The sequence below is a fragment of the Phasianus colchicus genome, chromosome 1, assembly GCF_987193195.1.
Source record: "Phasianus colchicus chromosome 1, bPhaCol1.hap1.1, whole genome shotgun sequence".
Lineage (NCBI taxonomy): Eukaryota > Metazoa > Chordata > Aves > Galliformes > Phasianidae > Phasianus > Phasianus colchicus.
The window spans coordinates 59,378,007-59,450,095 of record NC_143436.1 but is presented as its reverse complement, the minus strand read 5'-3'; the positions used below and the strand labels follow the sequence as shown (position 1 = coordinate 59,450,095).

Here is a 72,089-nt window from a genome sequence, read left to right as displayed (position 1 = left end):
ATCTGCCATCCCATCCTCCACTTCTACTGACAAATCTGCTCCTGATTTCTTCTCTAGTTCTTCCTCTGTTTTAAGCTGCATGTTCTCTAGCACGTCCGTGGGCTAGTAAATCTGGTTATTATAAGGAATGCAGAAACATTCCAGAGTGTTTTAAATACAGGGATTAGGAATTTAAGTGGAAATTATATTGCACAGGTTGCAATGAAATCTTACAGAAGGTGACATTGCTTCTACACGAATTGTACCTGAATTTTTCAAAATAAACTATGCTACTAAGAACATCAGAACATATCTCTCAAATGAAAATGAGTACTTTATACATGAAAGAGGGAATATTAAGATTAAAGGTAAAAGCAAAAGAGAATGACATTACTCCTGCTAGATAACAGCAAGCAGTTCTTCAAAGGAAACCAAATCTTTCAATCACAGATGCAAACCAAGCCCTTGAATTGAAGCTGAGAACTGAATTGCATTTAGTATCATAAGCAGACATCTGAATCAGGATAGATTAATGTTCTGCCAGAAGATATCAGAAACAGGATTGGAACCTCGATACTACATATCTAATTTCACTTCAACAGAATTACAAAAACATGCCAAAGGGCAATTACTTGTATGTTGAACTTGGATACTATTTTTCTTCAGTCTATATTCTCCATTGCTGCAGAAATAACATTATGGTGATTTCCTCCCCCGCATTTTATCACATGGCATTTAACAACCAATAAAACAGAAAAAAAAAAAAAAAAAAAAAAAAAAAAAAAAAACAACCCAATCTCCCTCAACTAAAACTCAATAATTGCAATTTAGATTTCCTCTTTACAAAGTACTTTAATGCTAAAAAGCAACAGACTATCTGACAGACTTGAACCTGTCTACCCTGGATCGTCTCCGCTACATAGCATCATTAACACCAGTTCAGTTTAAGTGCTAACTAAGCCCTGACTACATCTGTTTTTCTCCTTTGCATCACGGTTAAGTCATATCTGTTTGATTTAAAGAATTAGGCAAGTATATGCAAGGCAGCTGGAAATTTGGCCTGTGTCTCTAAGTGAGATACTTAAATAAACTTAAATACTTCAATAATCTTAAATTGAGTAATTAACTCACTGCTTATAATATGCTCTAATGACTTTAAAGATTACAGTAAATAATATCATAGCAAGATATGGGAGATAATGTGAAAAACATTTCACGAAGCATTAGTTAATGTACTGGAGCCATTTTGTTTAACTGAACCTACATTCAGACATGTTCTGTCCTCAGTACTGCAGAACTGAAGGCAAAAATGTCCACTTCATGTTGTAGGCTTTTAAAATAACTGATTCATTAGAAGAAAGCATTTTGTAATAATACTTTGGCACGAGCAGAGGTTCTCAATATGGAATCAAAATGTTACAAAGTCTGCTCTTCCCTGCCATGGAAATGAAAATGAGTTGATTTTTTGGGTTTAGAGTTAATCTTAAGGCATTGAGCCCCCGGACATATATTGCAGGAACACAAGGAATTTTGGCATGGAAGAGAGAAAGAACAAATGAGAAAAGATGGTCTGTACATCTTTTTACTTATAACTCCAATTGTAGAGCAGGCAGCAATTTTTTTTCCCAGTACAGTCCATTGTTTTCTTGTAAATTAAATTGCAATTAACAATTGTAACCCACTGAACTCTATTTACTTTTGAACAGCTTGCTTTTGTACAAAAGACAAAAGAAGGTTATTTTTAATCACTTTATTTCTTGTTCAAAATACATATGAAACAATTAGAATAAAATTCTTTCAAATATGTTCTTTTTATTTCCTTTTTTTTTTTTTTAATATAAAATTATCACAAACTGTACACTTCATAACATCTTTTGAGGTTTCATTGTTACATCATTTTTTCAGAACTGACAAATAATTTCACACTTTCTAGAGAATACATTGTAAAAATACTGAAATGTGTTACAGTTATTAAAGTCTAGTGCAAAAAATAACATTTACTATCAGTAGTACAATTATATGCTGTCAAGTTTCACAAGTGGCCATTTAGCGCATACAAAAAGCCAGTAACACAAGTCTGGAAAGTTGTTGGTTTTTTTTTTTCTTCTTCTTGTCTCTATAATGCAGAAGCCAAGGATATTGACTTGAACAATGGCTAAGTATCAAATCACAGACTTCATTTAAAAAGTCACATCATGAACACTGAATAAAGGGTACTAAAACAGTCAGGTATTTAATATTAGGTCTTGGTCAGCCAACACCACATAGCAAGAAGAGACAAAATCTTAGAAGAACTCTGCAGCTACATAGACTTGGCAACATTTCTGATCTAATCATAGAGATTATTTTAAAGGTAGGGAGTTCTGTTAGAGTTTGGGCCAGTTGGGACCTAATCTCAATGTACCTCACAATGTCACAGCAAAGATGCTTATTCTGATGGGAATTATATCAGGTGCTTCCTTTTCATATTTTAAAATATTTAGCATTTCAGTATTGAGTAATACTGAATATTTATTAACATTTCCTATGGCCAGGACTCCAATTTAACTTCCTACCTTTTGTAGCATACACTCCGGAGAATGCCTTCCCCACAAATAAACGTGTACTAGAAGAACATAATGATCTCTGCTGAAGGAAAGATGTGGCTAACTTCTGTATTCCATACCCTCTACTTTAGTTCCCATGATTAGTCCAGTGAAGCCAGTTGGCTTAAACACAGAGTGAACTGCAAGCTCGGGGAAGAAAACAGAGGTTACCTGGGCTTCCTTTGAAATGATTCAAAGGGCATCTGGCTGGCGAACAATGGAGTCAGTGCTGCAGATCTGCTGTACAAGGTGATGAGGACTGGACAGGGCAGGAAAATGAGAAAACACAACTTTGTTTTGTCCTCCCCTGTCCCACCTGGTACAGTTACATGGAGGGTGCAGAGATGTGCTCTTAGCACAGACTAGCCATGAGATTCCCTAATTAGTCCATTCCTAGACAGCAAAGAATCTGAGCAGGTGCTCAGATCAGAGTGCAAGCCCAAGTCAGAGTGACTTCAACTAGTGACTCTCTTTCAAAAAAAAATCCAGTTTGCAGGAAAATGGCCCTCATTGTGATCTCTGCCACAAAGGGGAGACAGCACATAAGGCAATTCAGAAGTGCCTCTTCAAATCAGAACAGAAACAGTAGCTACTTTTAGGGTAGAGAACTAGCCATATGCTGTCCTCAGTGCATTTAAATCTAATGTACCCTACTGAAGCTACTCATGGGAATAAAGAGTTGGGAAGAATTTAGACTCACACTTTGAAGAAAAAGAAACAAGAAACAATATGAAATATAAATCTATACTTTCTACTTTCTTGAGAAATAGTTTTCTGTTTATTTAACAAAAGTAAATTTTGCTTAATATATTTTTTTTCCATAGAAATATAGAGCAAAAAGAATTGCTAGATGTGCAACGGGATGTCTAAATGTTACATACTAAATATTTTCACCTATAGAGACACTCTCTAATCTTCAATAGCACAATCGTATAATGTGGAAAACTATAAGCCACTATTAAAAAGGAAAAATTCAGTAAAAAATATATCTGATCTCTGCACCTGACTACAGAGACTAGAAATTTTTATTTAGGAAATGAGGCAGCTGAGGCTCATATTTCTTACCAGTATTAGTAAAATCAGCATTTGCAATAGTAGTTCATACCCTAGGGATGCTCTGAAGACTTTTAGCATAATCTGAATTGTCAGCAAGCCACAAACAGCCATGGTGGATACAGGAGAATTCATTCTGCTTGTCTTGAGATTTCTAGCTGAGTTCACTTCTTTAGTTGCTATCGTATATCATCACATGCAACCTGAGGCAAAGGCATCTGAAATCAACAATGGTGATTTCAGTGGGGTACTGGGCGTATGTAATACTGCGCTTCAGAATGCAATGACCTAAGGAATTAAAAATACCTACAGAATAATTTTGCTGGACTGATTTACTGGTCTATTGTCATGATATTAAAAAATAAAGACAATCATTTAAATTAACACACACACACAAAACAAAAACAACTGCTGTATGAAACATCAATGATGCAACTGAAAGAAAGATAGTTCTGAAAGTATATTACACCTTGTACACTAGAAATAGATTAGTAATGAATAGATTTTGGTAAACTTTTTATTAATGCAAATTGTACAAATGTTAAAATTTGTATTGTTAAAATTGCACCTTAAGAGGCTAAACTGAATCACTTGTTGTGCTATTTATTTCAATAAATATTAAAGCTACAGTTGATACTTCTGCCATTTTTGGGGTGGGTTTTTTTGTTTGTTTTTTTGGGTTTTTTTTTGGAGATAGCTCAAAAAGGGGGATGGAATATTCTATTTTAAAAAGGAAAAAAAATCACACAGAAAAAACTTTTTTTTTTTTTTTCTTCAGCATCTTTAAATTTTGCTGCCACAGGTATTTTTGCTAAAAAGGCTTTTTATTTTATTTTATTTTTTGCGTCAATATTATTTTCAGTGCATGAATAAATTGGTACTAAATTACCACTCTTTGCCCTGCTAGAGATTAAATTATGAAGTCTTGTTTTAAGAAAAGGTTTGTATTTAGCAACAGTACAGAAAACAAGGCAAACATTTTTAGAAGATGCCTTAGAATTATTTGAATGAAATCTCTTTCCTCGGCACAGACTTCTCATTATCCAGCCCTCTTTAGGACTGCTTGCCAATTTATGGTTGCTCAGTTTCTGGAGGGTTTGCAGAATCAGGTCCAAAATTTTAGAAGCTAATCCTTAGAGCTTCTCTGAAACCTAGCTATGACCTACAGGTTTGTCTGCTACTGGCAAGTAGCTAAAGTGCAATAGTGCCAGACTCCCTTTCAGAATAACATGGAATCAGGTGTACAGACTCAGTTGCTGGCTAAGATAACACTATATTTTGTAGTTAGTGATCTTGATTCTGTGGCCCAAATTTACCTCGTTAAAAGATAAAGCATGATTTGGTGGGCCCAGACGTGGAAAGGCTGTATGTTTAAATAAATGTTCCTGTGCTGTAAGGATAACTAAGATCATTAAATACCTATACCACAGAAAGCTTGAAAGGAATAAATGTAACATACTGCAAAGTGCCCTTTTGAGAGTCTAGTAAGTCTTATTTTTTCATTTTCTGTGGTAGCGAAATCTCCACTTATATTTAGCAAGAATAATTACAACTGGCAATTTTATGTATTGTCCAGCTAGGCAGTCCTCTCCCTCTTAACTATTATTATGCAATTAAGCCTCAGAAAAGCATGATGAGGGAGGTAATGGTCATGTATTGATCACTCTGACTTTCAGCAAGAGGCAACTACTCCCAGGGTGGAGAAATCACAATGCACCCAGTACTGTGTGACAATTTATGACAAAGGAATAAGAATTCATTATTCAGCTGAACCTGCATGAAAAGAAAAAAAAAAAGGAGGAGATGACATTTGTCTGGAACAACTGTGCAAGTATCCTATTCATACATAAAGACCTGTGATATATTAACTGAGAAATCCACCATAAGTACAACTTTGGTTTTGTGAGTCATTAGGGAATTAGCACCTGCAACAGCCCAGTGGCTCTTCCACTATTGTGTGACATCAGACTAGTCCTGACTCAAAACCAAAGTCAGTACCTTTTGTACCACAGTAGTATTTTCAAAGGTGTATTGGTTTTTAATTCAAGTATCGATTGCCTGAAACTTTGAAAATGTGATCATTATATAAAATGATTTTTCATCTATCAGAAATTTTCCATTGTATGTCATGTGCCAAAGAACAGGAGGCCATTATAGAGAGGACTGTGTCTGAGCACACCTTGGTGATATCTCTTTTTTGTCTCATTTATGATGCAAGAGATGGACCAGAGATGGATGATGTGCTATGTGCCACTACCAGTAGCCTTTGCACTGTGACTTCTCTAGGATCAGGACCTGTGGGGTGAAGAGCTATTTTTATTTTAAGGACAGGCCCAGAGTCTGTAACAAGGCTCCCACTACCCCTGTAAGTTCACAGACTTTTGTATAAGAGAAAAAGTGGGGGAACTGCATCAGAAATCTCTTTTTTCTTTTTTCTATGTTTGCTGCATGCATATTTTTGCCCATGGAAAATACTCTCAATTCACCTCCTTTTTGAATTATTCACATTAACATCCTTTTTTCTTTTTTTTTTTTTTCTTGAAAGCTCTTGACATGCTCAACAGGAATTTTCTGCTCCTCTCTTGTCCTGTTCTGTACTCTTCAATTCTGAGACAATCATGAGTCTCAACCCATAGCATGTTAAACAAAACAGTTTTACCCTGTATCTTTCTCCTGTTGGAGTCTCTACTTCTATCGGCAGATCTGCTTCATAAAGCTGGCAAATAGCTGTTTACCAGCAAGCCATAATTTATCTGCAAAATATCCCAAAATGCAGATTCCTTTTTGGCGGTGGTCATGTTGTATGCCTAAAATGTCTGTTACATTGGCAAGCTTCTGTTAGAACATCACTGATGTTAGAATTACAAAGGATTACACAAGTAGGAATTTTGCACTTACAGAAGAAGCCTGTTTTTTATTGAGAAGCACAGCCTTTCCTTTTAATACTAACAGGTCTCCAACTATCTGGTCTTAACCATGCCAGTTTTTTTACAAAGGAAATCGACTCCAGGCACTTTCTAGAGCTAACTGATTATTATTGGAGGTTTGATATTCCCACTCTTTTTTTTTTTTTCCTTCTTTTTTTTTTGCATTTTTGGCTATATTTGTTTTACTTCAAGGATTTGAATTTCCAAAGCACAAGAAGATCCCAAACCATTTTTAACAAATAACTTCTCCAAAACATTTCTATGCTTGCATTTTGAGGAACAGTAAAATTGTATATACAGGGCAGGCTGCTATCATTCTATTGCTGTGCTCTGTGTAATGAGTGAGTGGCAAATCTATGGGAGTTCTGAGGATGTCATGAAATAGCTGTATCCCCACACTTTCCTTTGTCTCCCTTCAGCTATCTTTTTATCAGGCTTCCTGTCTTTACCTCTCCAAGGGAGAAGCAGAATTTCACAATTCTCCTTCAGTTTTACTGGGCTCCAGGACACTGTCTCTATAGTAACTGTGCTAACCTGGACAGTCTGAATGGATTTGCAGCTTTTCTTTCAGAGAGCTAATGAATTAATTAAAAATGGAATGTTATTTAAATATTTAAGTACTCAATTTTTAATATTTCAAACAAAGGGATTTGAAAAGAATAGTCTATATGCGTATAGAGTGAAATCTAACCAAATTCCTCTTTAGCAGTATCTTCCATCAGCCTGCTCAGACATAAATCTTGACTGTTCTGAAACAGATCTCTTAATCTTTCCTATGTGTTCTTTTATTTGTTTGTTCGTTAATTTCTTCCTCTGCCTGCTTGAACTTCCACCATTTTACGTGAGTTGCATTTCCAGACTGAGTAGGGCATCAAATGAATCTCTAGGCCATCACGACAGATATTAAATGTTTCAAAATCCCACACTTGTCTAAGAAGCACCCCACTGACAAATATTCTCTGTCTTTTCCTCTTTTTTTTCCTGAATCCTACCTGATGAACTCACTTATTTGGAAACCAATAGCCAAGCCAACATACTGTATTCATAAATTATTACAGAGAACTCCACTTTCATCACAGCAGCTGTGGGACTTCCTGCAGACCCAGCTTCGAGAGCACAGTTGTGAATTATGTATTAGAGAGTCTTCACATCTTCCCCTCTAGATAATGCGTTGGGGTTCTGATAACCTATTTAACCTGTATTTATACTCGTTAGTTGTATTTTGCCAGTATGTTGATACTGAGGATCATCAACAGTGCTAATGCGGGTCACAACACAGGCTTAGCTCTACAGAGCACTCAAGGAAATGCTCTCTTGGATCAGTAAGGCACCAAAGCTTGTTGCTACTATCATCAAAGTGAGTCGTCCTCATGATGGTACAGTTTTAATTGATTTTTTGTGTTTTGCAAATTTAACATGCTTTGTGATTTTCTGGAAGAATGAATCCCATTTTACAGAAGATTCATTGTCCATTCTGGAGAGGAAAAATTTTACATGGCAATAGCAGAGGCATTCTCTTTGAGTCAGTAAAGAGGTTTCCCAGCAACAGTAACATTGTAGAGGTGCTATCAGATAAAATATAAAATCACAGACCTGAGCACTTGCTATCATCAAGCATCCCCTTGCACTTAGCACAAGATTGAAGGTGTTAGTTCCATTTTCCTGGCCAGATTCCCCCGTGATATTTACATGCCACATGCAGCTTCATCCTTTCTTAGGGTTCCAGCTCCTGGACTGCCAGTTTCCAGCCAGGACTATGGAAAAGTGAAATTGTGTTTGAGATATTTATTCACCTGGACTAGTAAACAAAAGACAGTCTTGAAGTTAAGGTATCGTGATGCTCTGGACATCAGAAATGGCTGTGATAAGCCCCTCATTTAATTCCTACCCTTAATACTAGCTCTTCTTCATGCATCTCCCTTTTCTTGCTTGCTTAACTGTATATAAAGAAAGAATAGATGATACGAATACCAGAATAATTATCAGTTTCCAAGGGAAGATTTTCATTTTGGATAGTTTGCAGTTCCACTGCGTGTCTGCTGCCACATTTTTCTTTGTCTTTCTCAGCTCTGCAGTCTGCTCTCTGGCACAATCTGTTTTTTGACACCAGATAGCTCAGTTTAAACTGACAAGCCTCAGAAGCCATGTGAAAGTGAATTCTGGGCAGAGGCTTACACTGAGTCTCAGCTGTGGTGTGAATGAGAGAGAACATTTTCTATCAAAACTTGCATCAATATTCTTGTCATACATACTGTATTTTATCTGCATTTTGGATGGTCTGACAGATACTATATGAACTTTGTCTGAAAGTTACCTCACTATTTAATTAACACTTATGTCATATTTTAACACCTACAGATATTTCAAGCATATTCATTTGTAGAAATCTGAACTTCTCAGATCAAGGAATTGTGTCATTGCAGCTGTGTCCAGTATATATTATGGATTGAAATCCATTCTGATTAGGTGTGGGTGTTCTGTTTTGATAGAAATGCTGAACAGTACCAATTTCACATTTTTGCAAGTGCAAACGCTTGTATGTGCAAATTAAGTTTTTGTGTTCTCTAATAAAAACTTTACAAATTTTGCAGGCACAATCATGGATCTCTTAAAAATCTCTTAAAATTTTTTTTCTCAGTAGGAGAACTCTGTTACTGAGTTCTAAAATAGTTACCCTTATTTAAAACTCTTATATGCTTAAAATATAGTCAAATGGTATCAGAAGTCATTGTACAAATCTTGTGAGGCCACTAATCAAATTAACATGATGGCGTGAGAAAAAATCAGCACATATAAAAGTTTATTGGATGTAATCAGTTAAATGATTAAAAAGACGTAGCAAAATAATCTAGTGATTAGAGCATCATGTATAATCTGTGCAACATCATGTTAAAAACTTTCAAAATGATTAAACAGAAGCCAGTAAAAAAGCCCTGAAAATTAGGTGAAATGGATGGATTGCTTATGTGTTTTTTGGAAAATTAGTTCTCCTACTATTGCTCAAAAAATGCATCAATAGAAAGAAGATCAGAAATAATTGTTTTTTCCCTTTGAAAAAAATAACCTAATGAAAACACTTTGTGCTTGCTCAAAATAATGAAGAAGGTTGTGATTCTTTAAATAAAAAGTTTTGTTACTTAAAAATAGTGAGTGAAAGCATTTCCATATACTGAAAATGAAATGTTCCAGGGGAATTTTTGTCCTGATATACTAAGTTTTGTTTTCTTACTGGTCCTGGCCACTTTCTTTGTACATGTCCCTGAGACATGCATATAGCCTCCAGTGCTTCCTAGAAGCCAAAAACCAGCCAGTGTTACTGATTCCATAACCTCCGGTAATCATAAAGAACTGTGAAGGAGGAAAGTTCTTTGACAGCTCTTCATAAAATGACAATGAGAAATATAGTGATCCTACACCTTTTGGTCAGGACCCCACAGGTTTCATGTTACTGCATTTTAAGGCCAGGAATCATCTTTAGGCAATGCAGACAAAATTAAGGGTCAAGAATCTACTGCTTGAACATATAGAAGCCAGTCTGTACTGAAGCCCAAGATAAAAAGAAAGATAATGGGAAAACAGTTAGTCACTTCCTAAGAGTGTGATGGTAAAAGTTTCATCATCAGATGGATACTATACAGCCAACCAAAGTTGAGAACGTAGAGCGCCGTCTTTCCTATGCTACTGTCTGCAGTGCCTGTGGAATTCTAAATCCACCTGTGTCCTAGGGTCCTAGTTAACATTTTGCATAGACCTAATAATAATTTTATGGTTGCTCAGAGCAAATCTAATGGTCCCTGAAAACTTATTTAATATGAGGAAGGGAAGCAATTGTTTCAAAACAGTATTTACCCAAAAGACTAGAATGACTCATTAGATACATTTGTATGTGGGCTTTTTTTTCACTTTACAGTGCATTATTGAAAATAAATATAAACTTTAACAGCTCTCCTGAAACCACTTAATCCATCATATACTTTCTCTGTACAGTTCTGTGGTTTACTGTTGTGAAAGTACAAAAAAAGCTCTGCAGTGCAAAATACAATTCTTATTAACTATAGTTACTGTTTCCAGTAAAACGTTTCGATAAAAATATCTGAGACTTTTGAGTTAGCCTCAGGATTATGAGTTTTTCAAACTCTTTTAAAATTATTACTATATGTTTTACACCAACCATTTGCCAAATTTGATTTCTCTCAAATCAGACTAATGTTTGCGATATAGCAGAAATGTGAAGAAGTAAAAAATGCATATTCAGTACAGGAATAGGAAGTTTACAGCAGTTTTGCAAATTAAACCCTTTTATATGTCTTAATAAAGGGTTAGATTAAGCAATACATTAATTGACTAACTGTGCTAAGCTTTTATTAAGAGAATGCTTCTATGAGCACACTCACAGAGTAACTTGTGCACTGGACTCTAAAGCCAACAGGCTGGTTCTGCTAAATATATACTCTACCTTGAGACAACTAAGAAAGCAGTAAAAAAAAAAAAAAAAAAGTAAAATTATAATATTTTGCATTATTTATATTTATCACAGACAAGCAACTAATTAATCGGGGGATCATTTTTGAAATTAGATATTTTGATAATTTTGCAGCCTGATTTTTCATAGATGCAGAGCATCCATAAATCTAGTTTAGACACAGTAGTCATCCAGCATTGTTATTAGCCATACAGAAAACAAAACAATAACACAACAACAACAAAACAATAAAAAACTTTCTCCCTCCCCTGAAAAAGAAAAACAAAACACCCAAAAGCAAGCAAGCAAACAAACAAAAAAAAGCAACAGGGAAAAAAATTGAGCAATTATTCCTTTGGTGTTTGACAACAATTTAAATTCAAGGAAATGAAAATTGAAGTATCTAACTACTTAGGATGAAACATACAGGATACTTGTAGATAACAGTGAAATAGTTAAAAAGATGTTGCTCATCGCTGAACACTTATGCTACATTTCATTGTGAAATTGTTAGCTTTTTGGATATTAGGTGCAAGAAAGTGCAAAGAACATTTAGTCAACTGTTACAGTACCACATTACAAAAAGTATTTTCTAGGCCACAAAGGCCACAGCTGATATAATTTGTATTAAGATAAATGTATACACATAATAGTTTTTCAATCTCCATATACGTATCTATATCAGCATCGCAAAACCACTGGGAAAATGATCTAGGCCATAAATCTTGTATTTTAAATATTAGACATCTAGAGAGAATAGAGAAATGAAATTCTGCAAGGTAGCTCTGTATTTATGGTGATGAAAATACAACCTTGAACAAGAAAGATCAGCATTTAGCATTACCAACCCTCTCTGGGAAATGCATTTCTCTCTAGACGCCGTGGATAGCAACTCTGAACAGATGTGAAAAAACTTTAGTTGGAGCCATTATTGTTAGTGCTTTTACTAATAAATGAGGAATACCTGAAAGTTCTATTTGTCTATTTGGCTTTCTTTCTTTATGTGTATGAAATCATTTTGAATTCCTCCTTTTTGTTGCCTTAAAAAAATATATAAAATGTTAAGAACAGCCTTCTCAGCATCTCCAGAACAGTCAAAATGTTTCAAGGCAAAACTGACTGCTGTAGTGATCAGTTAAAGGAATGGAGGTGGCTGGATCTTTATTAATTCATTTTGTCAGTCTGGCCAAACTAACCAACGCCAAGTTGTTCTTTGCTCCAAAGACCCTTTTCCTCTTCATAATCAGATTAATTTCCACAAATTTTTCCATTCGCATAAAACAGTCTTTCATTTTTCTCATGTATGAAAGCTCCATAAAAATGCTGCTTTGAAAAGAATACTATCCTCACATGTATCTCTAAATCTTAAAAAGAAAAAGTCACCGCTCCAACATTTTCTAGTTGCAGTTCAGCTTTCAAAATCTAAGGTCCAACCATTCAGTCTTTTCTATGCTCTTAACAATGAATGAATGAATGAATGAATGAATGAATAAATAAATAGTCTGAGGTTAGAATGTTAAAAAAAAGTGAAATCTGCAAAATAATATTCAGTTCTCTTCCAATTTTTTTTTTATATCAGCTCACTCAGCAGATGATTTGTTGTAGTTTCTTTCAGTGTGTATTCCAATAAATGAATTCTATTGTTTATAAAATTATTACATTTCAATTTCTTTTTCCATAAATCGATACAAAGCACAACTCAAATTCATTTTGGACATCTAATTTGAAGTACCAAGTGAGGGACCAGAGACACGAGCTACATATTCAGTTAAAAGTACTTCAAATAAATCTAACACTGTCATACTAAATCAAGAAACATAAAGAAGTTTTTTTTTTGTAACCACAGCTTTTGTTCATGTTTTTGAATACCTAAAATTCATAAAGTAGTTTATGTTACATCAGAGCATATTCACACCTACAGTTTGGCCTGATTAAAGACTGAATATGGGATGCAAAATGCACACAGCAAACAGGCTCTACTGAAAGTGCTAGATGCATCGGCTTGGGAGACCTTTACATTTCTGTGGAGCTAGAGCGACCTCCACAGAAGTCCACATAGACACATTTACTGTCCATAATGACACACCCACATCTGTTGTTCAATGTCATGCAGAGCTAGTGGATAACTGAAGAAAAATTGCTACCAAATACGACTGCTGGCCTTGGTGCACATGGTTGCTATGCCAGACAGTTTAATGAGTTCCTGTAGGTGCAGCAGGCATCCTGGAATATTATAACTGCATAGATCCAGTCACGGGACCTCTTCCATAAAGGCTGAACTAAAACCCAGTGAAGCCTGTAGGGTCCTACTCGGCCGATGTGGCTTCAGAGGATATATGATCAGTGTTTTTTTCACCCTGTTCAAAGAAAGAACTTCAAATAGTCAAAATGCGACAGTAATTACTGCTGTTGTTTTTTCTTTTTCTTTTTCTTTTTCTTTTTCTTTTTCTTTTTCTTTTTCTTTTTCTTTTTCTTTTTCTTTTTCTTTTTCTTTTTCTTTTTCTTTTTCTTTTCTTTTTCTTTTTCTTTTTCTTTTTCTTTTTCTTTTTCTTTTTCTTTTTCTTTTTCTTTTTCTTTTTCTTTTTCTTTTTCTTTTTCTTTTTCTTTTTCTTTTTTCTTTTTTTTTTCTTTTTCTTCTTCTTTTTCTTCTTCTTCTTTTTCTTCTTTTTCTTCTTCTTCTTTTTCTTCTTCTTTTTCTTCTTCTTTTTCTTCTTCTTTTTCTTTTTCTTCTTCTTTTTCTTTTTCTTTTTCTTTTTCTTTTTCTTTTTCTTTTTCTTTTTCTTTTTCTTTTTCTTTTTCTTTTTCTTTTTCTTTTTCTTTTTCTTTTTCTTTTTCTTTTTCTTTTTCTTTTTCTTTTTCTTTTTCTTTTTCTTTTTCTTTTTCTTTTTCTTTTTCTTTTTCTTTTTCTTTTTCTTTTTCTTTTTCTTTTTCTTTTTCTTTTTCTTTTTCTTTTTCTTTTTCTTTTTCTTTTTGTTTTTCTTTTTCTTTTTCTTTTTCTTTTTCTTTTTCTTTTTTCTTTTTTTTTTCTTTTTCTTCTTCTTTTTCTTCTTCTTCTTTTTCTTCTTCTTCTTTTTCTTCTTCTTTTTCTTCTTCTTTTTCTTCTTCTTTTTCTTCTTCTTTTTCTTTTTCTTTTTCTTTTTCTTTTTCTTTTTCTTTTTCTTTTTCTTTTTCTTTTTCTTTTTCTTTTTCTTTTTCTTTTTCTTTTTCTTTTTCTTTTTCTTTTTCTTTTTCTTTTTCTTTTTCTTTTTCTTTTTCTTTTTCTTTTTCTTTTTCTTTTTTCTTTTTCTTTTTCTTAATTCTTTTTCTTTTTTTTTCTTTTTATCTTCCTTTTGTCTCTTTCTTTCTTCTTCTTCTCTTCCTTTTTTTCTCTTTCTTTCTCTCTTCCTTCCTTCCTTTCTTTCTTTCTATTTCTTTCTTTCTTTCTATTTCTTTCTTTCTATTTATTTCTCTATTTCTCTCTCACTTCCTTTTTTTCTTTATTTCTTTCTTTTGCATGCACTGTTCAGCTTGAAGTGTTATCTTGAGAAGCCATATAAAATTTAGTTCAATTTAGATGAGATTTACTACAAGAGCCATATATGACTATTTGATCTCTCTCAGAAGAATTAGGCATCAAAATCTGCAGTGGTTTTGAATTGCTTTAGGGAGTGTTCTTTTTGATTTCTTTATCTATTCAAATATATTGGGTATGATACTGAATATATACCAGAGAGAAAACAGGTGAGTGAATTTTTATGAGAAAGGATTATATTTGGCTCAAGCCAACTTCATTCATATGGTTAGAAATTATTATAAACTGTAATACAAGACTTAGAATAGGAAAAAATGTATTTTAATACAAAAATATGGATGCAGTTCATCTGTGGAATCCAAACCTGTTTATGTAGATGTGAGTTACATGGGAGCACTGGACATTGAACACGGTGAATCCACTCTTGTTCCCTAGGGTGTAAGTGGTGGTTTTGGTGATGAACAAGATCCCTGGCTATCAAAACTGGTTGCTCGGCCAGGTAACTGCAAGAAAAACATTAATTTTACAAATGTCATTAATCTGGCCGTGACTCATACTCATTTCAGAGAATGAGGGAATCCCTCAGAGAAGAACCTGAGTCACAACCAAACCCTTCATGGGTCAAAGTCTTAATCAAAACAAATAATGGAAAGAAATTTCCTGGAGACTAAAAATTCCTCTGACTCCTTCACAGGAGTGAATGGTAGGTACCAGGATAGGTACCTCCTTCATCAAACATATATAATTCAGAAAAAGCCAGGAAGAAGAGAGAAAGCCTCAAAAGAGGCTTCAGTTTTGCATTGACTCAGTTTCCCCATCCTCATACTCTTCAAATATTCTATTGAAGACTTGATGTTTTTTCTATCACTGGAGATACCGTGCAGCAAAGCAATACACAGTGGGGAAGCCAAATGTCTTGTGCTGCCTAAAACAGCAAATAATTTTTCTACGGAGAGTAATCTGAAGAAGTTCTTGATGGTGCAACCCCTGTGTCCTAAAGCAGGGCCTGCTGCTTGTTGAGTCTTCAATATGAATCTTTTCATACTCAAAGTTGATTAGCATTTTGTATATAGAAAACCAATAAGATATGGACACACCAGGCTGAAGACGGAGTCCAAGCCTGGGGAGCTGTAGATACAATCATCAATCCATATGAATAATCTTCCAATAAAAGTCTACTTGAGTAAATCTAGAGATAGTTGCTATTTTTCTTTTTTTGCCTCTAATTAGCATAATTAGCCAGTTTCAGATTACTGTTTTAGCATTATAACTGTTAATGCTGAAGATTTTTGAATAGAAAAAGATTGCCTTTGAACTGCTTACATATGATCTCTTAAAAATGGATGGAAGATCAAAATCTCAGGAATTTTAAAGGTTTTAATGTTACAGTGCTGTAACGTGTAGTATCCTCATGAAAATGTTTAAAATGGCAGATATAATAAACAATAAACCTAAGCAACTAGACATAGTTGTGCAGAGGGTATTATAGCAGCGTGATATATGGGAAGTGGCAACCATGATGTGCTGATTTTCATGATTCATAGAAGCACATAAATGGGGAGAGAAAATAACCCTAAACATGCAATATACTCAGGAGAAGAAAACTGTGCTACTTCTTACCTCTACCAATGGATGCCAGTGAGTTATTGGTTTACGTGGGTAAGCCAACATTTCATTCCAGTGATCTCTTCCAAGGCCTTCAGCATCTATTCCTGTCCGACATACTCCGATGACCTCATTGTGCCCTACACTGAGAATTGTAAAGAAAGAGAATTATTTTTTAATGCAGTTTTAATAACATTTGATGTATAATTCAGGTTACTAGTTTCATGCAGCATAGAATATATGTCCAAGATTTTCCTGGTATTTATTACAGATATTAGTTTTAGTGGATTTGTGGCAATAAGAAATTCTGTAATACCATCCAAAAACCTCCAGCCACTCCCAGACTGTTCCTAGGAGCTATAAAAATAGCAATGAAGACTTAACCTTTGCCATTGAAATTTTACAGACCAAAACCCTCAAGGAGAGCATGCTTAAGTTTTGTTGTAGGGGAAGGTGATGGAAGATGCCAGGGAATAAATTCCTGCTCCAGATGTTTCGGATGTAATTTACACTACATATCCTAGATCTAATTAATATAATTGGAATTTCTGCTAAAAATGTGAAAGGTTAGGTGTTACATCAGTGAGGGGTTTACCTTAGTATTTCAGAATTCCCAGCAGTGTCACAGACAGTCTTGAGGGAACCCAGAAAGTCCTTTTCTTTACCTCCTTACAAGTACCTGAGACTAACATTTCCTACTTTCCATTTAGTTAGCTTTTTGAAAGGAGCAGCTGGAGAGAACTGGAGGTGCACAAGTTGCTCTACATTTCTCCCCCCAGTGGTGTTGCAGTGTCCCTTTCATATCTGAATGTCTTACTAACAAATATGATCAAATATGATGGTGAGGAAAGATAATCTGACATTTTGTATTAGTAAACTGGACTTTCAGTGTTTATTTGCCCTGCGATCTCAAGAGCTCATTACTAATAGCCCTGGAAAGAAGCAGACTTGGATCAGACACAGTACTGTCAGTCACAATCTAATTTACCTTGCAATATTTGAGTTGATTTGAGCAGGAGTCTCCTCAATTCTCAGTAAGGATACAGATTAGTTGAAGCTAAGATGTGTAATCAGTGAGAGACGAACTGAAGGATTCATCCAAATAATTAATTGTGGCTTAATTTAATGAGGCAATTAGGCACTTAATTCTTTCTTAGGCATCTAAATTTCCATTGATTTCAAATACCTGACATTTAAATAGAAACTGGAGGCACAAGCATCTTTTAAACCAGGAGCCATAACTGACCAACTTTTACATTGTATAGCATCTAGATGGGGACAGAAATGCATGTCACTTCTAGAGGCAGGTAAGGAGTTCTATCCAAGCTTCTGCCTTACCACAGACAAAATGAACTGAGTTCTAAAAGTTGTGGAAGCTTTAAGTGTCTAAAGGAAAGGCACAAAGACTTTATTTTTTGTGACACTGCGACTTACTTGAAAGTTCAGGGAGGTGGAAATCAGTTGCTTGCTATGATCAAATAATGTCTAACTGAAGATTAATGTTCGGAGAGAAAACAGTGCTTACCGATCATAATCCATCACTGCAATGGAGAGGCTGACCTGGTCCACATTCTCTGGAGGGATATCAAAGATGATGGCCTCGTTATAAACTGGATTGAGTGTATTCTTCTTTGTGGTTGTTTTCCGCTTTTTCAGTCTTCGACCCTCACACATCAGTGACACTTTCACATATGGATCTAAGTAACAGACAATAAGTTGTGTGTACTTGGACTCAAAGCCATTCATACATGTAGCATATATACAATATTTCTGTAGGTATGTCATACTTATAAGACATAAAATGCAATATCTTTAGTGATGTTGGGAATCCATGCTTTCAATATGCTGTCAATGCAATGGAAAGGTATAAAATTTCTGAATGGATGTACCAAACACCACACCAAAGATAGCAGGTATGAAGGCTGCCCCAAAAGTAGTGTCTCCAATTTTATTATGTTGGCCCTTGATGTCAGAGATAGATGTTGGTGGTATGGCATTAGAGGTTGAACCTTCCTGACAATACCCTATTACAATTTGTTGCTGTGCGACAGATCGCAGCAGAGGGGAAGGCTGACAAAATGGTGTCCAACATGGAAGTGTGTATGAAACAACAGTGCTTTATTGTGAATTCCAAGCAGAAAAAATCACACCCATTGAAATACATCAGCACTCGCTGAACATTTATGATGACCAAACATCAGATGCAAGAACAGTGAGGAGGTAGGAGGTGCATTTCAGCAGTGATGCTGTCACAGCAGCTATGGAACTGTGGGTCACTTCTGCTGGTGCAGATATTTATAAGCATGGAATGGAGACTCTTTTTCATTGCTGACAAAAATGCACAGCTAATGGTGGAGACTATATTGAAAAATATACGTTTTGTAGCTGAGAATTTGCTGTATCAAATAGTGTTATTGTGATCTTTGTAGCTGTTGTTTCCATGGAAATAAATAGGAGGCAATACTTTCAGTGTGACAGATATAGGTCCTATACTCATTCTGATGCTACTTTCGTTCAGAACCATGCTAAACATGCACTAAAAGAAGAGGTTGTTTTTTGTCTCCTTTCTGAGTAAGCTCTGCTATGCTGTTTAAAAAAGAAGTAGATTCACCTGATGCACCAGTTATATCCATTGCTTTGAGATTTCTGCATTTGATGACTGTTAATGTCATTCTCCCAGCAGTAGGCAAATAACAAAGGGAAAACATGATCTCACCCAAATCTATGCTTTCCTGAAAAAGAAAAGCAATTATTAGAAACCTAATCACACTGCCAACAATTCAGTTCATACCATGCTGAAATTCAGGAATATTTTTACCATGAAGAGAGACATCTTTTGATATGTTTGAAGAGAAACAGAAACAAGAATATTTGGAACATACAGAAAGAGTACCAATAGGATAATATTTTAATGACAGGATCTAGAGTTACTAAATTGAGAATTTAAATCAAAAGCATAGCCAAATTTTTCTGGAAGCATTCATGTTGATTTCACAGTTAGAAAAGCTGCTGAATCTTGAATTTCACACTTGGAAAAACTCAAAATGCATTATCCCTAGTATAAAGAAATCAAGTGGGATATTTAGATCACACAGATTTCCTTGCGTTTTAGCCACTGAAATGAATGCAGCAGTTTTATTCATTCACATATGTATGTATCTGAAAGGTTCATCCTGTCTGAGAGCTTCAAAAAGATGAATGTGGTTCTAAACATAACTAGCCTTATTGATTTTACTCTGTTTAGTGGATTGTTTTGTTCTAGAAGAAAAGCAAAGCAAAGGAGTAGCACCTCAAACTTTCCTGCCTCAAGGACAACTTCCAGGGGATCTTACACTAGGGAAGATAGATAAGATCTGAATAAGATCTTGATCATACTCATGGAGAAATAGCATCTATGTTGTGACAACGTGTTGTAAATTTAAAAAAAAAATGCTATATAGTTCAGATGCAATATCTGCCAAATGGGATCTAAGGAAGAGAATTTCTATTATTTTTTTCCCTTAACTATACACAAGAACATATAATTTCCTAATATCACACAAGTTTAGCTTTTGAGATATTAGTTATATTCTGAATTATTCCTGTTCTTTTAAGGTAGTAAATAACTTTCTACGCCTCCTCCTCAAACAAGCAAACATAATTAACCCTACCACAACACATTAAGAACAAGTCAGGATTTTTAAATAATAGCTTGTAAAGATCTTGCAAGGCTGTCAGCTCAGTAAGGCAGCAATTCTCAAGCATGCTCATATGATCTTGAAGGATTATTTTTTAACTTCACTAAAATGCTTATTTTTAATTCACATCTTTAGTATTTTATCTGTCAGACCAGCAACTACCCTGAGATTACAAATTTGAATTGAGCTGGATTTATGTATTGATCTAACATCAGAAGGTGAGCATGACATATTTTTAAATGATGCATGCTAAAATAATTATTGCTGGGTAGATGACAAACGTTGCTTATAGCTATGAGTCAGAGTGAGGATTTTTCACATTGTTCAGCTACATATATGAAGTCTTACTAGCTTCCCTTGGGTTAATGCTTTACCCTGAAATAGATACTTCAAATCTTTCTTGAATAAAGATGGACTTAATCACATGCATAGGTAGTTTTTATTCTTTTTTTTCCCCTGCACTGTGAACTCTAGATAGAAGAATGTAATTTTAAAATAGCTTTAAAATCTTTGTTGCACTGTTAATAGAAGATTGACTTTTGTGTAGGTTGGTCAGTGCATAAGTTCAGTCATTTTGCTGTGATTCTGTTCTAAGTATTAAGAGTGGTGTGCATGTGAACATTCTCCATGGGTAGATTTCATGCTTGTCAGGATTTCAAAATGATTTAGTCATCTAGTCTACATAATAGAGCCATTTCGTACCCCCTTTTGTCCAGTTTCTTACTTTGCCACACAAACTGCACAATTTTGTACCAAAGAATATACACACAGATAGTGAACAAATTCACTTTTTTTTAATTGTGAAAAAATAAAACTTCAATAAATGAAGTGTAATCCTTTTCAATTATTTATTAAAGTGATAGTTGTCCTGTGTTATACTTTACAGGTTTGTCATATGTGGAATCTGTGTTTTAAACACAGCTTCTGTTGCTACCATTGCTTTCTGAATTCAAACTGGTCCTCATATGCATATATGAAAGACATCTCATCCTTTTCTTTGAAAAGAAAATGCACATCCCCAACATTCAGCTATTCAAAGTGTGAAGTCTGAGTTGAGGGAGGTGATGAGGATGGGTTGGGTCATGGAGCACAGTGAGAAGATCATGAAAAAGACTGAGAGGGCATAAATTCTTCTTCCAGAGAGTTGATTTGTGTAGGTGAATAGAAAGAAAATCATTTTTTGCAAGATGGGAGAATATACTTGAATCTTCTATTATTACATTCTGAAGATAAATTATACATGCACTCATAAGTTTGAGTGAGGTTAAATGATAAACAACAATTCATACAGGACTATTTGCCATAACTTAAATGCTTTTAAAAAATGCAGTGCTCAAAACACTTGCAAAGCTCCATGTGGTGGTTACTGTATTTTCTGAAGACTTATGAAAACCCTCAGTGCTTAACAAAATGACAACAATTTGATATTAATGCTTAGTCCTTTTTCTTTCCTTTCTAAACCTTGTGTACTGAATATATATATTATATCAGAAAAGAACTTGTAAAATTCCCTGCAATCAAACCCGGTGTTTTTGACCACCAAATGATAAGCAACATGCCTAATGCAAAATAATGCCTGGACAACGAATGAGGGTGAGGTTTTCAGCCCACACATCAGGCCATGAAAAGGGGTGTCCTGAAGTTACCAGAGCTCTGTAATCTGTGATACTCTTCAGTTATAAGGGAAAAGTTTAGGACCGGGAAAAGGCTCTCTACCATTCCACTATTTATTCAGGCATCCCTTGAGACCTATGATCTACATCTGGAGAAAAGGTGGCTCACGTCACTCTGAAATATCTGATTTTCATACGGCAGAATAATACTCATGCTACTACACGTGCTATGAAAATAGGTAAATTCTGCAGTAGGCTAGAATACATACTATTTCAGATAAACACCCTTGTCTATGTCAAAGACATTTATGAGCATCTTGTCATAAGATCGGAAGGCTAGAAATAAAATCAGTAGCTACATTGCACTGATCTGTGGACACCATATAACTCTCCTGGTAAAGAGAACCTGTTGTGATAGACTACTACCAGCGGTTAGGAGTTCCCATGGTCCTCTGAGGTCAAATACAAATCGTTTCAGAATCCTTTGAAACAACTCTGATGATTTTCTCCTTTTGATTTAACTTGATACTAGTTGCAGCATTTGCTAATTTATTTATTTATTTACTTATTTATTTATTGTCTTTTTGGTTAGCAAGGAATTGAAATTCCTAATATTTTTACTAAATTTCTGTTCTGAATATCTGTCAAGACTGGTAGTCTTTCTTCATACGTGGGTGAATTCTTATGGTTATATGTTATGGTTATAACTTAAAGAATTATGTTAGGACCTCTAGAAATTATCAGGCAACTGAAAACAAAGATATTAAAAGTAATATAACTAAAATATATATTCTTTGGAACTCACACACATAGGGTGAAGCTCAAGAGTCATGAACTTTTAAATTTTCTTTTGGAGGGTTAAGGATAAAATTACATACATATAAAAGCATCAGAGATTGGGCACCACGTGAAACGGCTGGGATATCACACATTTTATTTTGTTTTTCATAACTTGTGTGCTAGAGGGCCATGAATTTGGAGATGAATACACAAGTTCAGACATAGATAATGAACAAAGTAACGCTCAACATATAAACTTCTTCTGAAAGTCTTTGCCTATCAAACTGACTATCATGAGTAACATTTTTGAACACCTTGGATACTTAAGTATTATTTCTTTTAATTGAGATTTAAAAATAGGATTTAAATTACTTCAGAATGCCATTGCTCTAGAAAATTTGTATTCCTCTTACTGTATAATACACTAGGTAATTAAGTTCACACAACTCATCTGACAGGAACCCTTTAGTATGAGCAAATCTACGAAAGCTGGAGTACAGACAACATCATTAACTGCATCTGCACTACAGTCCACTTCAAAAAACCATGACTCAGAGGACACAGACCCAAAACCAGCAGCAGCCTCTCATGCAAATCTGAGTTATCCTTCAGACTGCTTTACATGTATCACATGTATCACATATTCTCCTATAACTTTTTTTAGAGCAGTACCTAGGTAACTCTCATGACACTTTCTTTCTTTTCTTGGCCTATTTTGATATTTTTTTCTTCTTAATTTATACTCAGATTTTAATTAACAGGTAGTTTTACAGATGCTTGTAACCATTATCCCCCCCATCAAATTACAATAAAAGGTACAAAGCGCAATAAACAAAGAATAAAAACTACTAGCATCAGCACAGCTGCACTAATACAGAAAGAAGCATTTGTTGGTACTGCATATCTTTTTTTTCTCTCTTTTTTTTTCTTCCCCATTTATTTTCCTTTTGTGTATGGGAGACATCATAGACAACTAAGGAACTGGAACGGTGGTAGCACTACACCAGTTTCAGTTATTTTTATGGCTCCCAATCTACCACACTATTCAATCCATTTTCTGTCACAGCAATGCTAGAACAAAATAAAACAAAGGAAACAGACTGCAAGCATGTCTGTTAGCTACACAGATTAATTTGATTTTTTAGATACAGAATGTAGATTCTTTTTTGAATATCATAATTATCATCCTACAAAAGCAACCACCCCATAGTGGATTTGCTAGCCAGTTACCAAGTATGTGTACACATCCATTGTTCTATGTCTGTTTGGGATATCAGCCCAGAGGTTGGCAAAGTTGGACAAAAAATCATCCTTATTCTATTACTTTGTCATCAGACCCACCAGAGAGCAGTACTCACATCTTCACACTTAGCTCTGTGCAAGCATTTCTACAGAAATGTTCCCTAGTTATGTCATAGACAGAGTAGAGCAAGGAGAAGTTTGTGCAGAGAAGCACAAATTAGCCCAATCGAGTTTTTAGTTGTTGCTGGACAAAATTCTGCTGTTTCTCATAGAATCATAGAATCACTCAGGTTGAAAAAGACCTTAAAGATCATTGAGTCCAACCACGATTAATTATTCTGATTAATTTGTCCAGTCTTGACATTAAATTTAATCAGAGATAACATTTAGCTAAGAATATCTAGAAATCCAATGAGAAAGTTAGTAAGAGATAACAAGTTCAGGTGGTTTCTTTTCACATATTACCACCCATATTCTAAAATGAATGAAAAAAATTATTTACCAATTATGTTGCCAATGAGCAAATCTACATAGAGTCCTGCTGATAGGTGAAATACAGTGTCTTTTTCACAATAATTTTGTAATAATAATTGGTCATAAATGTATTCTTGCCATTTGTTTAGGTGATGCTTGTTCCTTGCCTTTACCTTTCTTTTTCAAGTTTTGCAATTCAAATAAAATCTTAACAGCAACTCAATATAGATTATTACAAAGAACAATGTAAATGTTACTGGAACTCAAAATTGCATATATTTGTATTGGTATTAGTGTGTCTTTTATTTCTGTTGTTAAAATAACAGTGATTTGCATAATGAATACTGCTCTAGAAATTGAATTTCCTATGAACCATCCACGTTAATTTCCTGGTCATAATCTACAATAATTAATAATTTTAATTTTTAATCTCTATTTTACTACTGAGGAGTACTTTCCCAATAATTCTAATTTAAATGGTGTTTTAATGATTACAAGAGTTGATTACAAGAGAAAATTCTTAGATTGGCATTAATTTATTTTACACTTAATTCCTAAAGAAATGATTTATACCTTTTCTCTTTCCATTTTCCTGCAGTATGTTGAGTGACTGCCTATACTAAGTAGTAATCATTTTCTAGTTGTCGTAGAAATTATTCAGACATACATTTCTGAATTCTTAGCTGTTCAGACATATTAAAAGCTATCTTTCTGTACAGTTTGCAATAATAATAATAGTAATAATAATAATAATAATGATAATAATAAAGCAGTGGCAGAATTAGACATTTGGACTTTTTGAATACTGTTTTCTCATTTATGCATTTTGAATTTGATGGTATTTACGCCAGCACAGACATTGTCAAAATTGCATGACGTCTGAATAGGACAGCTAATTCTACTATCTCTCAATGGGATTTCACTTTGGAAACCTTGTCCTCACAGCTAATATTTACTTCCCTCTCCTGTTATTCTTTGCATACAAAATTCAGCTCTTTTTCTTCTTCCCAGCACCACTTATTGATTGAGTGGTTCTCCTGGGAAATGAATCAATGAGATCTGTGTTTGTTCTTGCCTCTGTAGAAGATGGTATAGAGACATTGGGGTCTGTTGCTCCATAATGACTGCGTCTTCCTCTTCAGGAGGCCTAATGTTTGTTTTAGCCAGATGTCCTGATTGCTCTGGGTAAGAGTAGCTTCTGATTGTGATTCTGATCACAGAAGGAGGACTCCCTGAGACAGCAGTTAGGGTCCTGCAGGCTGAATGCTCCCAACAGGAGACGAGGAAGCTTCCTGGTGCTGGTTTTGTCAACCCTTCAGTACTTAACTATCTGCCTTGTGCACATGGGGGGTAGTTTCATCCTTCTCGCCAGAAAGGAAGCTCATTCATGCCTCAGAACACCTAGGAACAGAGACACTTATGCAATCTAAATGTGGCGTCTACTGGTAGGTGAATGGAACACTAAGTAACTTCAGATATATTCATCTGAAGGAGCAATGCATTGATTGCAAAGAGAAAATCAGCAGCAAGAAATTCAGAGGTCACTTAAGACCCAGCTACCACCTGGATGCAGAAATATTAATTTCCTCAGGGTAAACCACCCTCTTCATTCATCTAATATCTCTTACATTTAAGGTAGATCAAAAGTAGCAGTTAGCTTTTAGCAAGACAGAATATTCAAATGATCTGTTGTTTCAAATGAAAAGAAGTACTCAACAACTGAAGCTGCTTTCAGGGGCTAGTAAGAAACCCATTCTTTCTCAATTGTCTTCTCTGGCTACCAACCAGGCTGAAAGCCGTACCAAACCTAAATAAAAAACCTAAGCACTTTCCCTATAAAGACTGACCAGAGTATTCTCTCATTCACCCAGCAGCAGGTAATCATATGGATCTTTTATATTATCAGGATTGATTGGAAAAATGACAAGTGCCAGCTATTCTTGGCTATAAAGGCACTGTTACCTTTACAGAAGTAATAAACGTTTCTGTGCTTACAAGCCTTTACTCTTTCACATGTGTTTAACATTATTTCACAGTTTTTATGGACATTTCCTGAAATGGTAAGGTAAAACCATTCTGATGAGGATGGCTAATTGTAGTCCCCTACATTGCCAGTAATAAAACAGCTCCTGATAGTTCTGCTCTTTGAATGTCAAGAAATAAGATAATCCAAATAATGTGGCCTCAAGGTTTGACTACATAAGAGAAATTGTTATTAGCTCTGTACGACTACTGCATTACTCAGTCCAGTGTGCTACTTTTATCCACTTATAAAATTGTAAACTACAGGGAAAACTAAGGAAAACTGCAATAGCTCTGAGTGAATGGGCTTCAATTGGGTTTGATTTACTTTTCACCAATATTTTGAGCAACAACATTAGAGGCAGGTGTTTCCAAAGCAGTCCATCAATTTTCAAATTAGAATCAGAAATTGATGAACTTTCACATCCAGAAAATATTAGATCATTTCAAGAAGTGTCCTTTTTGCCTAAATGATTTTATGCACTTAAACTCTTGCTAGCAATTCAAATGGATGGGTTTTCTTTTTTTTGTTGATTAAAAAAAAGAAACAAACAAACAAAACCACGCAGTATATATATTGGTAATAAGAAACTTCAGTAATATACGCAAAGCTTGCAAGCACTTTACAAAAAAAGAAGACAGATATGTTGACTAAACAGTTTATGTGATATTGTTTGCCTTGGATGCTATGAAATAGTTTCCTACAGTGTACTAAGAATTACAGTATACCAGTATACTGCACAACCTTTGCAGGTGGTCCAAAGCTGACTCTGGTTTGTCTTTTAATTCAATCAATCAAACGAACAAAGTAAATAATGGATTATTTATTGAGAATTCAACAACCCATGTTGAAGCAAAACTGGGGGGTATTAATATCATCAGATATCTAGGATACTTCTTTTCCACAGCCAATTTTACACCAAATTTATCTTGGTAATTTAACATTAAAAAAAGAAAATGCTTTAGCACTTACAACAGGTACATGCTACATATTATACAATTGCTGCAGGCTTCCAACAGAACACATAACAGAGAAACAATGATATGAATGAAAAATTAAAGGAACAAAATACAAAATACAAATACAAAAGATGAATAAATATCAACGGTTGAAAACTATAAAACTGAGTATGTGAGGTACCAATCCTGCACTTCATAAAAAGTCATTTCAAATTGTGAGGGGGGAAAAAAAAAGGATTCAAACTGTGGTTTGCCACATAGTCTTTGGTTTTACGGCCAAAAAGATTCAGTGCATCCAATCAGACTCACCTTCCCTGGGTTGTGTATTTCCTCTACCAAATAAAAACTCCTTATGGATGTGCAAGCAAAGCCTCTAAAGATGTCTGCCTGATAGTCTTTACACAGTAGAGAATCTCCTGATCTGCTGCAGCAACTTCCTTCACGGTAATATTTTGCAGTTCGTTTCTTTGGTAATTCTGTCTAGTGGATCTTCAACTCCTAGATTGTGTCATAAAAATAAGTTTTTTTCCAAGTAGACAATAGGAATGTTTTTAACTTCATTATATCTTCTGAAGAAAAAAATCTGGACTATGGAAGAGACGCAGAAGACTAAAAGCTGAAGAGAGGCCACTTCTGCTGTACTTTTTAAATTTTTGGACCAATTCTACCACTTCTACCATTTTCTACTAGTTATCATTTAGCAACAATATGAGCAAACCACTAGTGAAGAAAGCACATCTGAACAGTAAATCTAGAAATTTCATACAACATACAACAAAACAGAGCAAAGGCAAGGAAGGAAAAAACATGAGAGAAATTTGCATGTGGGTGTCTTGATTCCTCCTTACAGTGTAAGTGCCTTCCCGTTGAGAACCCCAATTTTCTTTTTTTCTTATGCCTGCCTTGGATATAGTTATTTTTTACTAATTGCAAAACCATCCAGACCACGTTTTTCAAGGCTTGATCCAAGTTCCATTGACTCTGGCAAGTACTAGTTATTTAATAGCTAGTTAGTGACTCTGGGAAACTTTAGATCTGGTATGTAGCATTGTAATTCCCCACTGACTAATATCTTATGTGCTGTTTCTTGCTGTGCAGGATTGGCTCCCTCATCTTACAGTTTCTGAAATGTCAGAATTAGCAACTTTTATTACTAACCAAATTTTAATCTACATGAAACAGCAGAAGTAAAACACAAGGCAACACACTGCACATACAGTAACAGGACACCTTATTGGAGGGCTCCGTTTTGGCAGGATAAAACAAAACAAAACAAAACAAAACAAAACAAAACAATTACATCAGTTTATTACATAATTTGCTGAGAATTAGGTGAAGCTTGTGAAAGTGCAGTCACTGAATGCTTGAAAATATTTTGTGTGTATGTGTTTATTGTTAATGATGTAGGGAAAATTTATGCACATGGAATACTACAAGCTACAGTGGCAGAAAGGCTGAAATCCAAATGCTAGATGGTTTCTCTTAAACTTCATCCAGAGTAAGATGGCGATGGCCAAAACAAACTAAGCACTGCATCTGCATATACTAACTCTTAGTGAAGTAGAAACTTTGATTAGAACACAGTGCCAGATGTATATTAGTCTCTCTATAGTATATCTCTCAACAGCATCATCTGCTATGCCATTTCAATCTGCCTAAAATGGGATGGTCTAGGGATTCTAAATTACTGAAATCTAGTTATAAGCTAAAGACAAACTCATCTGTTGCAAAAAACCAGTAAGCATACAAATTACTACTAAGTTATTAAAGATAATACCAACACTAGAAGAAATATATATGTATATAAATATATATATATATACAAATATAAAAATATCAGTACTATATTATCTCAAGGCCTTAAACGCAGATTTAATTTAAAGATTGAGAACATTGTTCTTAAGTTGAAATCTGAGTTTGATCAAACAAAGCATACAGAGATGCGATTTTCTAGAGGTGTGCCAGAGGCTGTTCACAGCAATTTGGTAAACCCCACAGTTGAAATAAATAATTATTTTCTTGGATTCACAACTGAAAACTGTCCTCACTATGTTTTGCTGTCTGGTCTTCTCCTTTCTCAGGAAATATTTCGCTCATGCTCAAACTAGTGAGCAAATCCAAGTCCTTGTCCAATCTAGTCATGCACACCTAGATTCCACCATCCAGCAGGTATGCACAGCATGAGAATATTTGGGAGAAGAGACATGGGAAGTCTCTGGTTCTATTGAAGAAATGGTGTGAAGATTCTGCCTCTGATGCAATGTCTAGTATTTTTTAAAAATGGGGATGACGAACTATTTTGGTTATCTCCACAGAGCAGTGGAGGGGAAAATTTCTATAAAAATATCATTTCAGTTGAAAATACCAACCAATTCACCAAAACAACCAAACCATCTAAAAACAGTGTTTTGCCATTTCTTCTCAAATTCTAACCAGGGAAGATTTTTAAGTTAATAATGATAATGGCTGGGGACTGGTGAGTTTTCTGATGGTAGTTTCTCATCCATTCTACGCATGAACTGTGCAGACCTTCTTCTCTTGCCTGCAACAATAAGCAACACATAATTTATATTTCCTAGCTCTTCTTGCTTGTGTCTCTTGAGTTTTGCTAGCAACCAACAGCAACAGAAACACATCTACTGGGGCCCCTAAGCAAATGGCAGCAAGCAAAGACTTTCAAGCATTTTTAGCCTGTCTTGTCCCTCACAAGTTTTACAGCTATTGAAAATCTGCTAACAAGAGGAGAATAGGCTCTGTTTCTTAATAGATGATCACTTGGAAGGACAAGATATTTTCCTACCAAAAAAATATTAATAGTTATTCTTGAACGGTGATTTTTTTGTGACATATTATTTAATTGTTAAACCTAATTTACATTTGTACAGTGAGCTATAAGAATGACGATATGTTCCCAGAAGATTATTTCAGTAATTAAATTTTATAGCTACCTAAGCATCTTTTTCTCTATGCTTAAAGGGAATTATTGACAAGATTTTGGTTATTCATATATTTATTTATTCTTTCTAGCATCTGCTGATAAGCAGGATGCTCTGCCATGAACTACAAAACGGAAATGAAAATATCACATTAATAGGTTTGGAACACATTACTTACGGTGGTTGCACAGTGGATGTCTTTCCATACATTGGCTTCCCTGGAGAGATCTGAGACTTCAAAAAGGTTATCAAGAATTACTTCCCCAATCATGTCATGTCTAGAAAATCTGTCAAAATCATAAACACTGAAATGCAATTTTCTGTTGCTGAGCTGATCATAGGCTACAGGAAACTGAAAGGTTTCATCAAAGACAGGATTTAATGTCTTCCTGTGAACTCGTGTCTGAAACTTCTTTTTCCTATCTGGAAGCAGATAAATCTTAACGTAGGGGTCAGATGTTCCTGTGAAGTCTTTAGCAGGCAGATCTAAGGCTTTGACAATTGTGACAGCCAAAAGTTCGTTCTCGTAATCATACCGGAGAGTGAAATTAAGTTTTCCGCATGTTTTCACATCTTCTTGTTGCCCATCAGAATCCACAGACTTCTGTTTGTAGAGTTCTGGTTTTATTCTCCCAATGCTGGTTGTCGTCTCTCCCCTTTGTAAAATTGGATCTGTCCCCATGTTAAAATCAACACTGGACACTTGCATCTGCCTTGGCAAGTGCCTCCTGAAAGAATTGTGCCTGCACACATACACACACAAAATGAGCCATGATTATCTTCAGGAAAAGACTGGCTATTACTAAGTAGAAAATACAAGAAGACAAAATTAGTAAGGCTCCACTCTTTAAAGCAACCAAAAAACAAGCCCCAAATGCTTTATAAGTGCTAAAACAACTTTAAGAGGAAATGATTATTCAGAACAAACTTGGCCTGAGAGATGCTCAGTCTCCTGGCATTATATATATTTCTTACCTTGTTTTCAATCTATGCAGCTGAAAATGAGCTCAGGTTCTTTCATAGAATTCCAGCATTATTTGATCCTACTCTGCTAGGACATGAACAAAATATAGTCATGCTGAAAAAAGCATCACTTACAGACGACAGACTTCCTGTTGTTTGAAGGCACTCCTTGTCTGCTTTCCAATTGAATGTTTACCATGCTTAACAATGACCACTGTGAAAGCCTCAAGAAAGCCATGGAAAGGTATAGATGTTTTCAGCATAGTATTTACCACCCTGAAACACTTTATGTGTACCTATTGGGTATCTGGTGCACTGAGGTACAGGTCACTTTATCCTGTAATATTTTTCTGGCTGCAACGTATTTCAGTTTTAGGCAACGTTTTACTGTGGCATATTTTTTTTTCCTTCTGTTCTCACACTCCTCTGTGTAGCATATTAGCAAACTGATTCATGTACTCCTACCAAAAACAATTATGTTTAAATCCTCGCAATTCTAAATACTATGTAGTATATCTGTACTTATTTATGAGATTATCTTGACCGATGAACATTAATGGAACTTTCTATCTTTCCTACAGAGAGTGAAATAAAATCTCTGGTATGTCATACAGCTTTAAAATAGTATAAAAACATTGGTCAAAAAGCTTCATAGACATAGTCATCAGCAGATGCTATTATGACTACACTGTTCAGTTTATTTTTTGGACATTTTCACTTTTCCTTGGTACTTCACTACCCTTACAATCTGCGCTGGAAAAGCTCACTACCTCCTCCTGTGAGCATACTCAGTTGCCATTAAAAAACAATTTAATTGTCAGAATTTCCTCTGCTTTTTGCAATCAATTGCTTATTAATGCCAAATGCAGCCTTGCCTTATTGCTTGGTTTCCCTGTGGTGTTGTGTTCTGAAAACAAGAGGTGTCACAGCTGTGTGTTTCTTTCTTTAAATCAGAAATGCAAATTGTCTATTTGAAAGCAAGTAGGACTCATTTCATAGATATTATTTGTATTTTTGCTTAAGTGAAGTGGTTGCAGAAGGCACACAGCACAAAACTACTGCAATTTAGCTGAGCAGAGATACAAGAGGGTAATCTGCAACCATTAAATAATAGACAAGAATTTTTCCCATTTTGGTTGCTTCAGTACTGCTAGGTGTAGTGTGCAGCAAAATTGTGACAAAAGAATAGGGGAGGGAGAACTTCACAGTTCAGGCTTGAAGTAACTCCAGAAAACACAGGTGCTTTGATTTCAAATTTAGATGAACAGTAATACACCTCTCTCATAATACACTGCAACTTTTCCATACACCCACATATATTTATTTATCTGTTACAAGCAGACAAGTTCAAAGACTCCCTTTTCTCTTAAAAGGTTAAACTCCTCAAATTCATAGTATATGATATCCATGATGGAATGGGGGGAGCAATGGGAAGGCTCTAACTAGTCATAAAAGCACAACTATGTTCTTCAAGGAGTTCCACAAATGCCACTGAGTCTTCATCCACTGGAAATTCTGGTCTCATGGATGTGCCAAACACAGGGAAGGAATTCTCCACCCAGAATGTAGTGGCAGTAAATTTTCAGCACGCAGTTGGTTAGGTGCTAGCTCTCTGGTATCTCTGACTCTGCTTACGCAGGTAAAATAATGAAAATTGCCTGCATGTCATTTCAAGTTTAAATGAAATTTGATATATGACAAACTCTCTTTTCCTGTAATCTCTTGCATTTATGAAGACCTGAGTTAATCCTTGCAAAAGTAGCATATAAAAACATGACTCCATGATTTCTAAGGTAGCAGCCTCCTTTCAAACTGTCAAACGCTATGTACGTGAGATCCTCTGGTGAAGACAGTCATTGTTGCATGGCGTCACTAAGTAGAACAGTGCAGCTGTATGGCTGTGCCCCATGGGAACCAACAGAACCTTTGCTCCAGTAAGCCAATGCCCTAATTACATAGTGCCTTGTATCTGCTCTGAGTCACAGCATTTCACCAAGACAGCTAATTGGCCTGTTAATTATTAAGATGCTTCATTGTTGTCATGGCAACATATTTATCATCCTTTGTTCTGCAATAACAAAGGAATTAATGACTGTTAAAATGAAGTACAAGGATGTCAAGCAACCAGGATAAAAAGGTGTAGGGAAGCTATTTACTTGTGCAAATCCAGGTACATTCACCATTACTGGCTTTCACATAGCACTCCTATAGACACACTTTTCCATAACTTAGAACAAATACATTTTGAGCGACAAAGTCTGGACATAAATCTACAGTATAAAACAAGCTTGCACTGGAATAATGATAGTACGAAGCTGAGTTCTAACAAAGAAAGAGTAGCATATGTAAGACAAAAGAGAAGGATAGGATGGTGATTTATGATATGACTTGAGATTTATAACATGTGGCTCTGATCTATCTTCAAGAGATGATACTAGGGTGATACTTTAGACCATATCCAGGAATGGACACCAGCATTTCAATTGTATTTTGCCAGGACTGAGGCTACTAATTCCTCCTTGCCATCACCAAATTCAATTGACCTGTTTGCTTTTCTTTAATCTTAACATTCCCACACACCTCACTTTTGCCTTTGTGCCTCATGGGAGCTGACTTACTCTTCTAGAGCTGAACGACAAGCTCCTCTCCTACCTAATGCTAAAGAGGTCAAAGCTCTTTGAAAATACAAGTGAACATTTGAAGGAAGAAATATTAGAGAATCAATAAACCACACTGCAGCATACCTTCACAAAGTACAGGGAAAAATGGCCCTCTCTAACACTGAGCAAAAACGTATCTAAATGAACACCACTGATGCAGGAATTCTACTGCAGTTTACTGGTGCAAACACCCTACTATTTAGTTACTCAAGGTGAGACAAGCAGGGCTACTCAGGGGAAATGAACTGTCCCTCCAGGAAAGATTTAAAACTTATAATTTAGACAGGATAGAAAGAAAAAGCTCCCCTACATTACATACTGAAAGAGCAGGACAGATGACAGACTTCAATTTTGTAGAAGTGTGCTGGATTTCAATTTTATTTTATGCATTCATATCCCAGTCCAAATCACTCTGGAGGTCTGGAGGTCTGGAGGAAATATTTTGACAGCTTGAAATAGCTCTGGATTACGTTCTTGGAACTTCTTTCTTCCCCTGTACTGCCATAGAGAGTTTTCAAGCCTATCTGCCAGCTAGTTATTTCTTCTGTCTGTTCAGGAAGTCAGACAGTCTGATCACCTACAGATTTTCCTGTTAGCACATAATGCATAAAACTGTTCCAATTAATATCCAATTAGATAGATAGCAGCATAGCAGTTGCAGATAGCAGTTGCATAAGATCCTTGTCATGCGAAGTTGTATCATTTTTTTGTCCTTCTGCCTGTCCCTCTTACAGCAGCTACAATGTCAAAGCTGTCTTCCCAGTATTCTGGAAAAGCTCTTCAGGGCAGTTTGGATACCATGCTCTGCATCTCAACAGGTGGATATAGTAGCTGCAATCAGGCACAGACAGGGCAACCTGGCTTAAAGGCAGCTGTACAGTCTTATCATTCAGGAGATGGTTCAGCTGCTGGAGTCAGCTAGACCACCCTTGGCTGGAGTGCTCTACTTTTTGGTTGCCCGTTGGCTGTTCCCTGTTTTTGGAAAAGTGGGAAAGAAAGCACTTCTACACTCGTCGGTTCTATGAATGCACTGAGCTGGCAAAGTACTGATCTTAGGGACTCTCAGAAAGCCAGCAAAATATGTGCCACTAAATGTAAAGCACGTCTTCTACAATCTTGTGTGTCAATGAAAATGGGGTAGATGTTTTTTTATTATTATTGTTTGGCTTTTGCTTGTTGATCTGTTTCACTTGGTAGCATGCGTCCATTTAGCAAAAGATCTACTGAGTTAAAGCCACTTCCTATAGAGGATTTATACTCTTACAGTGTTATGCAGTACTTCAAGTGCCTCTTTTAACCTCCATTTTCCTATTTTGTGTTAAGAAAACATTCATTTAAAAAAAAAATTATTATTTATTTTTATATAGGAAGTGTTCTTTTTAGCTCGCTTCCCATGCATTAAATTTGCTGACAGTATTTGAAGAAAATCATGTTGGATACTAGAGATCACTGCACATCTCTTCTTCAGAACTTTTCAAAATAACTCAGTATCTGCAACAAAATCAAAGTTTCTCTCCTTCAATTTCATACAAAAGAAATCATTGCTGCAATAGTACATGCTTGACATATATTCCAAAATATATACAGAATCTGTATTGCTTTGAAATCAATCTGCAAGGACTACATTCTTAGACTGGGATTTTAATTCCTTTATAAGTGGCAAACATGTCATGAAGAAATGCTATCAACAATAAATCTGTCTCTTATTTAATGAAGAGGAAAACTTTCATCTGTAAAAGCAAATGCTAGGTCTACAAAAATACATCTGTGAAAAGACAGACTTGTAGTACACTGAAAAATCACATTAGGATGGATTTTCCTGTACACAAAACCCAAAATGGAAATGTTGTAAATACATATATGTAAATACATATGTATTTACAAAGTAGTAGAAGATAGATTTGATCTTCATAAAACAGTGAAGTAGCTGAAGGTCTGCCATCTTTTCTGTTAACGATACAGAGGTTTTACCTTCACACAGCTGCTGTCTTGCCCATAACTGCTAAGAACTCACAAGTACCCTAGAATCTTGGAAATTTTCAGCAGAATACTATGGCAGTACCTTTTCCCAGGAAACATGCCACAGATGCAAGTATCCCTTACCTTGATGATGACGTGGGCTCTGTGATCTGTCTCTGCATGCGTGCATGTCTGATCAGATGTTCTTTCAGTGCATTCTGGACCTCTGCTGGTATATCAGGTGAAGTGTGGCTAATTTTCAATGCAGCTTCAAGTACCTTTGTTGTAGGTTTCCCATTTTCTTTAACTTCCTTTTTCTCACTGGTCTCCAAAACCTCTGTAGGAGCACTGGAGGTGCTCTGCGGGACATTACTGGCATTGGAAGTGAGAGGTTTGCTTCTCCAGCAGGGCCAGCACAACTTCCAAAAGACAAAAAGTGAGACTACCAGCAAGGCGAGCCCACAGAAGCTGACGACTACTGCTAACAAACTGACTGAGATGTCTGCAAGGAATTAGAAACAGAGATCATCATGACAGACAAACATGGAGAGAAAAGAATATGAAACAGGTGAGAAGATAGAAGTATTGCAATCATTATCCCATGATGAGTTTTGAAGCCTCATTCAAAGCTATTTTTCTTTTCGATATCTAAGCCTATGCCTTTAAAATGCTACCATCCTCCACTGCCTCTTTTCCAAATTCCCCATTCACTGCTGCAATGGCTCAGGGCCAGTACTGAAACCACCAGCAACACACAGACAGTCAAACTTCTTAGGAAGTAAGGGACTACCCAAACGGTCCCAAATCCACCTATCCATAGTGATCAAATGGTGTTTGCTTGGGAATACGTCTTGCTGAAAAAAATTAAACAGCAATCAACATTTTCTGTAAGCATCTATGAAGATCGGTCAGTTACAAACACCCAGGCTGATAGAGAAATTCCTTAAGACTTATCAAACTTTTGATTTCGTGTGCTAACTGGTTCATAAGTATGTTAAAACAGGATAAAAAGGAACAAGTTACAGTTTGCCATGAACAATAAGTTGTAGGGGTTAAATCTCAAACACTGTTAGATCACGACATGAAGTTCCCTTCATACTACACTATTCAATGCCCTTGGTTCTACAAAGACCATACCATACATTTAGCTATCCCTGCTGCCCTGCATTTGACTTTCTCTGCCATGGTGGATTAACATATCCAATAATGCTGCCAAAGTAAAAAGAACAGATTTTGTACTGACTAAATTCTGCAAACAGGCTTGTATTTTAGGAGATGGTGGATCACCAGAAATGCCAATTGGAGCTTAATTAAGACTTTTATTCTGTGTGACATGTTTCAGTTTGATTTTTCCAGAATCGTGTAATCTTCTAAAATATAACTAGAATAACCCTCTCCTTTTGAAAAGAGGCTTCTGTATGCTTTTTAAAAAAATCAATAAGCCCTACTTAAATGCCCCTCAAGCAAAGGCTGCTGCTACTTGTTACAACAAGGTTTGACAGTTTAACAGCTAATATTTTGTATCCATAGCTGGAGGCTACAGACTACTAAACTGAACCAGTGGAAAAGTGCAACCAGGGTATGAGCATACCTTTTTCTAAAAGATCACAGGCTAAAAAAAAAATTGTCCTCTAGATGTGTGTTGGCTGCACAATACAGTTTGCAGCTCATGAGTCCTCCTGGGAGATTAAGTTTCTGGAAGATAATTTCAGAAGGTTTTCTTTATTAATATTTAATCTCCAAATACAACTTTCAGTAAGAAATAATGAGTGTAAGGCCCATTCAACGTGAAAATGGATGAGAATAGTCAACGTAAATAGGTGTTGATAGTCTGAAGACACGCTTCAGCTCAACCTTACTTCATGTATGTCCTGGCCAGCTTCATGGAAGAACTGGCAGGAGATGTACTTTTGCATTTGAAGAGTTTAACACTAGCTGCTTCCCTGCCTTGAACAGAAGTATGCCTCCATAAATATTTTTGACAGGCCTGGGCATCTTTTTCTGCCTGCAGTTAAATGTCAAAATGTAGCCCTTGGAATATTCACGTCAGTTTAATGAGAAATTCATACAGCAAATTTCGATTTAAGATGCTCCCATAAAATGAATGGATGCATAATTATACCTAATAGCAATGTAACAGAAGAAGCAAGCGATACTTTTGCATACAGTTTTTCTAGAGAATGAATCCTCAGTAGGGGTTATTAGGCTATTTGGTTTGATCTACTGTTTACCCTACTATGTTTTCTGAGTCTCATAATTTCTAATGGGCTTGTCCATGTTTTGCAGCAGTGTCTGATCTTGACGGCAAGAGAAGACATTAAAGGATGCTGGTAAAGTTTACAGCTTGGTTCAGTGGTTAATCACTTTGTTGCGAATTTGTATTTCTGATTTGTATTTTTGTAGTTCTAATTTACAGCCATTGATTTTTTCACGTCTTTGTATGAGAGACTGAAAGACATAATATGCCTCATAAGACATGTCTATGCAAAACACAACTAAGCTAAAAGTGCTAGAATCAAACCCAGAGCAGTTATCAATGCCAGTCTCTGGAATGTTTTTAATCATTTTAGGTCTCCCAGCGAATTCCTGGGTATGGGTCATTAGGGAAGGCCAACAATCATTCATCATAGGCACTTGGATCTCCTTCTATTTCAGTAGATGATGGACAGAGCCTGTGACATGTCAGTTGGCCTCAGTGCCAGAGAATGGTCACACATTAATCCTATACATGAATACAGAGGTATGCCCCCACTGAACGAAATTTTTTGATAAATTAAACCTTCTGAATTTTCGATCAAGCTAGACAAAATATTTTTCCATTCTCAAAGTCCGACAAAATGTAAAATTATTGCAAAAGGTTGATGGTATCTCAGAAAACAACAAAAAAGAAAGCCAAAAAGAAATTCAATTTGGGGTCATTTGCAATATTTCCAGCTCAGTGTAGGTGTTATTAGCATAATTAGCTTATATTTTGAGTTGAAGTCTTCTAGAACTTGAAAGTCACAATTACCCATTTAGAAAATGATGAAACAGATGAAATTATTTCAAAACCAGAAATATAAATATCCAACAGAGTTTCAATGTAATGAAGGCACTATCAGTTGATTCTGTCAAAGCTTTTCTAGCCAGTCTTATTTTAAGTTTTTCACTGCAAGACATTTTTCAAGTCTTCTAATGACTGGGTGTCTCTTTTCAACACCTATTCCAGTTCTTCAGCTTCCTCTAAATTTTCTTTCTTTATTTCCATTAAACTATTTCAAATGGTCTCTAACCCAGTCTCAAAATCTTTACAGAAAAAGTAAGTTCTATTGCCCTAAAACATAGCATGAAACTTCTTAAGTTTTATGAGTAGTGAAAATATTTAAGAGTTAATTCTGGAAAGAATCATACAAATTATAGTCTCCATATCAGCTATTTTAGTAGTTTGCTCAACAGCCTCACATATTGTACTTGATAGTGAAACAAATACTTAAACAAAATAATGAAATACAGTAATTGCAAAGGAATTGGACAAAAAAAAATAGTTCATTACAATAAAAGTGGTATTTATTTCATTACATTTACTTCCATAATTGCTAGAATGCAATCACTATGCCATATTAATTAATGCAAGAATCATATCATTTGATTTTCTCACTTTTGAAAGCCACTCTATTGAACAATCATTATGCAAGATTTGCTGTTATAAGAATTGTGGAACAGCAGACAAATAGAGCTTCCTCTACACTATACATGTTACACTGAATATGTCTCATATATTATAGCAATTTAAGAATAAAAAACACTAAGAGATGGTTCAGCAGAGCAGGAGTTTCTTTGCATACTCGTCGAGGAAATCTGGAGAGAGAGGAAAATGGCTGCCAAAGAATGGATGTGTCTTTACGCTGGGATTACACTTCAGTTATGTAAGTATTCTTTAGATGGTGACAAGTTCAAAGACTGCCTTAAGTTTTTAGAGACAGAAGGGGATACACTCACTGGTCTGGAACAATGTTAACTGTCAACACTGTAAACAATATTCTCACCCTTCTCTGCTGTGAGGGAACAACAACAACAAAAAATCATTTTCAGCCTCAGGCAAGCTTTTGACAACTCTCTTTCCAAATTGATAATTGCAACTTGTCTTCAATGCTATACATTTGCACAGAATAGATATATTTTTGAATACCTTTCTGGGCATGCTGCACAATGGTTTTGCCATTCCTGTTCACGTGATGAGTAATCTTAAGAACATGAAGAAAAACCCTTTCTCACAATGCCCCTTCCGATCAGTGAGAAATCTTCCACTCATTTCACTTAAATTAACATTTTACTCCTAGTGATTTTTCTTTATTGACTTCTCCTTAATGTCATCTTCATAGTTTTGATAGAATTTCATGACTGAAAGAAAGTGGCCTGTTTCCTCATGCTTTCCTATCTAAAATAACTCAATGAAGATGGCCCCTATTGGTCAATTTAATACTTCTCATTTAAGAAAGGCATATTTACTTGGGAAATGCTTGAGCTATATTTACTTCAACATCTTTCTACATTTTTTATAAATATTTTTGGAGAGACCTCCAGCATAAGAGGCTTCTTGACAGCCACTGTTACCTATTAGGCAAGTCTGTAGAAACATCCCCAGTTTTTTTCTGGATGCTAGGCGACATTTTGAACCATGGTTTCTGTACTGTGGTTTCCAACAATGTATTGCTTTTAACTTGCCTCAGAAAAGTTCTGCACATGAACCTATTCTCAAACATGCATACTGGCAGACTTCCATGTCCAAAGCAAATTAAATTCATTTCCATTACAGTTAGTGCTCTGAAAGCATGTGGCCCTTGAGGCTTAGCTTGGGAAAAAAAGGTACTCCTCAGCTCTTATTGAATGTATACTGAGGAGATTGCTCAGTGTGTTAATGTAGCTGCCCATATGTATAAGTAGCAAGCAGGGCAAGGAGGGACCAGTCAGCTACAATTGTGTGAAATCATATTATGTGGTCTCTCTTGCGCATCACACCACATGGCAGGAGGTATACAGAGGTGTGTACTGACACATTGCTCCTGCTGGGGCTAGAGGATAGAGACAAGCCTGCAGTACAAAGTTCTACCACAGGCTCCTACTTCAGGAATGTTATAGAGCCCAACAACTCTTTTCTGCCTTTAGAAGAGTGCTGTGAGTGTCCTTTGCAGGCAGGAGTTGTGCTATGTACACACAGTAGGCTGAAGAGAACCTACTTTTGCCAGCAAAGCAACAGAAGAAAAGGACCTTGTGTAAAAAAAAAGAATAGAGTTCTCTTTTGACCCCTCTCTTCATGTACAGTTGATACTGGATCTCTTAAATATTTAAAGTTCAACATCCAATAACTTCTTTTCATAACTATTTTTCTTTAACTGTTTTTGGTTTTTTTTTTTTTCCTATTGTTAATCATCCGTAAGCAACTCTGCTATTTCCATAGGAAACACTCTGAAGGGAGCTCTGGAATATCAGCAGCCAGCTCTTACAGATTAATTAATATATCTCCAATTTTCTATAGTTTGAAGGATGTAGTAGCTTTATCAATTATAAAACATTTAGATGCAACAGATCTCCTTTATCACCATGCATAGAAAGTAGCTGGCCCAACTGAACACTCCTGCTGTTCAGTCTTTTGGGGGGAATTTGAAGAATCAAAAGTTGCTGGTGTTCATTTTTACTTGGCATCAGCAGATCTTCCACAAATACCTCTCTGTCAGGTAAATCCCCAAGGATGGGGATATAATGCTTTGGCATGCCTCAGACAGCAGCAGGTGTAGTATATTGTATTTTCTCTCTTAACCTCACTTGGTCACAGCACCTGACTTACCTTTCAAACTACAAAGATAACCTTCACCTTGAAAGTCTGCATATGGTCTCTTCTGCTCTTCCCATAGTGAAACTTACTTTGAAGATCTTCCTCAAATCTTTTGACTCCAGCCCTATTGTGAATGTGTTCTCTCCTACATTGTTAATTCAGCCTAATGTCTGAAATTGTACAAAACAGCCATCAGCCATCACCAACCTCCTGCTGGTATATTGCTTCTTAGTGCTAACAGAACTCAAGGGTAGCATTTTTCTTACTGGTAAGGGAATCCAATGAAGTCAGGTATCACTGTGATTTATTACATCTTTACTGCACATAAAATTAGAAATCTCTTGTCAAAATCATTTTATCTATGTTACACCAAATATCAATGCTTCTGATAACCTCTATCTGTTCAGCCACTAATGGAACATCCTCTTTCACCATTTCAGATCCCATGTACGGGCCCTCCAATTATGTCATGTATATTAGACATAGGGATTTGCCAGAAGCTTGTTAACCTTCACCTAGTCCACATCATCTTTGGTTTTACAGAAATCTGAAGGAATTTTTCAAAGTAGTTGAGTATAAATGAATATTGGTACATTTATGTAATGAGAAAAGATGGCTCTCACTTTGCCTGTCTGGGTCATTGTGTTTTACACTGTTGGATTTTGTCCCATGCTGCTCTGACATTCGCAAGTATGTCTCTAAGCATAGAAACATTGGGGTTAAAAAACATCTGCAAGAATACATCACTATCCTCTTTGAGACAAGAAAAAACTGCAAATACATCACAGGTCCTTTGGACAGCCAGAAATCACGAGCGTGCCTCACCTACAACCAAGTTCATGCAGCTCAAGTACCATTCTTGAATTGTCATGGTTATGTCTATTCATACCCAGCAGTATAAAACAAACATGTCACACACAGGATAAGACCCAGCTAAACACTTGTCTCTTTATGATCATTATAACAGATTTGTCCTCGAGCTGCTGTAACCATTCCTGTATTTTTCATTTCTTTGCAAAACGTGTATGGAGGAAGATTCTTTTATAAAATGCTTTTACAGTACATCACTGCTGCCTGCATGTTGAAGGCTTCTGCACTGTTATGATTGCCTTCACATTTACTGTAAAGAAATCTGGTTTCTGTGGCATGTTTACCCATCTGTTATACCTTTATATTGCTGAATTACCTGCTCTTCTGTTTGTTCTTTTTTCTTCACAGCTTGTTAATAAACATTTCAGAAAACAGTTTTCAGTAACCCTGCACTCTTTACTTTTTTTCCCCAAATCATATTTCTCTCTGATAATAGTTTTGCTCTGATCAGGTGACGAGTAACATAACAAATAATTTGGTCTGTCTTTTAAATTTATCATTTAATTTTATCACTTTTCTCTGCAATAAAATGCTCAATTGTTTCAAATAACTGTTACTTCCTTATGAAGAAATATTTTCCTTTCAAGTATACTTGCAGCCTATGTTGTGTTTTGTGCAGTGTTTTCTTACTCCTATACTTTTGTAGCAAATTTTCATTCAGGGATAGGGCTAGAAGCTTGTTACATTAAAGTAAATAAAAATAATGATAATAAAAATAAAATAATTGTGATTAGAATGTTTAGGTGAATAACAAACAGACCTGTATAAGCCGATGCTCTCTGCATGGTCAACTTAAAACGAATTCATTGCCTGACAAGCAAATGAGCAAGAACAAACAACCCCCTAGCTCTCCAGCCACCCTCTAGCTGGCTAAAATATGACCTCCTGGCAGGGAAACAACTGACTTCCCAGCTCTGTTAAAAACACAGTTTTCCCATGAGAACTGATAATGAGATTCTTGAGTTTGCAGGCCTATCTGGCCTAGCAAAGCAAAGACAGCAGTAAGTAAGTGGTCAGCATCTGCAGAGGATGTGGGATGGCAGTGAGATTTAAACATGTCCCCAGAGCAGGGTGCCTATCCTCCTCCTAGTACAGTTCTTGTAACTGCCTTAAGCTTCAGAAATGCTCCCAACTGGGATTTTGATGTGCCTGGCTCCTTAGAATGAGGAGATGCTTAACTGGCAAGAAAATGAACTAGAGTTCCTTATTGCTCACACAACCTGAGTATAAATACAGGTAAAACCAAGCTGCACATAATGAATTTTGGAGATTTCTAGAAAATAATTTGCATTAAATTTTGATGGGTGCAATCCTGCACATCTAGTTCCCACACGTGTTCCACCAAACTCTTCCCATTATTTGAAAAATACTTTTGCCCAAAGCTGTTGGAAGTAAAGGTGTAAAAATAAATCAGTTGCACCTCTAATTCAGCATTTTGCCAAAAAACATTATACTTTTCTGAAGAACGCTCACAGAATCATCTGACTATATAAAGGCACCATAAATGTAAATAGCTTCCTAATCTTTTTTTTCTTGAGTACACCCCTTGGGACAAGATAATTAATAGTCCTTGTAATTACCAGGGTAGAAAATATAACAGCAGATGTTGTATCTTCACTAATTGTCCAAAGCTCTGGGAAATTTACAAAATGATTTCTCTCCATAAGATTCGTTACTATGAGTTCCATAGATTAATTATCCATTACACGAAATATGATTACCCTTTCTTGACCCAAGTGGTGAGCAGAAACTGAGGGTCAAAATGTTTTGTTGTTGCCACTAAGAGGAAAAGATACTGAAGAATCAGCCATTTCTTTGATGTAGTCCTGTTTGTCTGCAAAGAATGTTCAAATCTTTATTTCTTTGAGAACACAGGGAGTCAAATGCCTGGAGGTGGTTATTATTATTATTATTGTTGTTGTTGTTGTTGTTGTTGTTGTTAGCATTAAACCAGAGCAGCTCTCCTTCCTGCTTTGTTGTTTCTTTTTGTATCCTGCCTTTCCAAAGCAATACTCTCCTTTATTTTCTTTGGTCTGACTGTGTCTCTGGTTCCCTCTTTGTTCATGTTTGATTCTGTTACCCTTGCTGTGCTTCTAGACATCTATACTGTCAAAACAATAACAACAATAAAGCAGTTTCCAAGCTTTCCACTTGTCAGTGAAACTTGTTGGGTCACAAAGTCAATGTTGTCTCATATTTTTGTTTGAGCCTGGGCTGTGGTTGTGATTCCTCTGAGAAGGTCAACTGCTTTATTCAGCTGAACAGAAAGCAGTTATCACACCCACCAACACAACCAGATCACAGCAGCTCTTGTTGCCAATTTTCATGTTCTAAGTTCCAGAACATCACTTTATCTTTGTATTAAATAGAAAAGGTTTGTTTCCTTTTTACCATCCACTCTTTTGCCTTCTGAAATGTTTCTGTACTATTATTTCCTTTCCAAATATAGGTCTTCTCATCTTTTAGCCTTCTTTTCTCCGCTGAAATCTCATCAGTGATTCTCATTTATACTACATTCGTGACACTTTCAGGCAACTCGATTTTCAGGTGAAGAAAACTGAATGAACACAGAGGAAAAATATGCTATTGCTATATAGGCAACTATTATATTTTCTTTTTGTATTTCTTTTTACGCTGCCTTCCACACTATTTGCTTTTTGAATTTTCAATGAATTTTTAGTTGTGATTCTATAATAACGTAGTATAATAAACCATTATTCTGTAATCACCCTCTCACAGCCTCCAGAACTCCTTCTAACAGCTCAACTATCTTCTTACTCTGACTACAGTAGTTTCTTCTCTGCATGCCTCAGTGTTTGCTACAGGGGCTAATGTCCAATGTGCTGCACAGAGCTCCAGACCACAAATAACTGTGAAAGAGCTTTCCACATCAGGTTGCTGGAGAAGCTAATGCAAAATAGGGCTAAATTAGCCCATGCTCCTCTTTACCATAAAGCTAGTGTTGCATGACACCTGTGCAGAATTTACTAAGCTACAGGAGGATTTGTCTACTGGATATAGGCTCTCACAACTGCTACCATTCCAGCAGTGTTTCAATACTACACATCTATGACTTCAGTCTCAGAACAGAGAACACTTTGGATTTCTACCTTTAACAAACTGCAGATGGGGATGTTCAGCACTGTGGACAGCACTTACTTCACCCACAGTGTTGGAAAGATACTCTATGTGCGTTTGAAGAGCAGGAGACAAACCTTTCTGTGACACGACTGGCCTTTCCATGACGAGATTTCTCTCAGCCTAAACACTGTATTGACAATCTTTCACTTTCAAAAAACTCAAGTGAGTAATATTTACATCTTGTCTACTCAAGTGTTTACATACAAAAATACTGTCAGTTATCAACAACTGTGTGCCTGCTCTTCCTCTGGAGTCACAAAGTATTAAAATGTGATTGCTAGCATTTTTATTAATTAATAAGGCGATGTTTACTTTAACATATATGCTAATACAGTTGACGATACCTTTACTATTTTCCTTTTAAGGAGGAAAAAGTGAGATTTAGGAATTCAGTTGAGATGTGGCACCCAGTGGCTCAAGTTCAGTATCTGTTAATCATCACTTAGTTTCCAATCTAACAATTCTGTTACTTAGAGTTTTCAAATGCAAAAGATAAGTAGATTGCTGACTTTGAAGAAACATAGACAATTGTTCAAAAATGTAGACAACTCTTCAAAAGCACTGTTTCCAGTCCAATATGAAAGCACTTCATATTGGAGATTTAAATTTTCTAAACAGGAAGTCTTGGTTTACACTGTGGGACATTTTTGTATCCCACCTATGTATGTAAATATACACTTTCTTACTACGTGACACCTAATACTGACTCCTGTGCAGTATTCTCTACAAATCAGAAAGAGAAGCTAATCTTTTCAGAGCCCAGTTTTCAAAGACTCATCATGCTGTTTCAGGCAACATTCTATGATTTGCACCAAGACAACTCAAAGAGTGTATGGCTGAGCTGTACACAGTAGTTTGTATTTCCAAAGCACAGCCAAACCCACGATCTGGAAGCACGCTACCCCCCACACTCCACTGCCCTGATGGGTTGGCCCCAGAGTCCTGCAACCCTCACCAGCTGCAAATACAAGCACAAAATCCTGGAAGGAACATACAGGTATTGGAGTCTGAAAGAAGAACTGCTCCTCTGTAAGGAAGGCAGCAGCAACAGGTGTTTTTTTTGTTTGGTTGTTTTTTTTTTGTTTTTTTTTTTGGGGGGGGGGGAAGGAGGGAGGAGACGAATTTGCAGAACAAATCTGTGGGCACTAGAAGAAAAAAAAATAAAATATCAACAGCTGCTGTGGTAGCAACAGCCTGGCTGGGGCACATGCTCAGTACCTGCTGCCTTCCACAACTTGGTGTTCAATTTATTCAATTTGCACTGTATACTTGGTATTTGTTGTGCACAATGCAAGCTGTCCCGCTCCATTTGTGCACTGACAGAATAGATTATGATCACTTCTGACAGAAATAAAGATCTTGGTCTTATTTACAAGCCCTGACCGCAAAATACACACGATGGCCAACAACAGCTCTGGAGCATTCTGTACGGAGAAAGGAAAAAAAGTGGAGCTGCTTCCAGAAGACCCAGACAGCCCCCAAATCAATGACCAAACAACACTAGGAGTTGAAGTCGTGCCTGGTTTCAACCCCGACATTTTGTTCTGGCTTCGAAACATTTCAATTAACCCGAACTCCCTCCTCTCTCCCCCCACATTTCTCAGACGAGTCCTGGACCGCCGTTCTGCCCCGACCTTATGGCACCCTGCCGGCAGGCAGAGCTCTCCCTCAGCCCTAAGCCTTTACCGGGTGGATACGGCCATCCCACACCGCGCTCTCCCGACTCTCAGCGTACGGGGCGCGGAGCTCGGCGGCTACCCCACGCGTGCCGCGTCCCACCCGTGATAGCAGTGGCGAGCACAGCCCCTGCCCCACCGCCTTCCCCGCCGCACGGAAAACCTGAGGGTAAGGAAGCCGCCAGGGGCAGCGGGTGAGTGGCGGCGGCGTGGCTCCAGCTCACCGCAACGCTCGCACGTCGGAGAGGATCTCACCCACTTCGATTCCTCTCTGTGCTCCCCACTCCCGCACCCGTCCCCGCGGCGATGAGCCCACCCCAGATGCGAAGTGCCCGGCGGCGCTTTCCTAGCTGCGCTCCGGACTCGAAGCCTCCAGGTTGAGAGGATTTTAAAGCAGGCTCCGTGCCTGCAACCACCGCCCCCCCCTTCCCCCCATCGCCGTCCGCCCCCTCGGCACGCAGGGAAGGCAAAGGAAAAAGTTGCGCTCTCCGGCCGCCCACGCGGCGGATGCAGGACGGGAGCGGCGGGGCCGGGGCCACTAGCGGTACCTGTGCCGCCGATGCCCTGTCGGGCGGTCTCCAGTGGGAAGATGCCGGCGCACTTCTCCCGCTCCACCTGCCCGCCCAGGCACAGCTCGGAGATGATTTGAAGCGCTTTGTGGCAGAGGCTGCCCACGCTGTCCTCCGCGGAGAAACTCATTTTCGGGCCGGCCGGCCGCTAAGTCATGGCTGGAGAGGGGCGGCTCCGCGCCGGACCCGTACAGTCTCCCGCGGGGAGCGGTGCGGAGCGGACGGGAGCGGAGCGGCGGGCGCGGCGCGAGTGAAACCGCGCTCACATCCGAAGAAGTAGTGAAGGTTGAGGGGGGGAGGAGGGGGGAGGGAGAAGGAAAAAAAAAGGGGGGGGGGGGGGGAGAGAGAATAAAAAGGGGGGAAAAAAAAAAGGATCCACTTAGCAACGCCTTTTGTGCCTAGCGGGCTTCGGTAGGCGGCTCGGCCAATGGCAGCAGGGCGAGGGGGGGGAGCAGGTGGCGGGGGGTCTCCGCACGTCCCTCGGGGAAAGTTTTCCGTCCTCGCTCCGCGGTCCCGAGAGCGGTGGAGCGGCGCTGTTTGGCGCGGCGCGGTGCGGTGCGATGCGGAGGCACCGCTGGTTGAGGCGGGTGGAAGCCCTCAGCACAGCCCCGCGGGACCCATGAGCCCCGACGGAGCTCTCCTGATCCCCCGCTGCTCCGCGAGGCTCCTCGCACGCTCATCGCGGCGGGAGGATGGAGGGTTTATCCTGCATCAGTCCGGTCAGTTATCCCGAGACATCATTTTGTAGATGACCCGAGGAGTGCGATCTTGGGTGCAGTCTACAGAGCAACGTCAAATCATTTCATTAACAACAACAAAAGTCTCCACGAGACGCAGTTGGAAAGTAGTTTACTTTGGTTATTTCTCTAATTTATAAAGAAGTCAGAGCAACCTGGCAAGTGTCTGGTCTATTTCCTCAAAAAGAGTTTGTGTTTTTTTTAATTATTACTATTTTTGATAATCATAAGTTTATTTACAGATTAGAAGTTCCATTTACTGTGAGTTCTTCAACATGTATTGAGAAATGAGTGCAGGACAGAATGCAGGTGGTTATTCCTGTTACTGGCTGCATAGCAGAACAGCATTTCATGCTATCAATTTGTCGATATACTTCCTGACATTCTGATACATTTTTGTGTTTGTGAAGAAAAATGCTTCTGCTTTGACGGCGTGTGTATCTTTTAATACTTAACAATTCTGTTTAGGCATAGAGGAAAAGAAGTCTGCCAGCAGCTTGCTGAACAGCGCTGTCTGTAGCCTCTTTGTTGGTTTCATAAGCATGAGAAGTTTGTTTGTGTACCGATGTGCTTTTTTCCCCTCATTTCAATGTTATGTGAATTTCATAATAACTCTTTCTAAGCAAATGCAAAGTTTAATGTCTGAATGTCTGAAAACTTTATTATCACCAATAGCTGTAAATTATGAAAGATTAAAGAAATCTTTATTCTAGCGTAAATCTGAAGTTATGTACTTCATATAGCATAGACGCTTGTAAAAATACAAACAATGTTTCTACAAATGCTGTGTGGCATTTTTAAGGCTCATACATTTATGCACACTAATTCATATCCAAGTATTTTTCAAGTCTGGAGAAGGCTGCAGGGAGACATCATTACAGCCTTCCAATATTTAAAGGGAGATTGTAAACAGGAAGGTAGTGATAGCACAAGGGGGAATGGATTTAAACTGAAGGAGGGAAGGTTTGGATTAGGTGTTGGGGAATTTTTTCACTCAGAGGGTGGTGAGGCATTGCCCAGAGAAGCTGTGGGTGCCCCACTCAAGGCCATGCTGGATGAGGCCCTGGACAACCTGATCTAGTACTTGATCTAGCAGTTGGCAACCCTGCCTGTGGCAGGAGGGTTGGAGTGTAATGATCCTCGAGGTTCCTTCCAACCCAAGGCTTTCTATGACTCTATGAAATGAACTGACTCTGTAGTACACAAACTGTAACAACTACAGAAATTATGTTCCTCAAAGCTTTTTTTCATACGTATAGCAGGTATTTCAGAAACATCAGGTGCTACTGAATGTGTTTTTCAGTGCTCGGTGCATTTCCTGAGACTAGCACTGTCAAAACTTGGTTACCGCAAAATGTTCTGGCAATTCCTAGAATGTTTAGACTCTTGTTACAACAGCTGAGGACACAGCACTGAGTGCTATTTGAACACTCGTTTAGCTTTCATAGGGACCTAAATTAATATGATTATCTCATGAATATAGGCTTGCTGGCAAAATAAATAAATAAATAAATAAATAAATATGTACATGTTTTCATTGTAATGAAGGCTACTGGTACCTACTTCCAAACTTCACGATATGAACATATTTACTGTTCTTGTGACATTAACAACCCCGTTCCCAAAATTCTGTCATGCACCACCAACTAATAATTAAGCAGTCTGTTTATCTTTGAGACATATTCATAACTCTGACAGAAGCTAACAGGAGATAAATATGCAGAGGGATGAAGGAAGTGCCTTGACCAGAAATTGGCTTTGAAGAGAATGAGGATTGCATTCAAAGCCTGAGACCTAAACTGTTCTATTTCTGAACTCTTCTACAGACTCCTTTTGCACACATGGATGTATCACACAGTTCATGAGTGAAATCTTTAAGGTTACTATCAGCGTTGCCACTGAATACAATACAGTCAACATTTCACATATTAAACTCATTGACGTATATAGTGTGAATTTTGTACATTCTTACATTATTTGCCTTCTGTACTCAAGAATTTTGTGTAGAGTGTACTGTCTTATTGTGGTTACCACTGTAGTACTGATAAGTACAAATATAAGGGAAAGCTCAAACACAAACTCTACAGTGAAAACCATATATTCCACATGTGAAAAATTTGTGAGGACTGAGGTTTTCAGATAGATGTCTGGAGACCCAGCTGATGTGGTGCCTCACATACATATGGATTATAAACAAAACATAAAATATCTGAATACATAACCAGACATGGAAGGCTACTGAGATGCTGTAGCATATACACAGCAGAAAGAACTGAAGCTGATGAAGCGCTTAGAAAAAGAGCTATGAGGAGCAGCTGTGGGCACTGGGTTGTTTAGACTGGAGAAGAGGAGGCTGAAGGGAGACCTCACTGTGCTCTACAACTACCTGAAAGGAGGTTGCAGTGTGGAAGATGTCAGTCTCTTTTCTCAGATGACATGGTGAAATGGTCTCAAGTTGTGACAGTGGAAAGTGTACTGGATACTGTGAGGAATTTCTTCATTGAGAAAGTGGTCAAGGTCTTTTCCAACATGGATAATCCTGTGATACCATATTAGCTGTTCTAAGTACTTTTAAAAATACTTTGATGTGCACGGAAAGTACTGGTCACAGTCTGCAGTATCACTGCATATTCATCAAATACATCACCATTCTAGATCCTGTTGAGTAAAAAGTGCTCTCTTTGCTGCATCTGAAGTTTAGCTAGAGAGGCAATGTATAATGCCAAAGATGTCTGCAACAGAAAGTAGACTCTGCACTTGTAGCTCTGCTTGCAAACAGAGATGGCCCCTGAGAGTACTGCTGGGCATCTGAACTAGGGGCTTTGTAGATACATTCAGTGAGAGCTACGCTTTGCTCTTGTGCAGATTTCACCAGCTGTCCTCTGTAATTCTTGTACATCATGTATTTTAATATCTTTTCATGAGAACTACGTAACTTGACAAAATGGAACCCTGATCTTACCTCACACCTTCAAGTATTTCTGTCTTCTTACCTCATCTGAGAATTTGGCCTTGGTTCCTTGATTTTAGATTCAGTGATGATACTAAAAAGCAACAGAATTGGGGGAAAATAAACATTTCACCTTATAGCCCTGAAGAAACTGTAAGTAGAAGAAAGTGAAAACAGTTTACAACTAGCGTTTTTATTTGTAACTTAAATAGAAAAATAAATGTTAAAGATTGCTTTACTTTGGCTGAATATTTTTAACCCTCTAATTTTGTGTAACAAGTGCCTTTCACTGCTAATGTGAAAAAAAAAAAATAATAAAGAAAACAGATGACAGGTATTATTACAGTTATACAGCAATCCAGGAGACAGTCAAAGAGGAATGTTCCTAGCCTGCAAATTAAAGCATAAGCTATGCAGAAGTGCCTGTAATAATAGACTGAAACATTATGTCAGCTGGATGTGGGAATGCTGCTGTTCTTCGTCCTTTGTCATACTAACTCAACGAAGATCTGATCATTTTTGTCACAACTCGGCCTCCACTCATAAGGTGAAAGGCTGGCACATGAATCCAACCCATTGTAGTTCTTCTCTGTATTGCTACAAAAAGGTAGCTGCTTGGCACTGTTTTGTCAGAGCAAATACTGAACAGGTTGGGTGAGAGCTTCCAGCTTTTTGAATATTCAGAACTGTCTGCTTGGAAGAAAACCAAGGCCTAATGGCTAGCGCTTTGAAGGGCATTGGGTGTAAATTCCCATTTCCTGCAGTCTTCAGGCTGTCCCTGTAAATGCAAGAGTGACTTAAATTTCTCTTGGTTATGAACTAAGACATGAGGACAGTGACTCTATTATCCTTTTTTTTTCTTGCCTACTTAATGTTTGAATATTTATAAACACGCACCCTATCATAGTTTCAGAAGTACTAAAAAATATACTAAATTTCCAGTGTTCTATCATTCTTCTCAATTTACTATTCTCACATATACTTTCATGGTACCTCATGCTCTTGTATGTGTTACTTTTCAACTTCTAATTCCCTACGAATAAGAAAAATAATGCACACAGACCCCACCACCCGCACACCCCACCATCCCACTACTCCAGTTTGGTCCAAACATGGGCTTCCTCAATTTTCAGAAATGCTGAACAGCCATTACTTTGTTTTCTGTTTGTTTGTTTTCCATGTAATTTGTTGTAGTTGATATTTAAGACTACAAGGCTGAACAAAGAGAGTCCCACTGGACATATACAGGATGCGTACAGAACGTTGCTGATACAACTTCTGAGAGTTAGCAGCAAATGTTTGCAGTTCTGTGAAAGTGTTTTTCTGCAAAGTCATAGGCATCTAGTGTGGTATTTCATGTTGCTGTTTGAATGGATGGAATAACAAAGCAGTTGGTCTGGAAATGAGCAGATCCAAGAGGTCAGTCTGGCTATCTCAGAATATGGCTGTGTGGCTTGCATGCCCTTTGATGCATGCAAAGATATTAAGACTGTCTACCCAACAGTGTACAAAGGAGCTGTGAAAATTGAGTGCTTAATAACCACAAAATGAACAAACAAGTTGATATCAGGGTACAGGAAAGGCAAGCAGCTCACTGAGAGTGTAGTGTAGGGAGAAATGAGGGCTTCCTGCACGGAGGCCATAAGGGCAGGGTCTGACTGCCAGAAATTATTGTATTGCCTAAGCCTGAAACAGGGCAGCCCTTGCCCTGAGCTGGACCACGGGGCCATGGAGCCATGGGGAGTGAGAAGCAATTTGGTGCTGGACGCTGAGTTGCAGTGAGTCCCTGCAGCAGCCTTGCTGGGCAGGGCCTGATGGTCATGGACTGACACAGGGGTCTAGGATTCAGGATGTGTGAAGAAGCCCTGGACAGCTGGGCAGGGAACGTCCAAACTGACCGTGCCCTCAAGGCCCTGTCTGTTAATAGATAAAAGATTGTAATAATAAATGGAGGCATGGAGTGCTAAGAAAACCACATCTGGCTGATCTTCAGTCATAAATCAGATGAGACAGTGTTTGAAGGTATGGTGCTCTGTGAAGAGGAAGCTACAGGCAGGTGACAGATACCAGTGCAAGGCAACAGTGACAGCTGTTACATGATGTTACATGATGGCTAATTATGTGTTGGAAGAGGTGAAAAGAGTGATCTTGAGACAGTGCTCTCCTCTGATAATATGGTGGGGTTCTTTTGCTGTGCGAAGTCATCTTGAAGCAAAGAAATCCTTTATGACTGGTATTTCTTGGTTGAAAGTTTTCCTTACCTCTGATATGTGCAGCTGGCTGGGTCATCTGCATCATACAACCTCTCTTTTTTAATTTTTCAGCTATTTTTTAAAACAGAAGAAAGGCAAGGTCATATGAAAGCAACATTTTTGAGAATGCATGCCTTAAAAAGGACATATTCTTTCAACAGGTAGCATGTTAACAATCTTTGTTGCCTTTTTTCCTCCTGCCACCTTCCTTCCTTTCTCTTAGTTTCACTTATTGAATAATGAGGTTGTGACTGACACTAGAGAGTTTTCTTCAGCTGTAGATAAGAAGTCATGCTGAAATAATGGTGTTACTTGGGAAGTAGATTGGATCAAATAATTCTGCACAGGATAACAGATTTTTTCTTTCTTGCAGAATTTTCGAACGTTTTCCTTAAAGCCAGCTACCTCAAAATATACTGCTTCTGATAAAACAAGCCAGTCATAAGCCTTGGTGAAATAAAGTATGGTTTGCTACTGGAGTGGTTCAAAGCAACCAGATTTTACTGATGAATTTGAGCCATTCATCTGCATCCAATGAATTTATGCCTGTATGTGGCATCTACTGAGATAGCTATGAGAATGTTCCTTATTGATTTCCAAAAGCTGGATCCAGCCAAAAGATGTTTGTATAGTGATTATCATTTTTTATTCTGGTTTTATTTCTCTTTGCTTTTTTGTTTCATGGCAGAGTTCCTTCAATAAGAGCTCCAAAGTTTGTTTCTAAAATATTTCATTAAAAAGCCTAATAAATTAAGGGTTTTGTGGCACACTGTTTTCTGTCTTCCTCTCACTGTAATATGATACAGCCTTAGTGGAACACAGTGCAAAACTCCCTGAAATAATTTGTGGTTGTACAATAACAGGAAAAAAGCTTTTTTTTTTTTTTTTTTTTTTTTGAAGGGCTGTACTCTTTATCTACAGTACATCAAGATATCTCCTGTCTAAGCTAATTAGAATAAAATAGGTCAACTATTTATGAAATGAACACCTGTTCATCTACACTGTCAATAGCCACTGAACAAAATTATTACATCTATATCAATTAGCTCCACATAATAGAAACAAATAATTACTACTGAGTTTTGTCAAGAGAGTAAAGACATCAACTCTGCCTTGACATTCATACATGATAAATGAGCCTCATTTTAGCATTTGTTGAGCAGCAGAAGACCTTTATCCTGTGACACTGTTCTGTTCCACTGTCATTATTTCTTAATTATCATCACTAGTTTGGAGCTTGGTATATGCTACTGGCCAAATTTAGCTTTGACTTAAGTGGGTACAATGACATTTATTCCCAACAGAAATTATGTCCATTTATGTAAGGACTGAGCTTATTTCTCAGCTCTTAAACAGTGGATCATGTTTCATTTCCTATGTTCACTACAGATTCTGGAAGATGAAATCCAAAAATTTTTACAATGAGAAGATGCCATTCAATAGGCACAGACCTGTGAATTAGTTTCACACTTCTGTCTTCATCACCTTCTTCCTCTCCTTACCATCTGCTCTCATTCTGTGTGGGAAAAAAAGAGAGCTGCCCTCAAAGGGTGTTTGATGTCCTACCAACCAGCTTTACATGGTGAGATATTCTCTTTGAAGTGGTGATGGAGGCAGTTGGATTGCAATACTCCTTGGCCATCCTCAACTAAACCTGTCCCTTTAGGTATTTGAAAATTAATCAGCTTCCAGATTCTCCCTGCTGTGCTCAGGTCTTTTGTACTTCAGCAACTGCTGCATAATACTTTGGCTAGACTATGCAACTCTAATAATGTGTCCAGTTGTAAAGTGATATATCATATGCTGATTCTGAGAGAGCTTCAGTTTCTCAGATGAATTATGGTAAGTAAATTTTAGGTTTAGAAGGATGTTTTCAATTCTCTAATGCTCTTGATCAGTGCTCTCCCTTTAGTTTACATTCAGAGGAATAACCTGGAAACAGTGCTCTAATAAAAGGTGTCAGCACCGTGCAAAGATCTATCTTCAGCATCTTTCATATATTTTTCCATTAACAATCAAAGCACAGTTGCTAATTAGTGAAGGATTTTATGGGAATGGAGGCAGGAAGTTGTCATGGCTTCCTAGAAGGGATAGGAAGGGAGCAGATAGAGCAATGGCATCAATTTATTTTCTCCAGTATTAGATTACAAAATGGACAGGCTTGTTGTACTGGAAGAAGTGCACTGCATGTCTTTGAACAGTTATTTTTTCCTTTCATATACAACTTGAAGATATCAGATACAAGATATCAGATTTCATTGTGGGCTCTTCCTTTTACAATGGTTGTGGTTTCACGAATGGCTTAAATAAATGCCTGGAAAACTAATTCCTTCCATCTCACCTCAAATTCTGATTATTCATCATGGATTAATTACCATATCACAATGTACAATATTTACATATATCTTGATTAAGTCTGCGAACATTGGAGAAACTTGCAGCAGCAGAATTTGCTTCAAGGTCACAGCTATTAATGACTGTGAAAGCTATATCAGGGTTATTTTATTTCAAGTGCACTATATTTTTTCATGTTTAAAAATAGTTTTTCAGCTTGTTTGAATATGCTGTCTTGTTGGCCCACTACACTGACGGGAGTCCTGTGACATACAGACGTAAGAATGGATTGGGTTATATGCAAGTATATGCATATTAATAAGCCAACTATGTAAACCAATGTATTTCAAATGTGGCTGAATCATGAATATTCTTATCAGCATTCTTTATCAAAATTTCTAACTTGCCTTTCAATCACTGTGTATATATGAGCAGTGTTTGCATAAGTAAAGTCTAGTGAGGCACAAATAAAGTTTAAGAGGTGCGAGCAGTGCCAAACACTCTTGCTAGCACATCAGAGTCTAAAATGCGTGGTTCACTAACTTAAAAAGACAGCTTCTCTTAATATCTAGTCTCTGTATCCTTACAAGCTGGTATCGTAATATATATTTCATTCACAAAATACTTGTCTGAGAATGTGACAGAGCTGTAGAGGATATTTTACTAATTCAAAGTCCCCTAAGAAAATCCATACTTGCAAAGTAGCATTCCTACTTTTTTTTTTTAATTAGTTTTTTTCTGAAACGTGAATTTTTTCAAAAATGTTTACAATATGCAAATTCAAATGAAAAAAGTAGCCATTAAATATCATGGCAAAATAACGCATTGATGATAATTTGAATTAGTCTTGTATTCGCTGACTGAAAACAAACCTCTGGAGCTCTCTTATTAATGCATCCAATGCATCCTCCCATTATCTGTGCAATTCAGGAATGGAGCTGAAGGTCTTTTTTTTTTTTTTATTTTGGTAGAATGACTGCCAAATAATTGTGAAGGTTGAGAGTTTAGCATTCCTTTCTTAAACAGTGAATGTGGTCCTTAGGGAGAATACATTGAGACGATGAATTTTAAAGATGTATGTTTTAAAGGAAAAAGAGAAAAAGGAGCAAAAGTCAAAAGCAAGCCTTCTGGTAAACTTAAAGCTTTTAAGCTAATTCTGGGTATTGCCCTGTAGACATCAATTTATACTCCTCATAAAGATAAAAATGTGGCCAAACTCTTCACTATAGCTAAACATCACTCAGTGTAACAAAAAGAAGCCTGCAGAGAATCCATCTGTAGATCTGGTTATGAGATGGGTTCTGTACTCAGCTTTTGATTAGGTTTGAAGGTATTGCTCTGTTTTAGGACAGGAAAAAGCCTTTTTAAAATACGAATGAACAAACAACAACAACAACAAAAAAAAAACCCACCCCAAACCATAAATAGATTATACCCATCTGTTAGCCAAAGTTCAACTAGAAATCATAGTTCATGAATGCTTAAGACATAGGTGTATAAAATAAGATTTTAGAAGAATTTATGGCTAGGATTCATCTTACCTACCTTTAGATATCCACATGGTAGATATATCTGATCATTCATTTATATCTCATTGACAGAAATGGGTAGTGAACTGTGCTTTATCTGAGACCTCTTACTTTTTTACCTTAATGTGAGATAAATTTCTCTCTTAGAATACCTATTTGTCTCCATGGAAGAGATGATCAGCTCAGATGAGCATATGAATCCCACTGCTGGATGCCAAATCCAATGCAATTATTCAGAATTTCATCTTCTAAGATAATGATGCACATAGAAAGTATTAAGATATTGCAGTGTATCATGAAACCACAGAACCAAGGATTTCTGTGGAAAGGCAATTCATTTTTCACTAACCTCCTGCTTCCCCACTGAATCTGATCTCACGGGGATGCTTAGATTTGTTCCTTGATGAACATCGTCCATGACGAAAGCTACATGCCAAGATAGTTCTGAATTCCCCTTGCACAACCTCCTTCCTTTCTGGGAAGCCAGTCCTTCTGCTGATGTTCTGCACACAGTGTCCGTTTGGGCACATTGCCATGAAAAGGCAATAGAATAGCTGCTAGGGCAGAAAATAGAACAGACTTGTGAGAAAAGACTAAATCTACTTGTGTTTTCCCTGCCTGGCTTCCATTCCTCCGCAGCTGACATTCCACCATTACAGAGGGGATGACTGGGACTGGAAAGAATTGAGGCTCCACTGTGGGTCATAAGTTAGTTCTGGAAAACTGTATTATTAAGTACAGTTATAGTATTTGCATATTGCTCATCTCCACCAGGAAGCAGACACTTTGCTTTCTATGTCACTTAAGTGATCTGATGTAGAAGTAAACATGCTGTGATGGATCTGTCATACAGGATTTTACAAAACAAAATTGACATCACCTACTTTCTAAAGCTCCCTGGCAATGACCAGTTGTCCATGAAATGAGCACTTGATTCATGCAAGTCTCGTGAGCCTAATAACCCCTAATAACCAAAAAGCAATAGATTTTCTGCACATGTTAAAATTTGCAGCCCTGGGGTGTGCAGAGAACCCACTTTGTGTAATGGCTTGACAATTACAGTACTTTGGTGGTCTGTTCTTTTCCCTAAACGTGTTCTAGGTGCTGCATGACAGTGTCAGAGCAATAGGGAAGAAACAGTCATTCCTTTGTCAAACTACCAGAATGGAAGAAGAGTTTGGACTGCAGATGAGAATCTAACTGACAAAGCACATCCAGGGATGCAACTTACCATTGCTGTGTGGTTTGTGAAATTATTTGTAACACATACAGGTGTCCCTTTAAGAAGCTGTAAATCTTTTCTAAGAGCAAACAACAAAAAACACAACCAAACAAAAAACCCACACCAAAATAAACTACAAAGATTTCTTAAAAGGTAAATTTAAGATGGGAAAAAAAAATAAAAAGGCAGGCTGGAATAGGAGGGCAAGACTGACACAAGTAGGTTAGTGAGGAGTGTATCAAGCAGAGAGAGAATTTTGAAAGCTGATTTGAGCTGGTGACACTATTTATTCCAGAATGATGATGAGAGTTTTGTATTGCATTCTTTTGGCAGAGAATCTTTAGCTCATTTCTTGCTTGGTAATACTAGGTAGTTTTCACTCTTACTCACACAGAAGTATGCTGAGGAAACATCATGATTTGCTGTTTCTATCAATCTCAACTAAAGGATCTGCATCTCCTTTGCCTGGGCGCAATGTCAGACCATGTCAGAGATGAGTTGGGTCCTTTGAAACACAGGCAAGGGATGCATGTGTAGTCTATCTTATAGACTAATAATAAAAAAAAATGTTTATGCCTCATTTTATTGAGCAAGTTTTTATACTAAATAAAATACTATATATAATGATACATTCAACACTAAAAATATATAAAATAAGATGACAGTTAAATTAATCATTTTATTTAATCTCAATTTTGTTGACAGTTCAGTTAACTGGAAGCTTGTTGAATAGTAAGAATTCAATTCACATTCAAGATGATCGTCTTACTTTAACAGTTGTAAATAAATATACATGCATTTATATATATAGATGCACGATGATACACCTATATGCATCAGTAACTGTTTCTTTGTTTGCAAATATAAACCACTCTCTGCTCTTGCTTTCTTTAATTGTTGTCTTATAGCAGCACAACTGAAGCACACAACTGAAGTTGTGTGTGTAACTGATTAATATTATACAATACCTGCTTAGGATCTATCCAAAGCCATTTGAACTAATAAAAATATTCTTAGTGACTTCCAGGGGCTTTAGTGCAAGATTTCCAGAGGTGCCTCTTACTGAAAAAAAGGATGGATGATTTCTGCTGTTATATAATCTAGATCAACAGACTTTTTCCCTCCCAGAAAATCTGAATATGAAAGGTTGAAGGCAACATTTCGAAATAAATATATATGTAAAAATATGCATAATATCGCTGAAATATTAGAATTGTTTTAAGGCTTTTCATATGTCCATACATATATTGTTCAATAATAGTCAACTATCTGAAAGTGTTTTGCAGATACTGTATCTTTGGGTACTAAATAATTAATCACTTCATCTTACTTTTCAGTAGAGGGCACTCAGAACAAATCATAGATCAGAGTAAAGTCTAAAAGACACTAAACATCATACAGGATATTTATTAGAAACACCACTGTGTCTCAAGCAAGACTAGTATATATTTACATCTGTTTTAAGTGTAAAGCAGCTATATTAAAAGACAAAACATAGCAAAACTTGAGCTGTATCTTGTGAACATTCTTAGGTATTTCACAGCATGATGTAAGTAAGCTATCAAAGTTTGAGAAAAAGTGGTTTGTTCATTTTTATGGATTAACTACCAGAGTCTTATAAAATATTTAACAACTTTTTAATGAACTAAGCCTGTCCTCTCTTTCCAGACATAATGAATTGAGTGTATAGGTCTTGGCAATAGAAATTATTGTCTTTTTTGTTACAAATAATTTAAAATATGCAAAGTAGAAAACACTTGGGCTTTGTTTCCAGCTAAAACTGAAGTGCTAATAAAGAGAAAGGCCCCAATTTCTCTCTGTTTTCATTTATCTTTTATATCAGTATAACTCTAATGAATGCGGCTATCACACCATTATAAGAAAAGCAATGCAGTGTGGATTAGCAATTTGATTATATTACATTTCACAAGGAAATACTGCAGATTCAAATTAGCTTTTATAAAAGTGCTAGTATTTTAAATAAAATTCAAGAAAAGAATAAACTTTTGCCATTTAGAAGACATTTCCAAATGAAAGTGAATTGTGATAAATATACAGCACGAAAGATTTTGATGTCTTTCATACAGTTGTTATGCAAGAGTTCTATTCCATAAGTAGAACAGCAATGTTTATTTTTTTATTTGATAATATAACATTCATTTTACCTTACATATCTGAAAATACCTTACCTTAAATTTCTGAACTTACAGTAGGCATTGCTATTTGATAAAATGAATGCTTTGTGAATTAATCTTAAATTAGCCTGAGCCCACAACCCTTGTACACACAAAAGAATTCCAACATAAACATGTGATTCAGGCAGTTCTTTTGGGCAGGAAAGTCTTCCTTTCTTACTTGGAGACTAATGTATATCATCTGTTATGACTGGGTTAAGTTTAGACAGTGATATGTAGGTGTACCTGTTTGTACTTACACAGAAGTAAACATCACTCGGTGACTTCTAGTTATTTCTTCAAATGATTTTTTATATATTTGTATATGTTTTCCATCCTTATGGAAAGATGAAACTGCTGCAGTTTACCTACGGAAGAAGTACATCAAGAAAGTAAACTTTCTTATATGTTTCAAAATATGTGACTCAAGTTTGACCTGTTGGAGGAGCAGGAAATTCTATCTGCATGTTCATTCTTTACTGGGAAGGACTTCTTCAAATATATCCAAGCTAAGGCAAATCTTCTTTCAATATTTTCAAAACCCAGAGGCTGAAAGTAATGACTTTAGCTTTAGAAGGTTTGAATTTATTTTGGCATGTAATGCACCTCACTAATACCGCACTGCTCCTGCTATTCCAGTGATAAGTTTCTATTAAACCATCGCTGTTAATCATCTGGAACCAGGCACCAGTTCTTTGGGACTAACCACTGGGTATTAGCACGAAAACTGCAAACTCATTTTATTTCTGTACTAAACTGCCACCAGAATATGAAGCTACTCATGGAGAGGTGAAAGCTAGAAAGCTAATCTACCGTACTGCTAACTCGAAAGGTTTAGCCAGTGCTGTATCACCGTCTGACATAAATCAAGGTTTTATTTTTTGAAATGTGTAACCCTGGTGGTTATTGACTTTAAAGATCTTCCTAGAAGAAAGTTTGTTATATTATCTCTCCTCCCCGTCAGAAAAGTACAGACTGTGAAATTAAAGTAACACACCATTTCTCAAAAAAGGGAAGCTAGCCTGTGCTTTAGCTGTACTGGGGTAAAATTCTTCATCAAAAATCTGTTTTACAAATGCATGTGTTATGTTTGACGGAGGCTAAGCCAAAAAAAAAAGAAAAAAAAAGTATACTTGGTTATATACTCTTTGAAATATGTATACTTCTGTGCCTGTAGAGATATCATACAGATAGTATATTCCATGAACAGCATACTTCAGACTCCCACAATGGTACTTGAAAGTGATTCAGAAATTCATAGATTTTTTTCTAGTAACATTAAATATTAGCAGTTCAATTTTGCTTAAAAGTATCTTACATTATAAAGATGAACAAGCAATGCCCACATAGGGTTCTGTTCAGATCAGGAGTGCATTTGCAGTTGTCTCCTTTTTCTGTGCTACAGTTCACATCTCGGGGTGGCCTCGTATCTATGAGTAGGATTCCTTTCCAAAGAAACAAACCTGGAAGAAAAGATCCAGGAGTGTGCTCAACATGCTCCAACTACTAATAAGTACTCATTAGTCATTCACTCATCAGGGGTGGCAGATTAAATCTCCTGAAAAATTTGATGTGGATATTGCGTTCTCAGCATCAATATCTTCACCCCATGGGTTTCTCCTGTTGTGCTGCTCTTCTTGCTGATATAGGCACTGTCAAAACAACCCCAAATCTATATACCTTGGCCATCCTAAAAAATCTCACTTTTATTTCTTGGTCCATAAAATATGCAGAGGCAGTTTATCACAAGCATTTGAAAGCTGAAATGTGGGCTGTGTTGGTTGATATAAATAAGTACTCAGATAAGATGGTAAGCTTCATATCCTGATTAACTGAGGAGGGACTGGAATATTTATGTTTATAAATTCAGTTTGTTTTCTATTCATATTCTCCAGTGGTCACTTAAAATTCAATGTTTTATATATTTCTGCCAAAAAGCAAGTTTGCTGTAATAGCCAAGCAAAGAAATTCTCCTGATTATAAGAACTGTGATAGCAAAATTAATCTTCCTAGAAATGGTTTTATACTCTTTGCCCAGGAATAATTTGGTCTGCTTGTCTTTTCAGCAACAGGGAATATAGGTTTTGACTGTTTTAATAAACATTTATAATGTTAAGGTACTTATAATCATAGGTAAAGTATTTTTACTTGCAAAATAAAAAGTTAATGATGACTAGTGGAATCATTGCCCTTTTGCATAATAACACGCACTGTAGCCACACAATAAAATACCAAATGAGACATTTTTTATCCTTTTTTTTCCTAACATCATTATGCAGTGTTGAATATACTATTTTTAAAAATATCTGTACTTTTTTATGTCATTGTTCTCGTCCAATCCCAGCTGCTAACTTCCTTATGTGTACTTTTCTAAGAATCCATGCTTGCTTAGATAAATGAATAGAAGCATGAATGCAGAAGAAATGGCAACTGTCTATTTGTGTTTATTTCCACACGTACAAAGCCCTGTTGGATGCCCCAACACCCTGGGTTACTCATACCTCACAATGAGTTATAAAAGTTGCACATCGCATTCGCTATGTGGACACATTTTATTTTAGTATTAAAATTAAATTAAATTTAAATGGACCAGGAAAAATGTGAAGACTGTCCTGCAAACATATCTATGTGATGCTTTGTGGCTGGGTTTCTGAGCAGGTATACCTGCTTGCCAGCACAATGGCTTTCCACTTTAAAAAAAAACAAACAAACTCATCTTTTTACACAATCTGTATTTCCCATTTTTCAGGTGAATTTTCGTAACACCAACTTTTTGCTGACATATACTTCAAGAAAATGTATGCCTGAAGTTCTTGTGCAACAAACATGTCAATTATTCATACAAATATTTTAATGCATTTGAGGTCAGATATATCCCAACAGATACTTTTAGCATGAGGTCTCTCTGACAATTACATGCAAATCTAGTTGTTCTGTTTCATAATTTTTCATAACGAAATTTAAAAAACACTGGTCCTAGAAGATCTTATAATTTTTCCAAGCTCGGGTGAATAGAGAATGGACTTCAGCTCATCTTTGCACTATCTCCAGAGCAGATATTAGGCTTTTGTAGTCTTTCCTATATTTAAATTATATCTGACTCCACTGTAACATTGTACATGTCTTTATTGCCTTAAATCACTGGAAACATTTTAATAAGGAAAAAAAAGATGTGCATTATTTTTGCTTACTTAATGATGCCAGTGCTGGTATGATAAGAATATAAAATGAATACAGTCACAAAGCAATCACGCTGTTTAATACCAGTGTCCATATGGCTCCACTTTCTGACAGTAGGCAATATTTGATCCTTGGGAAATAGTATGGGAAATATAGTAAGAGCAGAATGATCATTCCTTAGGTGCCTGTTTCTTATCACCTCTCTGTTCTAATGTTTGCACCCAATTCAGTTTGTTATAGCCTGTATATAGCCTGTATATAGCCAGGATCCCCTGTATTTTTCTAATTCGTCCTTAGTGTCAGAACTCTTCAAATCAGTAAATCTATGCTTGAGATGTGCAATCTTTTTTTCCTCTAGATCATATTTTAGGTAACTAATCACAATTTTTAGTATGCTTTTGTTTTCATATATTGTCTGGATAAAGCTTTAGACCTGAGTACTGAATCAATCTGATCCATCTTGGTATGGCAGTAGGGGTTGAGCCTTCCATCAATATTCTGGTACATTTTGTTGTCGTGTGACAGGTGGCAGCAGAGGGGCAGACTGACAGAACTGTGCCTGACATGGAAGTATGCATAAAGCAAAGGTTTATCATTGAATTCCTCCATGCTGAACAAATGGCACTCATTGACATCCATCGATGATTACTGAATGTTTATGGAGACCAGACAGTGAATGTGAGCACAGTGAGGAGGTGGGAGGTGCATGTCAGCAGTGGTGCCAGAAAGTGTGGGCTGCCTCCAGTGGTACAGATATTTACAAACACAGCAGCATGCAGCCTTTTGTTCATTGCTGGTGAAAATGAGTAGATAGTGGTAGTGACTATGTTGAGAAATATTGCTTTGTGGCTGAGAATTTGCTGCATCAAAAATTGTTATTGCCTTTGTATCTGTTGTATCTTCCATGGAAATAAATAGGAGGCATTACTTTTGAAGTGACTTATGAGTGAAGTTCAAGCTGTCAGCATTTTTCTTTCCACTCCTGAGTTCTCCTTGACAAACACAGCAGCATCACGTTGAATTACTCCTGAGCAGTTTGGCTGGGACCAGTGGAGGTAAATTTTAAATCAAATCAGTGGTAGAATCTAAATTAAGATTGGATTTTGGCTAGATTCGCTTACACACTCCATTACAAAGCATGTCTTTCAAACATATAGTGAGCAATTGGGTATTCAAGGTTGATGAATTACTAGGCAAGGCAAATAGTGTACAGTTTGAGCAATAATAGGCATTACAGAAAGACAGGCACACACCATTCCTCCAATATTCTCCCCTTTTATCCACCAAATAACATTTTCTGGGAATGTTTTTCAGAATTTCAATAGGCTGAAGTTTAAATAAGGTCAATTTGTTCAGCTTTACCCCTTAAATTCCTGGCAATGCTTTGTTCTGCTGGAGGCACAATTAAGGCCCTTATTATTCCCTTGACAGATAATTTTCATGCAGAGGAACAGAAATTATGAGTTTGAACTAATGTTGTTTTTTCTCATTTCTCCATTGGAGAATATTCCATAAAACAGGCAAAGAACTCAAGACTGTAGACACAAATTGTCAAGATCCCAAGAGGTCAAGGCATACAACAAGGCCCCTTGTGCTACAATGGCTGTCCACCTCTGCTTCTCCAGTTACTTGGTATCTTTTGTAGTAACTGCCCTAATGCTAGTCCTAAAAGCCGCTTAAACACAGAGAGGGAAAATAGCAGTGATTCTCCTATTGTACCGCAGAGAAGAGGTGAGGGAATCTTTGGAGCACTTAGCTCCCTAGAATGCTTTGAAAACACTTTCCATTTGCTGAAGCAAGTCTCTTTCATGCTGCAGCTCCTTCCTGTGGACGTGGGTGACTCAAGGGTTTGCAACACTCTGAGGTGCCTGTTCTCTCCTTAGATTCATCAGTGGTTTGTGACATGCAGCAGCTTACACATTATCACAGTGACCCTCTATGTTTTTTTTTGCTTTCTCTTAAATAAAATGAAATATTCAATTACCACTTATCTTATGGTTGATAGGGAGAGAGAGTTCTTTGGAAAAATGAGAACAGATGATCAGAATGTGGGTTGCAGATACATCTTCATTATCATTTTTGTTTTCAAATTTACAGTAACTTTTTAAGAGCTTGGACTTCAAATGGAAACATGTCAAACTATCATTTATGAGTGATATTATGGAAATATATTTTAGGATTTTGCCAAATGCAGCGATCAAATGTATTCTGTGATAAAGCTTTTTAGACTATGATTTCTGAACTCACTGAGTTTGTAGTAGAAACAACGTATTAATCTCAGCTCCAGGATAGAATTATGACTATTTCAATGCCTTTAAACATGCACTTTTATAGAAATATTTGGAGTGAATAATTTATTTCATAATACTCATGTTAAACTAAATGATCGCTCCTGGAATATTCTGAAACTCTTAAGAACTTTCCTACAAATGTTGTTAGGAAGAATGATCTCACTGTACAGTTACACTTCAAAAATCCTTGGAAAGGAAAAATCCAGCTACACAGCTGTGGGAAGCCAAGGTTCAAGAAGATTTTAGAGAGAGTTATATCTGAAGTACAGCCAAGGAAACAGCATTGCTTTGCAACTGTGGAAGATCTGGCCTTGGGCAGTGATTACTTTCAGTGGAAATGTTGACTTAGCCTCTCTAGGTAACTGAATCAGAGAGAGAACAGAATATAAATTACTACTTCTAATCTAATATGTTATCTAAATACATGTGCTTTCTTACTTAACATCTGTAAGGAACTAAAATGTTCTCCTATTAAGTGTACACTTTGTATGAGTAAGGTAAGCAGCACTCTTTAATCTCTAAACTAGCTTAAATGCCACTGTCCTTTTCCAGAAGGTAAAAAAATATACTTAATTGAAAAAAAACTTCCTACAAAAGAAATTATTTTATACTCAGACTGTGCTTACATACATATAGAATACATATATAAGCTTATACTTGCTTATATCTGCAAGTTGCAGAGCATTACATGCACCCGGGCAGAATCAGCTCTGTACTTCAGAGCGGACATTTTTCCTGCTGTTCTGCCATAAGTTGTCTTGTGATACAGATTCATTAAACAAATAAGACTGGAATAAGTTTTAAAAAGAAAAGAAGTGTAGTCCAGCAGCACCTCTTTGACAGTAATTCTGATGATATGGTGCCCGAAAACAAATTTCAAGTTTTGTTGGACTTAATGGAATCCCAGAAACAATGCTATCATGGTCAGGGCAGTGTAAATGCTGATGAATGTCAGGGTAATGGGACAAATTTAGCCTTCAGACATATCTACTGCACATTAACTCCGAAACCTCTTTAGATCATATAAAGAGGACAATTTCAGGGACTGTAAGATGTGCTCAAATCTCTTAAATCAATATGCTGCCTATTGAACTATTGGAGCTTTGCTGATTTAGATGAAGGGCAGGTCTACTTCTATATTAACTGTGCATTCTCAAGTGCAAAGTTTTGCCAAGAAAGATTTGAGCCTGGAACTTTCTAAAAATCCTCAAAGTGCAGATAAATTGTCTGAGAAGGATGTGAGGTGAGAATCATTCAAAGCGTTCACAGATCAGGAAGTTGTACAGAAGAAAAATCTCTGAGTCTTTATTCATGCACATTTCATTTCTGAGTAGAGATTAATATCAGTGTGTTTATCTCATAAAACCACAAATGATTTTGAGTCCTGGCTGCATGAAAAAGAAAAAAGATGAAAAAAAAAAAGCAACAAGAAAAATCAAATGTCCATTTTTTTTTGAGCAAAATTGTTTGAAATGATCATAAAAAGAATTGCTATAATTAATGGCCTCTTAGATCAAAAGGTTAGAGGAGCTAAAGATATATAAATTACTTTCTGCTGATATGCAGAACAGTGTTGTAAACTGCATTTTAGAAGATAGACTGGCAGCTATCACATGACTGGCAGACGTTCATCATGATTTCTAACAACTTCAAATACACTTTGTTGTAACCTGTAATTGAATTGTATATTTTTCTTAAGTAATTGCGATAGTCCTACCTAAATTAACCAGAGGATTGTATTAAGAATTCATTTATTCAGATTCTCAACCTCTTATATATGTTGGCAGAAGTAATGTCTATCCATTTGTGTCTCATATTTCTGGGAGGAATATTGCCCATTTCGTCACATTTCATGTGTTCTTAAGAAAGAAAAATGAATGGTAAAGAAAAAGAGGTAGTTTATTCCTTTCTAGTAAAGCCCTTGGAACAATCACTAGGGAAAATGTTACCTTAACACAGATGTATTGGGCTGTATGTTCTGTTCTTGTTCTTGTGTTATTTTCCCATTACTTTTCTTTGTTAACTCACCCCTCCTAAGTGCCACCAGGTATAGTTCTATGTTAATCTAGGATTAGTGATAATCCCTGATTTGATTTGCATTAACTCATTCAGGATTTGGAAATGAGGTTAAATTCCTTGGAATTCCTCCTTAGATAGATATGGGCCAACAAGGAATGCTGTGTGATGGCCTGGAAAATGGTAAGTTTAAACGTTTGGAGCTCAGGTGCATGTGGAAAGGAAGTTGAATATTGGAGCTGTTATACTTAGTTATGCTTATTGCAAAGTATGCATTATAATTAATTCCTTTACATTAAAGAATAAATAAATAAATAGGATTTAAAGGAAATATATTTCATTCACCAGTGGGGAGTATTGTGTACTGATTACTGTTTATACCACCTTGCCAGCTCCATGATTTTATTTAGAAACCTGTTTTCTCATTGCATAAAAAACTTTGGATATTAGCTAGGATCTATGTCAATAGGGCATTTGTATCTATCAATTTTGATTATGCTTATGAATAGACAGCTTTGTCTTAGAAAATAATCTTTAAAAATCACTTTAAATTAATGTTGTTGCCTAAAAACAAAGTGTGTCTTAATGAATGACAACTGCAATCCCTAATTACTGAATTTTTGCCAAAATGTTGGGAATCTGGGTGATTAGCTTTTAGAGAGATGATACAGCTGTTACGATTCTGATTGCCTCTGGGCAAAGGATGCACGATCTTCAGGTTCTGTTTAATGGATGCAAAATGTACATTGCTTAAAGCCTCCATAACTACATAAAGGATGCATTGCGTGTGCTATTTGTTTAAGAAAGAATAATTTTGCTGATTTCTTTCTGTAGAGCTTTTTAAAAATTGCTCTTTGGCAATTTATTGTTCAGAAAGCTAAAGAGCAATTTTATGAATTTAGAATATTCACTCGGATAACTGCTGCTCCTAATGCACTGTTTTTCTCTAGATAAAAAATGTTTGGATTATCATTAGTTTTATACTCCCCATTTCTTTTTTAGAGAAAGAAAATACATTTTTTCTCACTTTACAGCTGATAACTATTTCAATCCTTCTTTGCATTTTGTGGGGTTTTTTACTTTCAACAACAGTAAGATGCTGTTTCTGGGGTCTGGGAAAAGAAAACTAAATAATTTGTTGCTATTCTTCTTTTCCTCATTGCCTGTGTCAGCTTAAAGATGCAGATTCTGGCTAAAGGCATTTAATGTGGTCCCTGCTGATTCAAGACTGCCAATCAGCTTCCTTCTTACATACCACAGACTGCCATTTCCAGAGGTTGGGCAAGGGTTCTGGTACAATAGAGCATGTTTGCTGCATGATTGTCATAGTAAATCTTCCTTTTGGGAGATTTAAAACAATGCTCAAATCACACAAGATCATAAAACTTAAAGCTTTCTTCAATTTCACTGACTGGAATCTCAGTGGTGGTTAATACTGACATGCTGAATATCACGGAGAAGTCATTTTTTTCTGTCTATCCTTCTTGTCTTCTGGGGTTGAGAAGATGGTTACTAAATGCTCTGAACTCTGATTTTAAAATAGGAGAAATTTCCCCACTGACAAAAGAAAATTTGAATTGCTACTGTGAAAAACTTGTTTGAATAACCAGTACTCAAGAGGAATGCATGTTTCTGGCCAGGATAAATAGGTCTCAAATGGCTTATATATAAACAAAAAGCTAACTATAAGGAACAGAAGCAGCAGAAGAGAATGAAAACTGATGGGAAGATCCGACTTGCAGTATTGATTTTTATAGTTAGGAATCTGAAGGAAAAGAGGGATTCAAAACATACTGGAAAGCTACTGAGGAGAAGAAAGTTTTAGCAAGGATATAATCTTTTATGGTACCAGATTTAACAAAATTCTATCTTAAATTAGGAAGAACAGATTAGTTCATTTCTTGTCCCTTCTGCTAAGACATGTGCTATTAGACAGATGTCAAAACTACCCTGAGGACAAAGCTTACATCCTTATAAACAGATTAGGATGAAGGATAAAAAATAAAGAGTAAGGAAGTCAGATGGAAAAGTTATCTCACTTTGCATTGAAGTCTTTTTATATAGGTCTAGGAAAGTGGTAATTTCATGTACATATTGCACAGCCCTGAAGGAAACTGAACTCGGTAGAAAAACAGATCCCTGAAGTTCATCTCTAACAAAACTAATAAATGCAGATGATGACCAACAGGAAAGCAGAACAATGCTTTGGCTCTAATAACTTGCTTTGCAGTAGTTCTTGCTATCTCACAGATCTGTGGGGTGTCTCAGTCCCAGGATTTAGCCTCAGTCTTTTTTGGAGGAAAGAAGTTTAACCAAATCTCTTATCAATGAAAACATTTCTCGTCTTTGAGTAAAAGCAAACTTAAATTCCATATGTATCTATTTTAAACTACACTTATCTATCCTGAGGGGGGAAAATGCGCCTGGCTGACTCTGCCTGTGTTCTTCTTGCCGAAGGTCTTCTTCAAAGGAAAGGTAATAAGAAGGGTTGGTTTTTTGATTAAAGCCAAAGAATTGGGCAGTGGGTCTTGCTTCAGTTCATGCTTCTGTTGTATATCTCCATTACACTATTTCTAAGTTGTCTATGCCTCAACACAAATGCACACTCAGGGGAGGATACTGCTCCTTTTCTGTCTACTCTTTTATTTATCTTCCATAGATATTCTGAGTTAGGGTTTGTCTCTTTCAAGTGACTGCACTATGCCTAGAGAAAGATTCACTGTGATTGCTCACTGCTTCTGTTCTGTATCTATAAAGAGTTCAAAAATCAAATATTAAAAACAAAAAGAAACCCAAAACAAAAACAAACAAACAAACAAACAAAAAACAATAAACAAGAGAAAGAGAGAGAGTAAGAGTAAGGGTAAAAACTCATTTACTGTCAGCCTGGCCTTAAAAAGGAGTAACAAGAAGGGATGAATGAAAGGAGAAAAAGAGAATCTTATCTTTATTATGCTGTGAGCAGCCTACAAAAGAGCCAGCCAGTTTTAGTTTTTCATCTAGCTATCAGTTGTCTTGGGCAAGGTTTCTTTTGGGAGAATTTTGCTGGATTGCGTTGTACTGGTTTGCTGGATGGAAAGTTCTTCCTATTGACAGTGGAGTTTATCATCTTTTCTTGTTCTTTTTCATATAGGACACACCAACTAGACATAAAGCCAGAATCTCCTTCCTATCAACCTGAGTTGATGAACCGGTAGTTTTATGTATTACTGTGAGAGCATCACCAAAGATGTAAACTTATGTTGCTGAAGATTGACTACATTTAATGTGAAGTTTCTAACATTGTACTTCTGATAAAGCTTGGAAACTCTTAGATAAACTGTTCTCAACTCACTATGAACAAGGGCAGCATTATAGAAAGGGAGCTGTCTTTTGATTTTATGCTCTGAAATTTTCCAAAGTCAACCCAGTAAAACACATTTTAATATAGCACACAGTACTGCTCTCTACACAGTTTATTTTGAGGATAATACCAAAAGATTCTTGAGGTGGTTTTGATTTCCTATCTTCTGCAAAAATAAAGCCAGGATTTCTGTGTTTGTATAAAGCAAATAAATTGTGAACAGATGAATTTTTAAGTTGATTTTTTTTTCAGTTGAAATTCTCATGAAAGTTTGGAAGTAGGAACATTTTTATCATCTTGTTTTTCTAATGCACATGTAGAGAATGTATCTATGAATGTACCCATCTGGATCCTTCTACTTATTACTAACCAATTATTTCTTCCATAATTTTGCTCCTTATTAACCGCTTCAAGGAATCCTTCTGCTGTCCTTGCTGAAGAAGATCTGAGCAGGAGCAACTCTGCCTATTTCTGAGCATTTCTACTACCGGTCAGCACTATAAGACATACTTTTGTGCTTCTAGTATTATTAAAGCAGAGATGCGTCTTATGAATGACTGTTCCTTGGTATCAGGGAAGTATATG

At 36.7% G+C, this 72,089-nt stretch overlaps 1 protein-coding gene across 1 annotated transcript; it reads right to left on the bottom strand.

Annotated features, from left to right (window-relative positions):
* Window positions 1-14,882: 14,882 nt before the first annotated feature.
* Window positions 14,883-47,755, bottom strand: SYT10 (synaptotagmin 10). The gene is made up of 7 exons (XM_031589733.2): window positions 47,456-47,755; window positions 35,553-35,910; window positions 30,005-30,569; window positions 18,734-18,854; window positions 17,648-17,819; window positions 16,138-16,267; window positions 14,883-15,020 (listed from the first exon to the last, which is right to left on the bottom strand). The coding sequence occupies exons 1-7, from the start codon at window positions 47,604-47,606 to the stop codon at window positions 14,949-14,951; spliced, it is 1,569 nt and encodes a 522-aa protein (XP_031445593.1). The 5' UTR covers window positions 47,607-47,755; the 3' UTR covers window positions 14,883-14,948.
* Window positions 47,756-72,089: the final 24,334 nt, after the last annotated feature.

Excerpts from the sequence above, each read along its gene's own strand:
- SYT10 (XM_031589733.2), bottom strand. The coding sequence starts at position 47,606 with ATGAGTTTCTCCGCGGAGGACAGCGTGGGCAGCCTCTGCCACAAAGCG. Across the intron at positions 30,570-35,552 it reads GAGCCCACGTCATCATCAAG|GCACAATTCTTTCAGGAGGC; the intron begins GTAAGGGATACT and ends GTATGTGTGCAG. Across the intron at positions 16,268-17,647 it reads GCAGTGATGGATTATGATCG|TGTAGGGCACAATGAGGTCA; the intron begins GTAAGCACTGTT and ends TACAATTCTCAG.